The sequence below is a fragment of the Lissotriton vulgaris genome, chromosome 5 (genome assembly GCF_964263255.1).
Source record: "Lissotriton vulgaris chromosome 5, aLisVul1.2, whole genome shotgun sequence".
NCBI classification, from domain to species: domain Eukaryota; kingdom Metazoa; phylum Chordata; class Amphibia; order Caudata; family Salamandridae; genus Lissotriton; species Lissotriton vulgaris.
Genome location: NC_141693.1, coordinates 1,632,035,699 through 1,632,107,787, shown reverse-complemented (window position 1 = coordinate 1,632,107,787; position 72,089 = coordinate 1,632,035,699). Strand labels below are relative to the sequence as shown.

The 72,089-nt window shown below is 41.6% G+C and overlaps 1 pseudogene; it reads left to right on the top strand.

Annotated features, from left to right (window-relative positions):
• Positions 1-17,372: 17,372 nt before the first annotated feature.
• LOC147716870 (uncharacterized) lies at positions 17,373-54,144 on the top strand (annotated as a pseudogene).
• Positions 54,145-72,089: the final 17,945 nt, after the last annotated feature.

Sequence of the window (72,089 nt, the reverse complement as noted above, 5' to 3'; positions counted from 1 at the left end):
GTGAAATCATTTTTATGAGTTTTAATTTGTGTTTTAATTAATGGTATTTCTTTAATTGGTAATTAATTATATTAGTTGAGGAAGTACTTTAAACATTTTTTTAGATGTAGGTTGTGAATTGTGTGGTGCTACTGCTATAGGGCAGTAAATATAAAAATTAATTTGGTAATAATTAAAGTTTTTTTGGGAATTATTTTTATTTTATTTAATATAATATTTGTAGGTATTTGTTATAAGTATTTAACATTTTATTTGTAATATTAAATATATTTGTATTTGCATTTTTAACATAATTATATACTTGTTTAATTAATTCATTTTTAAAATATTGTTATTGTCAACATTTAGTTTGTTTTTAATTTTTATCTAACTGGAGTGAGAATATTAATTGTGCAATCAAACACTTTCCCTACTGTTGCAGTCACTGGAGTGGGAATAGTACTTTTTACAGCTCCGCTATCAAACACTTTCCCTACTGTTGCACTCACTGGAGTGGGAATAGTCATTTTTACCCCTCCGCTGTCCAACACTTTCCCTACTGTTACACTCACAGGCATGGGAATAGTCATTTTTAGACCTCCATCATCTAACACTTTCCCTGCTGCTGCACTCACTGGAGTTCGAAAAGTAATTTTACCCTTCCGCTATCCAACACTTTTCCTACTGTTACACTCACTGGAGTGGGAATAGTAATTTCTACCACTCCGCTATCCAACACTTTCCCTACTGTTGCACTCACTGGAGTTGGAATAGTAATTTTTACCCCTTCGCTGCCCAACATTTTCCCTACTGTTACACTCACTGGAGTGGGAATTTTAAGCTTGAAGATTGTTAAATAGTTTAATGTTTTAATTTATAATAGTATTTTTATAAATTAGATTTTATGTTATTGGTACTTACACACATACACATGTCTATACAAAATATAGAATAATATATAAATATATATATAACACAAAATAATAAATATTAAATATGTTAAATAATAAACATAAATAAAAAATAAAGTTGATTTAATATAAATTAAAGAATATATAATAAATACACAATTAAAAAAGTTAAACAAACATACATAAGTGATATATATTTACTAGGTGGAGTGTGTAGCGGTGACAGCTGGGCATTTAAAATGGAACAGATGTCGGACAAAATAAGAGAATCATCCCTCCGAGAGAAAAGCTAGCGTTCAAACAACATTAGTCGTCTACTAGTATGTGGCTTAATCGTAGGAAGAGACACCCAATGTCTGACCGCTAAGTAATGTCAATATTCTGACTCTGGGAGCCCAAAGTCCTGTCAGAGAGCCTCAAACTCCAACAGGACTTGCACATTAAACAGGTCCCCAATCCTCTTACATTGTGCTTCCTGCCATGGTGAAAATTCTTCCTCGGACATTGCCTGAGGGAAATCTGGATTCCCTTTGATCGGCGTAAGTGGCGAGATGCATGTGGATAGCTGGTCGGTGGAATACACTTTGTCCCAAACTCCAACAGTTGCTCTGACCACCGGCAAGATGTATACACCTGACGGGTGGGATTTAGGATATAACCACAGGATCTTCCAAATATGGATGCCTGCGACCTCATAGTCCAGGAAGCACCAATGTTTTTCGGTCATCAGACGCTGCCAATCGACTAAGTATCATAGCTGAGCGGCCTGGTATTAGTTTGTCAGATTTGGTATTCCTAGTCATTTTTAGACCTCCACTATCTAACACTTTCCCTGCTGTTGCACTCACTGGAGTTCGAAAAGTAATTTTTACCCTTCCGCTATCCAACACTTTTCCTACTGTTACACTCACTGGAGTGGGAATAGTAATTTCTACCACTCCGCTATCCAACACTTTCCCTACTGTTGCACTCACTGGAGTTGGAATAGTAATTATTACCCCTTCGCTGCCCAACATTTTTCCTACTGTTACACTCACTGGAGTGGGAATTTTAAGCTTGAAGATTTTTAAATAGTTTAATGTTTTAATTTATAATAGTATTTTTATAAATTAGATTTTATGTTATTGGTACTTACACACATACACATGTCTATACAAAATATAGAATAATATATAAATATATATATAACACAAAATAATAAATATTAAATATGTTAAATAATAAACATAAATAAAAAATAAAGTTGATTTAATATAAATTAAAGAATATATAATAAATACACAATTAAAAAAGTTAAACAAACATACATAAGTCATATATATTTACTAGGTGGAGTGTGTAGCGGTGACAGCAGGGCATTTAAAATGGAACAGATGTTGGACAAAATAAGAGAATCATCCCTTCAAGAGAAAAGCCAGCATTCAAACAACATTAGTCGTCTACTAGTATGTGGCTTAATCATAGGAAGAGACACCCAATGTCTGACCGCTAAGTAATGCCAATATTCTGACTCTGGGAGCCCAAAGTCCTGTCAGAGAGCCTCAAACTCCAACAGGACTTGCACATTAAACAGGTCCCCAATCCTCTTACATTGTGCTTCCTGCCATGGTGAAAATTCTTCCTCGGACATTGCCTGAGGGAAATCTGGTTTCCCTTTGATCGGCGTAAGTGGCGAGATGCATGTGGATAGCTGGTCGGTGGAATACACTTTGTCCCAAACTCCAACAGTTGCTCTGACCACTGGCAAGATGTTTACACCTGACGGGTGGGATTTAGGATATAACCACAGGATCTTCCAAATATGGATGCTTGCGACCTCATAGTCCAGGAAGCACCAATGTTTTTCGGTCATCAGACGCTGCCAATCGACTAAGTATCATAGCTGAGCGGCCTGGTAATATTTTGTCAGATTTGGTATTCCTAGTCCCACCTTGGCCAGTGGCAGGTACATGCGCTCTTTCACCATTCAAGCCCGCTTACCCGCCCATATGAAGGCTTCCAGCACAACCTGCAATTTCTTCGAGATGGCCGAGGTAGGTGGCAAAGGAATCACCTGCATAAGGTAGAGAATTTTTGTCAGCAAGGTCATTTTCACTGCCGCAATGCGGCCCACCCAAGAGAGGGGACCCTTGCCATGACTGAATGTGTGACCTCATGGTATGCAACAGGGCCTCGTAATTATAGGTGATTGAGCCTTCTATCATTGGCGGTATTTAAATGCCCAGGTATTGGATACCCTGCCGAGACCACTGAAAGGGAAATGCTGACTCTAAGTGGGTTTGTTCCTCTCGAGGGATGGTGATGTCCAGGGCTAGCATTTTGGCTGTATTCACTTTAAAACCAGAGACCTCCCCGAACTGAGCCAGCTCTTATAGGAGGGGGGGGGGCAGGAGCCACACGGATTGGTGACAGTCAATAAAACCTCATCCACGTACAGTGCTTTTTTGTGGGGTTGGCCCCCCATCCAAACCCCCTCTATCCGTAGATGACGGCGGTGCACATCCCAGAGGCTCCATGCAGAGCGCAAACAGAAGGGGTGGGAGAGGACAGCCCTGGATCAACCCCCTTGCAACTGGGAAGATAGGGGAGTGAGTGTTATTCACCCGCACCTGTGCTTTGGGATCCGCATAACCCGCTCCAACTCAATGCCGAAACCTGGGCCCAGAACCTACCTCTACCAGCACCCCATAGAGGAAAGGCCAATGCACGTGGTCACAAGCCTTTTCAGCATCTATGGACAGAAACAACGTTGGGACCTGGGAGCGTTGAGTCTTGTCCAATAGGTGGAATAGCCAGTTAGTGTTGTTTCTGCAGGTTTGGCCCGGTACAAAGCCAGACTTATCGGGCTCTATTAAGCCCAGCATATGCCTGCCCAACTGCCCCGCCAAAATCGCTGTGAATATCTTAGCACTGACATTCAAGAGGGAAATGGGGCGGTAGGAGTTGGGGGTCTTTCCCCGACTTCGGCAACACTGTGATCAGTAAGTTCTTCAAAGTCACTAAAGGAATTATAGAAGCAGGTTAGTATAGGGGCTTGAAGGGACGCATATTGCTTAGAAAAGGCCAGCTATAAACCTGTCTTGCCCGGGCGCTTTTTCTATTTGCAAGTGACCTATTGCATCTAACACCTCCCTTTCAGTTATTTCTTTCTCCAACTTCTCTGTGTGAAAGGGCAGCAGTTTCATGACGGGGCTTGTGAGCAAATGTCTGGGGAGATTCCCTATACTGTGTACAGTTGTGCATAAAAGTGGCTGAATTCCGCCGCAATATCTTCATCCCTCATAAGATGTTGTCTGCCGTCTTCTATAATAGCCTGTAATCGTCTAGAGTGCACCTGCGCCCTCAGCCTGTGTGCCAATAGTTTCCCCTCCTTGTTGCTACCGACATAGTATTTTTGTCGTGTTCACAGCAGGCCGTACGCAGCCGCATACATTTTAAAAAAAATATCTTTATTACATTTTTATAATTTCCAATACAATAGTCTACAGGCATCCATATGTATCTCCTTTCAGTTACAATAGCAGTTGCTCGACAGCAGTATATATATAAACCAGGACATTACTGTTTCACTGTTTCCATGCCGTTTCCTGTTGTGGCATGATGCTACATGTGCGTTAATAGGCTACCTTGGGCTCCTAAAAGCCCGTACAGTCTATACGCAGCCGCATCCATATCTAGCGCTCTAAGCTGTTTCCGCGCTACATTAAGTTGCCGTCTGTTTTTATGTGTGGCTATCCGTCGATGTTCATCTTCCAGCTCTTTTACACTGGCTTTGAGTGCAGCTTGCTTAACGCCCCGTTCCTTGTTAAGCCTGGCTGCTATCTCGATATAGGTCCCTCTAACAACCCCTTTAAGGGCTTCCCAAAGCATCATAATCACAGTGTCTGGTGTGTCGTTGACAGCATTATAAACTACTATGGCCTTCTCTACCTGCTTCGCCGTAGCATCGTAAGTTAAACGTTTAGGGTTTAGACGCCACGTTTTGCTGGTCTGATGTGTAGTCGGATGGCTAATAGCTAACTGGATCAGGGCATGGTCATATATGGGAGCCACTTCAGTCGTAGCCCCAACTATTCTTGGGATTAACCCTTTCCATGCGGCCGCGATTCCCCTGGTGTGCTGTAAACAGCACGAACAGGGGCGGGCCGTGACGAACCCCAGCCGTCATCAGCACACGAGCACCGTAGTGCATGACGGCTGGGGTTCGTCATCAGCATGGAAGGGGTTAAGGGGCCAAGATAAAAAAAAATCGATTCTAGCATGGGATTGGTGGGCAGCGGAGAAAAAGGAGTTGGAACAGGACTGTGGATTGAACACCTGCCAAATATCCATAAGCCCTGCCTCTGCAAGCCAGCTTACCCCTTGTGAGGAAAACATCCACGTAGGCCATGGATGGGAAGGGGACCGACCTATGGCAGCATCCATAACTAAATTAAAATCACCCCCTATCACGAAGTTGGAGTCTGGGGATGCCAGTACTGCATCCAACGCCAGACGACTAAAGGGCTCCTGCCTTTCAATGGGGGCATAGAGGGTGGCTAAAGTGAGTGTATGCCGGGCCAAGGATACCCTCAGGGACAACAGCCACCCCAGAATCTCAGATTGCACCCCTTGAACCCACCCTCGCAAGAGTGTGGATACGAGGATCGCCATCCCTGCCTTCTTTCATTGACCCTGGAACCAATACTGGCGATTAAACCATCTCGACCACATCCTGTGACAATCCTGTTTCAACAGATGTGTTTCTTGTAGGAGACAGAGATAGCAGTGGGCTGCCCTTAGCTGGTTGAGGATTGCTACTCTTTTGGCTGGGGATTTAAGACCTCTTAACTTCAAACTAAGCATCTTCACTATTATGCAATGTGGACAAGGCCGCTATGAGAGCTCCCGGCCCCTCCTGCACCCCCCACCCCAAACCTAAGTACAGTGAGCCCATCGGAGGAAAATCAGAGCACAGAGAAAACATGGAGAGAACATGAGAACAATAACAAGAAATAGAACAAAGCACCTGGTGGTGCACAACTTGCGATTATATAGTGAGGGTCCATGTCTCCAGTCGTCCCTCGGAATTATATAAACATTTACAAATATATATATATCTATAGAAAGATAAGCCATAAGAGAGTACCTCAGTTTCCGCTTCACTGAGCTTTCGTGAAGAAAGATTGACTACTGTTTTTAAATCTTTCATTTCTCTTTTCATGGCCCCTTGTTCTGGATCCCACTGGGCTTGGGCAGATCAAATACATTCTCTTGTGAATGTATTTGATCTGGTTGCGACTCTGCCTCCTCGTCCGCTTCCTTTTTGACTTTCGGAGTTGGTTTTGTTCAGGGCAGCAAGCCTTCCCTGCGCTACCAGTGAAAATTCTTTTAACATTTGTTCTTTTTTTGCTTAAAATGCCAGGGCTGTTTTGTTGTTTCTCTTCTATCATATGATATGGCTTATCTTTCTGTCCTTCTGCCTCTTTTAATTACACAAAAAGCAGGATAGATTTATTCCATTTTACCCGCAAGTTAAAACTTAAAAACTGGTTCGCCACAAAGGTCATGCAAGGCTCAGGAGAGGCTCAAATTGAACCTAGCAACATTAATGTTGAGATAGGAGAGGTTGATATGTTGCATCTGCTACATGTACTTGGTGATGACCCAGAAACCATGGAAAACCCTATGATGAACTTAATAAATGATAATTTAAGACTAGATTTAAGTCATAAAAATGGGTTTAAACCTAAATCTGTTTTTCTCTCCCAAATCACGAATGAGGCTATTGATGTGTTTGAAAGGGGTATAATTAACGAACTGAACAAAATGTCTAAGAAATGTAGATATGGTAGAACAAATTTGACTAAAGTATAATTTGAAGCCATAGAATATTTAAAAAATGGCACATCAATCATTATTAAAAAATCCGACAAGGGAGGCAACATTGTGATCCTATCCCATGAAATGTACATTAAAGAAGGTTTGCTACAGCTTAATGTCACAGACAAATACGAGAAAAGCAATAGACAGATGTATGTAGCCTGCGCAATTAAATATCAGGAACAACTGAGTGATTGGAGAGAAAGGGGTTTGATTGAGAAGGACGAATTAGAATTCCTTTGATGTAGACATCCCAAAACACCAGCCCTATACTTACTCCCCAAGCTACACAAGAACATGACCAATCCCCCAGGTAGACCAATAGTGTCCTCTAGGGGTAGCTGTTGGGAGAATACTTCCAGGTATGTGGACTTTTTCCCTCAACCGCTAGTGCAAGAACTCCCGTCTTATCTCAAAGACTCAGGAGATTTCTTGTACAAAATAGAGATGATTGAATGGAATACAGACTGGCTTCCCATGTCATTAGACGTTAATAGTTTGTATACCTGTATCCCACATGATCTTGGGATAAAGCATGCAGACATTTCCTTAGTAACAGATCAATTTCCCATCTGTTTCATACAGAGATGGTACTAGATATGGCAATGACATGCCTTACACAAAACTTTTTTCTGTTTCATGGGATGATATATCATCAACCTCTCGGGAAGGCGATGGGCATCTAGGTTCATTACTGATTACCATCAACAAACATGGGAAATCAAAAAGGCAGTGGGTTAATTTTGGGATGTCTTGAAAACCTATAAAGATATAGCCAAAGCAATAGAAGATCGTCCACAAATAACTTATCGTAGGCCTAGATCCCTCAAAGATATGATCTGCAAGACCCTTATCCCAGTTGCAGTTAAGAAAAACCCTATCCAGGGCTTTTATGTCTGTGGCAAATGTAAAGCCTGTAAATAAAGCAAAAATGTCAAGGAAGTCAAACTGTCAAAATATCAGAAACCTTTGTAAAATTTTGAAACATTACACGTGCCAAACCAATTATGTGGTATATGCACTTAAATGCCAGTGCAATAAATACTACATAGGAAGCACAATCCATCCAGCAAAAAAATGGGTACTGGAACACCTTCGGGCAATTAAAAATCTTAACAAACAATATCCTGTGGCCCAGCACTTTGCCTTACATCATAGAAGTAACAATTGCCTGATCTCCTTCTGTGTCCTCGACAATATCCCAGTCAGGGAAAGAGGGGGAGACAGAGTGCAGGAACTTAGGAGATTGGAATCCAAACTGATCATAACATACCATACCATGCAACCTGAAGGTCACAACTGTGATGAAGGTTTAGCCGTACATCTTGGATAAAACCCAACAGTGCCCCTACTGACTTCGACCTGTGTAACACTAACCCTCAATATTATTGCTTTGAGATTACTGCTTCGCTCTTGCTTTTAAATTTTTGTGAGATGTATGCGTATAATTCACGTATAAGTGATGTATCACTTCTAGTTCACTAAATACACTATTTTTATTTTTACAGATTGTGGTTGGAGGATGACTAGGAGAGTTTTAGACGCACCACGGTCAAGACGTCGATTAGAGCACAAATGAGACCTGGGATATGATGATTTATGAATGTTCACTTACATATTTACCTTTGACTTTTGCCCACTGGAGCAAGACAGCTGTAAATGATGGTAAAGACATAACCATCAATAATGTGCATCACGCCCTTAAGTAGATTTGTAGACAAGGGTGCCAGTATGATTTGGACTGATCACATTGAGGATATGGATGTGCCCACCCAGGATTGCCACTAGGCTTATCAATATAGGGCACATCCTGTTACTAATCGATTTTCAATAAAAGAATAAATCAGCTTTAACAAACGTGCAGGTACTTAATTGCTGCACCGATTAAGTGATGTTACGGTTTCCCCACTGGGGTACGTCATTGAGGTTAATGCATACATGCCGTTTTTTGCTGGTTTAACATGACTAATCTGCCGTCCAAATTAAGGCACAGAGCGCTTTATAAATATAAATTTCAATTGTAGTAATGCGCTAAAATACTGATGGATATTTTTTGTGATGACATGAATCAAAATTCCAAAGTGGTTTGAACATGTATGATTTATAATTTACAATGTATGACAATGTATTGATGATGTCTTCTAGCTCCGTTTTGTAAAGCTGACAAACAAGTCTGTTTACCATGTCTACACGAGTGGTGAAACACCTGATGCTTATTTAAATGTCTGAAATATAGACACTCGCACTCATGACCGAAACGCGCCGAATCGAAGTGTATTTTGAATAAATACTCTTTATTGCAAAAAGTGGCATGGACATTATTTTTTTCGGAACTTTAAAAGAATTGGTTGGATATTTTGGGACCCGCAAACCCCGTCCGGGCCCGCCGCTATTAGTGGCAGGGGCTTAATTGCGAACTGTGAGACTGGATATATATATATATATATATATATATATATATATATATATATATATATATATATATATATATATATATATATATATATATATATATATATATATACACAGGATCCTCTCAAACAAGAAAAGGATGACAAGTCACACCATCAGGTACTTGGAAAGTTGTTTATTTGGGCATATATATATTCACTGAAAAAACCATAGGTTATAGACCATATATAGTTAGGAATTAGCATTTGCAAAACCTTGAAAATTCACTGAAAAAACCATAGGTTATAGACCATATATAGTTAGGAATTAGCATTTACAAAACCATATTTTACTCGCACAAAACCATTGAAATTTCATATTTAGTTAGTTGCCCTAACTATATATCGCGCACCCGCAATCCACTGCTGATGATGTCACATATTCTCTCTTCTGCAACCCCCCCAGTGCCCCTGTCTACCACCCCCTGACCCCTGGGAAACCCTTGTTTTATATATCTGGAAAAAAATCCAGAAGATAGCACTCTGTTGTGGACTCCCTATCTAGTTATGGTCGAGTAATAAAAAAAAAAAAAAAAAAAAAGCAACAAAATGGATATAATGGATAGAATTATCACCCCAAAGGAATATGTTAAAACTAAAATATGTGCTCTTTACCTAAGCCCTTTCGTTTTATTCATATGTGTAATACACTACTTTGTTATGTGTTAGGTACGTAACCTTAATCATTTTTTTTTTTCTTCTTCTTTCTTTCCTTCCTTTCCCTTTTGAATTATTTATTTATTTATATGTGTATAGACAATTTTTTTTTTCCCCCCTTTTTTTTTCTCTTTTTTTCTCTTTTTTTTCCTTTTTTTTCCCCCTTTCTTTTTTCCTTTAACCTCCCCCTTCTCTTGTCTCTTTTTTTTTTTCTTTTTCTTGTCTAATTGAGAATTCTTTTTTCTATTACCCTACCTCTAGTTCAAGGTACGAACCGAATCAAACCGAAAAAAGAAGAGAGAAAACTACCTCTAATTTTTTTCCCCCCTTTCTCCTCTTTCTCTACCTATAGTGAGCAGTAGCTCATCCGCTGCTTGCACTGATCTTATATTGTGCATAGTGTTATTATACATTACTCTCATTGCAGCAGGAAAAACCAATTGAGCAGTTGCACCATAGCTTCTAAAGGCCTCCAGCCTTTTTCCAAACTCCCATTGTTTGTCTAATGTGGTTCTAGACAGGTCAGATCTTACTTGAAAATTGAATCCCTTTGCCGTAACAGTTTTCTGTTTTAAGGCCAGGTTAAGAATAGTTTCTTTAAGGGAGTATGTAAGAAAATTGACCAGAATTTTTCTGGGTTTGGTTCTTTGAGGGTTTTTCCTAAAAGGCTCTCTGTGTATGCGCTGGATATCTAACGCCAATTCTTCTTCAGATTGATCCAGTCTTAGCGCCTCCTTCAACAGTGAGATAACATACTGCTTGATGTCTGAACCTTCTTTATCCTCTGGAATATTCATTAAGCGAAGGTTGTTCCTGCGAGCATTATTCTCAAGCGTCTCCATCCGTTCTGAGAGAATTTGATCTTCTTTTCTAAGAGTGACAATATTGGACTTAGCTTCGTCTAGATGTATGGACAGGCCTGTCACTCTGTCCTCTAATGTCTCTGTTCTCATTGATAGGTCGCTTAATTTTTTGTCTAAGCTTTCGCAAAAACACCTAATGTCTGCTTGGTTAGCTGCTGAGGTTTCAAATCCCTTTTTAATATCCACTGATAAAGAGGTAAACATCTCCTGAAAAGATGCTTGCAAAGTAGTAATCAGTTCTGCATTAGTAGCTGCAGCTCTTTGTGTGGAATCCTGTAAACCTGCTGAATCCTGTAGACAGCGCAAGAGGAGGAGCCAATGGGGGTGCCAAAACCAAAGCCAGAGGTGGCAATTGTCTTGATGAACTCTCTATATCGCTGCCATCTACCACCCCTGCTCCAGGGTTTGTGGACATATCAGAGCCCCCCGTCGCCATTTCTAATGGAGAGTCGTTTTTATTAATCAAATCCTCAGAAGTTATCGGACCCTTAAATTCGATATTGCCTTCTGGAATCTTTTCTGACCTGTCTGACCGGTCTGATAATAGTACTATTTGTGGAACTACTTTAAAATAAGACCTCAATGATGGAGTAATTCTAGAAACTGAGGTGGCGTTCTGATTCTTAGATGCATTTGCCCCTTTGGCAGATTTACGCGTGTATGCACGCTTTGCTTTAACCTGCCCGATTAGATACGAGGAGGGCTTTTTATTGTCACTAGGGAGATGATCGTTTTTCTCAGGTTCCACTGTTTTAATTGCCGGTTCACCATCCCATCTCAAGCCGGCTACACAACCCCCTGTGGATAAACTCGAGTCAGCACTTGAGGGAACAATGGCATCCCGAGGGCAAGATATTTTATTTTTATTTTTGCTTTTAGATTTATTTAGTGCTCCTTTACTGATTTTACTGGTCCTGGTTTTGTTCAGGTCGCCTCTCGTGTTATCAGCTGTCTTACCCTCGGCATCACCGTTACTACCACTGCTTCCGCCTTCCCTCTGCTCCCTCTGCTCTCTCCGCTCCTGGAGCAATAATGCCTCCCCTACCTTCGACGTCTCATCAGGCGATACGAGCGTCTCCGCTTCTGTGACTGCAACTATCCCCCGGCGTCCGGGAAGCAAGCCACGAATTCGGCGCCCTCGTCTTAGCTCCAGGGCGGCCAAGCTCCACACCAGATCGCTTCTCAGCAGTATGGTACGCCCACAGCTCACGGAGACAAGCTTCTTGCTGGAAGCCGGGTGAACCTTCTCCACTGCCTCGGTACTCGCGCTTGCGAAAGAACCCGCCCTCTCTAATCCCATCGGGCAGGTAATGGAAAAAACGCTGATTCCACTCGTGAATTTTTATCAGTCAGCTACCGCTCCATTATTGTGCAGGGGTGTCGGGGGTCCGCAGGTTAAGTATTCTGCCTTAAAACCGCATCAGGAAACCGACCAGAAGTAGCACATACTGGGAGAGCACACACAGAGCGCTACAGCGGCTCAAGCGGCCGCCGCCATGTTTCCCCCGATGATGTCACATATTACATCATTCATGACATGGTCAGTGACATCACTGATGACATCACTGATGACATCTCAAATGACACACTGATGACATCACTGATGACATCATTCATGTGATAATACGATGAGCAAATATCAAATATCAAATATCAAATATCAAAAGCTGTAAAAAGTATTTTTATTCTAATTCAAAAATATATTTAACATTTTTGTAATTTAATGTTTTTAATTATATATTTTTTTAATATTTTTTTTTTTATTTTGCTGCCGGTTCGCGAACCGGGAAGCTTTCCGTTAGCTCAATTTGATGCCGCGACCCGGTCCGCTAACCGGTAAACGTTCCGTTTGCGCAACTGCTGCATTAGAAATCAACATCGTGACGCGTCGCGGAAGCGCGACATATCACGTTGTCGCGTAATGCGTCTTATGACGCGCCCCGTTAGCGCTCCCGGAAGTGCTCCGGACCGCGAACCGGAAGCGAGCCGGGGCGCGGCGCGCAGCGCATAACATGAGCGGAACAGGTCATGTGACTTGTTTATAACACTTTTTATTGGTTCATTTCACTTATGGTTTCCTAATGATGTAAGACTAGGTCATGTGACCTAAAAATAACACTTTTCATTGGTTTAGAACTATTTTTCTCCCAAATGATGAAAGCCCCCACCTTTTTTCTCACTCTGACTTTCAACTTTGAGAAAGGAAGACCTATTTTGCTCTGTGAAAAAAATGGCTTCAGTAGTAGCTTCAGCTGCTGGACCCCCACCACCACCACCACCACCTCCTCATAAGAAGAGTGGACCACCTCCACAGTTCCTTGGAAACCCAGAGGAGGAAGAGGATCCAGAAGAGGAAGAGGAAGAAGAGGCACCACGATTTTTGAAAGAGTTACCCCGGGTATCTCATTACAAAAATAGTTTTATCTGGCAGTTTTTTTCTATTCCAGCAGGAAAGAAAAAAGCTAATGCACGCTATATTACGTGCCTTATATGCCAAGATGAATTATCCAGGGGCACTGAAAAAAAGTACAGTTATGGGAACCACACTATGCACTGTCATATGCAGAGGTGGCATCCACTAAATTATAGCCGGGCAGAGATGCGTGACCTGCAAGAGAACCCTCCAACTTCTGTGGCCAGGACATCAGCTGATATTTCTCTGACGGTTGCCGAGGCACGAGAAACAGTGCCAAATATCCCCAAAAATTTTGTTCATATGAAGTTTACTTGTTTATATTGTGGCACTTTAATTTCATGTGCTAATATGAGTGTTAAATTAATAAATTTAGCATTTGAAAAACACCAATGCTCTAAACGCCCCAAGCAATAATTTTTTTTTTGCTCCTGTTGAGCCCTTTTCCATGCCTGTTTTTTGTTCTTTCCCTTTCAAAAAAAACAAAAAAACATAAAATTGTTCAAAAAATACAAAAAAAAAACAAATAATGTTCAAAAAAGAAAAAAAATATATAAAACTACAAAAACATTAAAAAAAAGTTCTTTTCAGAACTACCTCCCCTTTATACAAAAATTGCTAGAAAGTGTAACACTCTGGCAAGCTGTTTTTTTTTAGTTCGCTTTCGCTGGCCGGTACGCGAACCGGGAGCTAACCCAAAATTTGATTGACTTACACTTCTCTGCTATAATTATGAATTTACTTACTTTAACTTCACTGTTAAAAAAACAGAACTACCTGTCTGAACTTAAACCCAACAGTGCCCTAACTCTTCTAATATAATTATTTTTTATGCAATTTACAGCAAAAAAATGGAAGGGGAGCACGAAAAAATCAATGTTTCCTTCGACATTACAACAGAAGAGATTTTAAATGAAGAATTTTTGGATGAAGATTTTATGGATCAGTCTTTTGATGAACAATTTATTGAATGCTTACAAGACATAGAAACATGCATGTTTGAGGAGATTCCAGATGATGTAATGCTGGAAGTTTTATTGAACTATGAAAATTCTGACCAATACATTTTTATTTAATCAAAATAAATAAATAAATTAAAAAAAACAACAAAACGAACAATCAATTAACATACAATATTTGAAAAGTCTATAATTCTTTTTTCCTCATAGTACACTCCCCGGGCCGCTTACCGGTTCGCGAACCGGGAGCTTCCCACGCAAAAAAATAAAAAAATTAAAAAAATGTTTTTGCCCCGCAGGGCCCTTTTAAAACCTCCTCATCAAACCTAGGGGGTAAGGGAGGATCTACTATGCCCCCTTATGGTCATTTCCCCCTTTGTTTTGGCCTCCTCTTGTCTCTCGATCCTACCGAGAGACAAGATGGCGGCCGCTACGGACTGTTTAGAATGTTTACAGACACCGGAGAGCCAATCAGCTTCGCTTCGCAAAGCTCCGTAACGCCAAAAGTACGCGAACTGGAGCGCTGCCCGGAGCGCTGTCACAGATATATATCTTTTTTTGAACGTTAATTTCTCAAAATCCACTGGAGCACATATATATATATATATATATATATATATATATATATATATATATATATATATTTGTAAATGTTATATCATATGAAAATTATCAAATAAATTAAAATTAATAGTTCATTAATTGTTTTACTGTAAATATGCATGAATTATTATGTTTGTGTGTTTAATTTTTTTAATTGTGTATTTATTATATTTTTTTAATTTTTATTAAATCAACTTTATTTTTTTATTATTTAACATATTCAATATTACTTAATTTGTATTATATATATCATTAATACAAATTCAATATTTTTTACAAATATATTTTTTACATCAATATTTTTTTAAAATATTTTTTTACTTACCTGTTTATGTATAAGTCGATATTTTCGTTTTCTATATTTTTACATTGATATTTTTTACTTCTATGTTTTTAACATCAATATTTTGTCAGTGAACCATATTAGTGTAAGTCATAACTGAAAAGTATCATACTGCCACTGTACATCTCCATAGAATAAGTTATATAGGTTTGAAGTTGTTCCCTGACCACACAAAAATGGAGCTACTGTACATTATTCACCCAAAATGTATTTCAACTCATGGTCCCTATTGAGACCTTTTTCCAACCCTCATAACTTTAAAATGCACTTTGCCTCAGCTCTGCAGAGAACAAGTTCCCTATTCCTATGCTAGGGTCCAATGGAATATTGTGTATTCAATTAAATCTAATGTATTTGTATCTGTTACCCTTACATATATTAAAATATTTTGCTAAAGGGTATTTCTTAATCAATCAATAAGGGAATTTTAAGCACACTACTCACCTGTGAGGGTTTCAAGGCGGTTGGGGGAAAGGGGGTTGCAGCACTGGATTATCCGAAAAACCAGGTCTTCCTGAAAGTGTGCAGAGTAGGGGGGTGTCTGATGTTGATTGGGAGCTCATCCCAGGCCTTGGCAGCGATGTAAGACAAAGCTCTTCCACCTGCTCTGGTTCTGCAGATGCGCAGTATTTTCTGCTAGGGAGAGTTCAGCTGAGCGGAGATTTCTTTTGGGTACGTGGAAAGGGACTCTTTCATTTCAGTATTTGGGTCCGAGGTTGTGGAGTGATTTGTAGGCGTGGGTGAGTAGCTTGCAGGTTACTCTCTTCTCTACGGGGATCCAGTAGAGGTCTCGCAGGTGTTGGGCCATGTGCTTGTGTCATGTGGTGCCGAGGACGAGTCTGGCTGCACTTTTCTGGATGGTCTGGAGTTTGTTAGGCAGGAATTTGTTGATTCCAGCGTTCAGGTCGTTTCTGTAGTCGAGTCTGCTCGTTATGAGTATGTGGGTAACAGTCTGCCTGGCTTCGGATGGGATCCACTTGAAAATCTCATCTACATTCTTGATTACTCTAATGTGTTCCAGGATACGCACACTCAATGGTTCAATAGTGCTCCAAAAATATATTTGGTCACACTTGTATATAATCACATTTACTACATATCTAGTGGATCACATAATATTATTGTTAAATTTGTAAGCTATGGACGTATTTTATTGTCAATTTATTTATTTTTTATCTTCTGCACACCAACATACACTACAATCACCACATTTATAGAAACCCTTCCCCATTCGACTGAGTCAGTCACTGGGCTCCTTAGTCCTAGGGTAAGAGTGGTTTAATATATTATGCAATGTCAGACCATTTCTGAATGTACTACTGGGTCATTTGGATGTCATTATCACTAGATTTTGGCCAATAATCTGTAAATTCTGAAGTTTGTGTAACACACTAATTCCCCGTCTTATGTCTGAACCATTTGAGATAATAAGGCTAACCCTATCTTAATCTACCACTTGTTTCTTTTTGCGTTCCAGCAAAGTACTCTCCATTTTCAGATGAAACACGCTTTCAAAAGCTTGGTCGATGACTCCTACACTGTATCCTCTTTTGAAAAATATGTTTTTTATGAGTTACAATACTTTTTGGGTGAATAATCTTTATTGTCTCCCTCTTTGTATGATCAGGGAACAATTTTAAACTTATACAGCCTAATCTATGGGGATTTTCTGTTGCAGTATGATAATTATCAGTTGTGACTAACAATAATATGAGACTCTTGAAGTAGTAAGACAAAGGGTAGTGCTCGATCACACTAACAATTTTAAGGGACCCCCAAGGACGTCTCTGCTGCTACCATGGGACTGCTCTTCTGCTAGAGGCCTGCTTTGCTAATTGAAGGAGAATTGGGGCATTTTCTTGAGCCCATGATCACTAGAAGTGACACCAAGAGCTACTTGTCTACAGGGACATAACAAGCTTCAGATAAATTGAACCCCGCAAATGGCCTCTGTTGGAGTGTGTCCTAACCCCCAAATGTACTGTCCAGGTCCTGGACATTTGGTAGTGGCGTTTGTGGTACTGCACCTGCCTAACCCTAAATCTTGGGACTTCGAAGAAATTTCACTAAAAATGACCGGGCGTACTGACCTAAGACTGGGATCTACCTGCCAGCCAGTTCAACCAAAGTACATCACTAGTCGGCCTGGCTTCAGAATAGCTCGCACTAGGTTCTTCTCTGTATCAGCAAATACTGTTCATCTAGTCCTTTCAATGATGGTTTCCAAGCCTTCCAGAGCCTTTTCCGATTAAAGGGTCAGCTTCGTCCTGCTGTAGGGTTTCGACTTCAAAAAGTTGTCTAAGTCCCACAGTAAAAATCCTCTCAGGGCTCGATGCTAACCAGCTCCCCATCATCAACGAAGACCTCCTCTGCCTGGAAATCCATTCTTTACCACGTGGAGCTTTTTCCCACCATTGTTGACAACTTTATTGAAACTTCATCTCGATTCCCCATCGTTGACTCATTTTCTAATTCCAAAGGTAAGCCAAGACCAGGCCCAATCCACCTCTTGTAACTGACCCACACTTCATTATTGTTGGCCTTAACTTTTGACTTTGTTCTGGTCTCATGTGAACAGATTTCCACGGGTGGTCCTTTGATCTTTTAAGTGATATATTTCACTAAAATCTTGAACAATTCATAACTCTGGTTCTACTGATTGGATTCAATTTGTTTCGGTGTCACTTTATTTAGTAGCATTTATCCTATTGTTCTAAATTGGTTTGCAATTCTTCTTCTGTTGTGTTATAACTTTATTACTGTTTATGTGTTGCATACATGTTTTACATTTTTTATCTAATTTGAGGCTGACTACTTTTGTGCCAAGCTACTAGAGGGGTAAGCATAGCCTATTTGTGGTTGCATGAGTAGGGCTCTAACACCCTCAACCAATAACACAATTTCTTACATGCACAACAACTAAGGATAATTAACATTTTCCTGTATATTAATGGCCTGATGGCTAAAACCTGTCTCTGAATATCTCCATAAAAGTGTAACAGGTTCATACAGTCTAAGCAGCATCCCCTCTAGTGTATCTACCTTGGTGAATCTAATGAATTTCAGGTATGTAATTACTTATCGGTCTGTCCCTTTTCCTTCTTCTAAGGGAAGACTTTAAGGCATTTGTGTTAGCAAAGCTAGGTTATCATTTCCCCAAGCATGTTAACATCTGATAGCTTTGTATTCGATTTGCCACACTTGTTAAATCACTCTGAGAAAACTTCTCCCCCAGAAGGCGTGTTTCCAGTATCGGCTTTCCCATTCACTGGTGAACTAAAAGAGGCAGCTATTGTAGCGCCACTGGGCCCTTTTTGATCACACACATCTTTATTGTATCACTCACCCTAATTTCATTTACTTGGTCCTCTGACGGAGCTTGCTTCATGCCAAGATGGGTTGGACATAGGACATCCTACTCTAGTTATACAATAAGGACTAGGACTTGGGTAACTGACATACAAACTCATAATTAGATTCATATATATAACTCTCTGCACTAAGCTATACAAATAAAGTATTATCGCTGCTAGACCAAATCTCCTGAACAAATTCAGTCGAACCATATATATTAATTGTGGGTTTGTAATGCGCTAGAATCGACTCCCGAAGGAGTATCTCTGCGCAGTAGACTGCTGGGGAACCCGTCCTGGCTTTCCCTGTGAGATGGTCCCTACTGGGTATCTCCAAGGTGAAACCAGGCATCCCCGGCGTATGTGGGGGGCCGTTGTGGAGATGAGGCAAGCTAATGCCCAGAGTTGCCGAGTGTGATCCATGGTTAGAGTAGGCACCGAGGTGAGAATTATCGAGTCTGCTGACCCTGGTCCACGACCCTGCCGTGTCAGGAATTGAACCCTGGTCCCGGGCCGTCCTCTGCTCTCGGGTCTGCCGCCTCTAACCAGTGAGCCACACCACTCCACTCCACATATATATATATATATATATATATATATATATATATATATATATATATATATATATATATATATATATATATATATATATATATATATATATATATATATATATATATATATATATATATATATATATATATATATATATATATATATATATATATATATATATATATATATATATATGAGGCATACAACGTCTTGGCATTCGTAGAAAAAGACAAGGCGAACCCTTGAACAGTGCGGTATAATTTATTGGAGCCCAAACACCACACCGAACATGACGCGTTTCAGCCCACGGAGGGCCTTGATCACATGACGAACGCTGAACAGGTGAGGTGACCTTTTTAAAGTGCTAGCGTGCATGTAAATTTAGGTAGACATAGAAGATAGACTAATGTCAGTTCCTCAATCATACCAAATTACCTCCATAAAGCTGATTGTTACAAAATGCAAGCTATAAATACCAGTTTAAATACAATAAATACAGGTTATTTAAGAGCGCACAAAATAAGTAAAAAGCATTTGGATGTTAAAACTATGAGCATGGAATAAAATGCATATAAAAACTATAGCAACATGTAAAACCTATATAAAAGTTAATTACATATCTATATGTTATCATGCAGTATCCCACTCATGTTTTTACCAAATATCTGTGCATGGTGCGCCACTCTGTATCATGGACATTGATCACAAGAGAACAACATTTGACTTGATCATAAAATCAAACAGTAATGTAAACTCACCCTCTTGTGCATAACATGTCCTATTGGTGCTTGCAACACATCTGTGCTTGCAGGAGCAATAAAGCCCAAGTGGGCAAATTTGTTTTGTGCAAAATCGCAATATTAGTGTGAGCACTAAATAAACATTTTTTGAGGGACAAGAAGGGCTCATGCTTTCACCCAGCTCGTCAATATTGCGGGACAAAAGACATCCAGGAACGAGGATGTCAATTCCCTGACGAAGGGCATGCCATCAATGCCCGAAATGCATGGACACGTTAAAAAGACAGTGCCTGATTTTCATATTGCTGACAATGATTTGGAAGAAATTTGAACTGATTTACTAAAAACAATCACCTAACTACTAAATAAACAAAACGAACTATAATGAACATTGAATGGAAGTCGTTTTCTTGAATCAAGGAAAGACAACTATGTGTGTGCCAATCAAGGGATGAGACTAGAGTCCCTCTAGCCTCACATTCTTAAACACTAAATAAAATGGCACAATTCATACATTTTATGTCACGCTAGAAAAAATCCAGTGTAAAATTACTTGAAAAAAGAGTGTCATGCTTATAACTTTATACATATACTAATAGGAACTAAAATATTTCAATCATTTGATGTGGGAAACAGCTAATATGCATGAGATGATAAATACATATAAAAGGTCGGTGGTTACATAAATCATTATTGCTGGACAACAAGTTGGACTCATAAATAGGTGTACATGTCTTCACTAGAATTCATTCCATTTGGGATCTTACAATTGAACAGTATTATGTGACGTGTTTCTAATTTTCGTAGGAGGCCCTCACGGTCACCCCCCCTCCTTAAAGGAGGAACTGTATCAATCAGAAAATATTTTAATCCCTCTGGATTCTTGTTGTAAACCTCCTCAAAGTGCCTTGCTAAGGGTACGCGGTGTCGCCGTTGGTGATGGCTCTGAGGTGCTGGAGTATCCTCTTATGTGCTGGTAATTTGGTGCTACCCACATATCGTAGGCTGCACGGACACTCCAGCACATACACCGCGTACTCTGTCTTGCAAGTGAGCTTGGCTTGGATGCGCACAGGTTGGTTGTTAAAGGGAATCAAATACTCGCTCTTGTTTATGCCATTCTTGCAGGCTTTGCAAATGGAACACTTGCGGAAACCCCTACTCCCTAGGAGCCAATCCCCAGATGTTCTTATTTCTGGACTGCTGGAAACCAGGCTGTCGCACATAGATTTGGCCTTCCTAAATGTAATATTGGGAGGGGTAAGCATTTGGTCTCCTAAGATCTGATCACTAGCGATAAGTGACCAATTGCCACGTACTATCCTCTGGATTAGCCTGATGCTGTCTGCTATACATTAGGATCAATCTGGTTTTCGCCTGACTGTTGGGGGGTGCCTGTTCAAGAGGTGCAACTAGCTGTGATCTTCCTTTAGCATTGGCTCTGCGCATAGCGTTATCTACAACTTCAGATCGGTAGCCTCTCCTAAGGAATCTGGCCTTACATTCCTTCTGGGCAATCATACAATCCAAATCTGAGCTGCAGATCCTTCTAATACGCAGCATCTCGCCATACGGGATGCTGCGTATTAAGGGAGCTGGATGGTGGCTAGAGGCGTGAAGTATGGCATTGCCAGCAGTTGGCTTCCTAAAGATTCTAGTGCGCAATTCCAAGTTGTGTATGTAGATTTCTAAATCCAAGAAACAGATGCAGGAACAACTCATCTGGCTAGTGAAGCCCAAGTTTAAGGAGTTGTTATTGAGATCATTAATGAACACTAATGCCTCGTCTTGACTACCATTCCAAAAGTATGAGTAGGTCGTCAATGTATCTCAGCCACTTGACGACCTTGGTAGCAAGTATTTGGGGGAAGGACGGCCAAAGGACCTGCTCCTCCCAGTAGCCCATGTGAAGACAGGCATAACTAGGGGAGAAGCAGGCCCCCATAGCCACACCCCTTGTTTGTTGAAAAACGTGGTTAGTGAACAAAAAATAGTTGTGATACAAACACAGTTCGATCATTTCGAGTACCATAGAAGTGTGCACCCTAAGACAAGGCGATCTGCTGCTAAGATAATGCAAAACAGCTCTGAGTCCATCTTTGGAGGAAACATCCAGTGTGATCAATATGTAGCCAGGTTGCCAAAGTACATCCCCCAGTTTTTTGAGTAAATCTCCAGTGTCTAATACGAAGGATGGCAGTTTTTTAACGTATTCTTGGAGAAAAAAGTCTACGTATTTACTCATATTTTCCAGGTTGCCGTTGCGTGCCGATATTATAGGGCATCCTGGAGGTTTCTTACTGTCCTTGTGTACCTTTGGAATAAAATACGGCACTGGCATTACAGGATTCATGTTTCAGAAATCAGAAATTTATACTCATCCAATGTTATCAATCCTCTACTACGCCTTGCCGTAGATCACACTCCAAGCAAGTTTGACATCTCCCATGTTAACTCTCTTGTAGCACTCTTTGTCATGCAGTTGGGCCCATGCTTCTTCCATATACAGTTGTATATATATATATAACGACATCCGAGCCCTGCTTGACAACGGGGAAACAGCGGCCCTCATCCTCCTGGACCTCTCCGCAGCGTTCGATACTGTCTGCCACCGCACCCTAGTACGACACCTCAGCAACGTCGGAATCCAAGAGAAGGCACTGGAGTGGATCATCTCGTTCCTCGCCGGAAGAACCCAGAGAGTCCGCCTCCCCCCATTCAGATCCGAGGCCACCGAAGTCAACTGCAGCGTACCACAGGGATCATCACTCAGCCCCACCCTCTTCAACGTTTACATGAGCCCCCTCGCGGCCATCGCACGCCAACACAACCTCAACATCATCTCCTATGCCGACAACACCCAGCTGATCCTCTCCCTCACCAAAGACCCCGCCACAGCCAGATCTAACCTACACGAAGGGATGAAAGACGTAGCCGAGTGGATGAAGAAGAACAGCCACCTGAAACTGAACTCAGACAGGACGGAAGTCCTCATCCTGGGATCATTACCCTCTGCCTGGGATGACTCCTGGTGGCCCCCAGCCCTGGGCAGTGCACCCAAACCAACGGACCACGTACGCAACCTGGGATTCATCCTGGACTCCTCCCTCTCGATGACCAGACAAGTCAACGCCGTCTCATCATCGTGTTTCAACATCCTACGCATTCTCCGAAAGATCTTCCATTGGATCCCCACCGAAACGAGGAAGACGGTCACCCAGGCACTCGTCACCAGCCGACTGGACTACGGAAACATCCTCTACACCAGAACCACAGCCAAACTGCAGAAAAGACTCCAACGCATACAGAACACCTCCGCACGACTCATCCTGGACATCCCCCGACACAGCCACATCTCCGGACACCTGAGAGACCTGCACTGGCTCCCCGTCAGCAAAAGAATCACGTTTCGCCTCCTCACCCACGCACACAAGGCCCTCCACGACCTAGGCCCATGGTACCTCAACAACTGCCTGACCTTCTCCACTCCCACCCGCCAGCTACGATCAACCAACCACGCCCTCGCTGCCGTTCCTCGCATTCGCAGAGCCACCATGGGAGGAAGATCCTTCTCCTACCTAGCAGCCAAGACCTGGAACTCCCTCCCCTTCCACCTCCGTCTTACCCAAGACCACCTCTCCTTCAGGAAGCAACTCAAGACCTGGCTATTCAAGCAGTAGCGGACCCCCCCAAGCGCCTTGAGACCCTCTTGGTGAGTAGTACGCTATACAAATTTCTTGATTAATTGATTAATTGATTGATATATAAATGCAAAAAAGAGAAGGAGAGGACTCTGGGTAGTTCTCAAGTTTAGGTGGAAAGCAGCCCCTGTTAGAGCACTCTCAACACCAGCGACACTCTAGATCTGCTTACCTCAAATGTCTGTTTTTCTATCAAAGTTTTTAAGCATAGGATTAGCACAGTGCTATCCCAGCCGAGATAGAAAATGACAAAGTCTTTTGCAATTTATACAGCAAAGTCTTTAAGCATAGGACTAGTACAGTGCTGTCCTTGCCGAGCTGTAAAATTACAAAAGCCATTTATCACTCCAGGCACAATATTACAGCTTTGAATTAGTGAAATACCAAATCAAGCCAACCTGAAATGAGTAAAAGCTACCCCTGACACAGTGTTTCGCTCTAATTAGAGCTCTTCAGAGAGGTATAGCTTTGTCCAGACACAAGGGAGCACCCAGTATTAAGTCAAAACAAAATCCTTTCAGGCATAGAGTGACACATAAATTATGCAAAAAAGAGAAGGAGAGAACTCTGGGTAGTTCTCAAGTTTAGGTGGAAAGCAGCCCCTGTTAGAGCACTCTCAACAACAGCAACGCTCTAGATCTGCTCACCTCAAGTGTCTGTTTTTCTATAAAAGTTTTTAAGCATATGATTAGCACAGTGCTATCCCCGCCGAGATAGAAAATGACAAAGTCTTTTGAAATTTATACAGCAAAGTCTTTAAGCATAGGACTAGTACAGTGCTGTCCTTGTCGAGCTGTAAAATTACAAAAGCCATTTATCACTCCAGGCACAATATTACAGCTTTGAATTAGTGAAATACCAACTCAAGCCAACCTGAAATGAGTAAAAGCCACCCCTGACACAGTGTTTCGCTCTAATTAGAGTTCTTCAGAGAGGTATAGCTTTGTCCAGACACAGAGGAGCACCCAGTATTAAGTCAAAACAAAACCTTTTCAGGCATAGAGTGACGCATAAATTATGCAAAAAAGAGTAGGAGAGGACTCTGGGTAGTTCTCAAGTTTAGGTGGAAAGCAGCCCCTGTTAGAGCACTCTCAACACCAGCGACACTCTAGATCTGCTCACCTCAAATGTCTGTTTTTCTATCAAAGTTTTTAAGCATAGGATTAGCACAGTGCTATCCCCGCCGAGATAGAAAATGACAAAGTCTTTTGCAATTTATACAGCAAAGTCTTTAAGCATAGGACTAGTACAGTGCTGTCCTTGCCGAGCTGTATAATTACAAAAGGTACCTCAACTGCACCACCACCTCCTCCGAGCAGTCCACATCCTATTATTGTGCCACAGTATGTGGATCTTACGATTCATTGCAAATTTTGCAGAGAACTCCTTTGTTACGGTGAGCAGTCTATTGACCTCATTGTGAAGAGGAAAGAAGAGCACTGTTGTCCAAGACAATATATTTTTTTCTTTTTTGTTCCTGTTCCACAGTTTTTTTGTTTGCAGGTCCATTTTTTTGGTTTAAAAAAACAACAACAAAAAACTAAAAACTTGTTGAAAAATACAAAAAAATTGAAAACTAAAAACACAAAAAAAACTGTTTTTTTAGAACTACCTTCACTGGTCAAAGAAAGAACTATATTTCTATGTTAGTGTGTAAATCTTTGTCAGAATGAATGTGTAGTTCATAAATGTATGAATGAATACATTACTAGTGTATGGTGAATGTGAAAGTACAGCACTATAAGGAAGTGCTACAGCATAAATCTATAAGTTGTTTACCTATAGTATACTGTAGTACCTCTGAAGCACTTAAATGTAACATATGCACATAAATATGTTACAAGACTATGCTTCAATTTGAACTGCTGGTGAAACTGCCTGGGTGAATTTGTATGTGTTAGGAGCAGATTTACAACCCCCTTGTGCCTCTTTTACACATCTGTTGCCTCACTTTTGTGATGCAGCGGTGGTGCAAAAGATATGCCATGGTGTGTGGTATTTACAATGTAACGCATATAGAAGGTGCATCACATTGTAAAGCCCTGCGCCAGAAGGAGGCTTTCCTGCGCGGGGAGGGGAGGGTGTTCCGGCGTAGGAACGCCTCCTAAAATTGAGTGAGTGAAATCTATAAGATTTCATTCAGTCACTTTTGGTCTTATGCTGCGTCAAAACCCTGCACCTGCTTGAAACCGGTGTAAGGATTATTACTCGATTATACGAATAGGGCCCCAAGAGCATTGCTGGAGCTGCGTTGTGCTTGTAACGCAACACAAATACAATACATTACACAATACATTAAATATCTGTGCAGTTTTTGTCCCATAATACACTACATTGTAAATACGGTGCATCCATGGTGGTGATGTCACAGTGCAGAATAACTGGCATATCTCTGGGGATGTACCACTTATTGTACATCTGCTGATTAGTGTTTTAATGTAGTGAATGGATTACTACACACTGATCAATGAGTCACTACAAATCTATAAAAGGAGTGGCAAAGTGTTTGGTGGAAGTGTAAGGAAAGAGACTGGAGAATTGAAGGTATAAAAGGCAAGTTTTCTGGTGTATAGAACAGTAGTCTATAGGGAACGCATAGTCTATAAGGATTTGAAGCAGTCCATGTCCTAAGGCCTACTTTGGTGCATGACTACTTGGAAACCGACTGAATGCTTACACTTCTACAAAGAGATTGTCTAGCTGAATTTATAGCACCTTCACTTTTAGAACAGTGCATACATAAGAACATACTGATGTATAACTCACCGCAATACTAAAATAGCAGTAGCAAAATGTTTGGAGGAAGTGCTAGGATACAGACTGGGCAATTCAAAGTTTAAAAGCCAAGTTTTCAGATGTTTAGAAAAGTGCATTTATTATCCATAGGTGTTTGAAGCAGTCCATGCCCTTAGGCCTACTTTGCTGTATGACTACTTGGGTAGTGACAGAATGATTACATTCTCCAAGGAGAGTGTAGAGCTGAATGTATAACCGTGACACTTTTTGTACAGTTTATAGATAAGCATATATTGCTATATGTCTCACTACAATATTGAAACAGTAGTGGCAAAGTGTTTGGAGGGAGTATAAGGATAGAGACTGGGTAATTAAAAGTTTAAAAGACACGTTTTCAGGTGCATAGAAGAGTACATGCATAGTAAATAGGAGTTTGAAGCAGTCCATATACTAAGACCTGCTTTACTACATGAATATTTGGGTACTGACTGGATGAAAAGAGTTCTGCAAGCAGTGTCAAGCTGAATGTGTAACTGCTTCACTTTTAGAACAGTGTATAGATAAGCACATAATGCTGTATGGTTCACTACAATACTGAAACAGTAGTTTGAGAGTGTTTGGTGAAAGTGTATCGATACAGACCGGGACTTTGAAGGTATAAAAGGCAAGTTTGCAGGTGCATAGAAGACTGCAAGCATATTCTATAGGGGTTTAAAGAAGTCCATGGCCTAAGGCCTACTTTACTCCATGATTACTTGGGTACTGACTGGATGATTACAGTTCTGCAAGGAGAGTGACTAACTAAATTTATAAGAGCTTCAGTTTTAACACACTGCATAGATAAGGACATTCTGCTGAATACCTCAGTACAATACTGAATCAGCAATCACAGAGTGTTTGCTCAAAGTATAAGGATACAGACTGGGGAATAGAATATATAAAAGGTAAGTTTGCAGGTGCATAGAAGACTGCAAGCATAGTCTATAGGGGTTTAAAGCAGTCCATGGCCTAAGGCCTACTTTGCTCCATAATTACTTGGGTACTGACTGCATGATTACAGTTCTGCAAAGAGAGTGCATGACTAAATTTATAAGAGCTTAATTTTTAGCACAGTGCATAGATAAGGACATTCTGCTGAATACCTCAGTACAATACTGAATCAGCAATCACAAAGTGTTTGCTGGACGTGTAAGGATAGAGACTGGGGAATTGAAGGTATAAAACACAAGTTTGCCGGTGCATAGAACAGTGCATGCATAGTCTACAGGGGATTTAAGCAGTACATGCCCTAAGGCTCACTTTGCCCCATGAGTACTTGGGTACTGGCTGAATGATTACAATTCTGCAAGGAGACTGTCTGGCTGAATGTATAGCAGCTTCACTTTTAGAACAGTGTATAGATAAGCACATAGTGCTGTATGGCTCAATATAATACTGCAACAGTAGTATGATATTGTTTGCTGGAAGTGTAAGGATACAGACTGGGGAATTGAAGGTATAAAAGACAAGTTTACAGGTGCATAAAAGACTGCATGCAAAGTCTATAGGAGTTTGAAGCAGTCTATCACCTAAGGCCTATTTTAATGCATGAGTACTTAGGTACTGAGTGGATGAGTACAGTTCTGCAAAGAAAGTGCCTGACTGAATTTATAACAGCTTCAGTTTTACCACAGTACATATATAAGGAAATACTGCTGAATGGCTCACTACAATATTGAAACAGTAGAGTGAGAGTGATTGGTGAAAGTCTAATGAAACAGACTGGGGAATTGAAGGTATAAAAAACAAGGTTGCAGGTACATAGAAGACTGCATGCATAGTCTATATGGGTCTAAAGCATTCCATGGCCTAAGACCTACTTTGCTCCATGATTACTTGGGTACTGACTGGATAATTACAGTTCTGCAAGGAGAGTGTCTGACTGAATTTAAAAGAGCTTCATTTTTAGCACAGTGCATAGATGAGGACATTCTGCCGAATAGCTCAGTACAATACTGAATCAGCAATCACAGAGAGTTTGCTGGAAGTGCAAGGATATAGACTGGGAAATAGAAGCTATAAAAGACAAGTTTGCCGGTGCATAGACGAGTTCATGCATAGTCTATAGGGGTTTGAAGCAGTCCATACCCTAAGGCCCACTTTGCACCATGAGTACTTGGGTACTAGCTGAATGATTACAATTCTGTAAGAATAGTGTCTCAAACCATTATTATTATATAATAATACATTTATTCTTGTAACATTTCATATTTAATAGAGCTTCTAAAATAATTTCATCAGGTATTTCATTTTCCTGGTTATCAATTTCAAAAGTCATATGATCAAACTCGATGTCATCTAATGCTTCCACAAAATCAGCATCCAAGGTTTCGTCTAGGAAATCACAGCTGATATCTGCAGCACTCATTCTTGCTGCCCATGAAAGGTATGTTTAGCTCTTCTATGAGAGTGTTACTAATTTCAAAACCGTGTTCCATATTGTTCTGTTGTTTTTCCATAGTGAATTTCTTATGTTGTAGGTCCTTGTACAAAAACATAAACACTTCATGTTTCCTATTACATAACAAAAAACTAGCTTTATCAACTATTTTGCCCTTTAAAAATATTATACAAATACGATTCTCAACTACTTTATAAGATTATATAAACATAATTATTTATATGATTGTTCAGTTATAACATTTTCTTAAAATTTCAAACCAGTCACTCCTTATTACTATACGAAAAAACTAAGGCTGTTATAATAAAATGCAGTACTAAAAAGTACAATATGTCTATTCACCTTACCTGTTCCAAACTAGTAGATGTGTTGTGGTAAAATGCAAAGAATACTGGTAAACTCAGTATATTTATTTTATTTTTTTCAAATGTCTTTAAAAGATACAAACCATCTTTACGCACTTATGTACTCCCTCCATGTATTGTTACTTCAGCTCTGTAGAATCAAATCCCATCGATTATTTGTAACAGTTACTTCAAAATAATAAATAATAAAAAAATTATATAATATAAAATTAGCATCTGTGGAAGACAAAAAAATAGAGTTACAATATATCTTTTACAACACAAAATAATTTGTAAAGCATTTCATTTGCCTTTTTTGCTGTTCTCAGAATATATTGAATTTCACTAGAAACAGTGAGTTCAATAGTACTTATCACATAACAGCGGGCAAAAAAAAGACAATCAATAAGATTATCTTTAAAAAACCCATTCAACATTCTCAATAACAATCTAAAAAATAGAAATAAAACATATATTAAATGTATCTTTCCTAACAGCAATTTCTTACATAACTATGAGATATCTCAAACAATCTTAAAATAACAAAACACTATCATTAATTTTCATATACTGCAAATAAAGTTACTTACAAATAAATGCTGACACAATATACAACAAATAGTCCTTAAGGGTTTTATATACTTTTCCTCATGGCCAAATAGTATATCTCAAATTCTTACTTCAGAAGTTCTTCAATACTAATCCTCAGCATCCATCTCCCACCTTTCTGATCCAAAACCACCAACATCATTTGCAACGTCCCCCAGGGCTCATCCCTCAACTTGACACTATTCAACATCTACATGGCACCCTCACACAACCTGAACATTATCTGCTAAGACAACAACACCCAACTCATCTTCTCCCTCACCAAGGAGCCACATACCACCGAAAGACGTTACGAACTGCATAAGGATCAACTCTCTAAATCTCAACTCGGACAAACACCTACAACGACTACGAGTCCAAAACACTTCCACCCGACTGATCATCAATGTCCCCTGCCGCAGCCACATCACCCACCACCTGACAGATCTACACTGGCTTCATGTCAACAAGAGGATCACCTTTAAGCTCCTCACCCTCACTTACAAACTACTCTACGACACCAGACCAACCTACCTTAACAGCAGTAATCCTGAAAGGCCAAATTTTGTTCCTAAAATTTTGGCTTAAAAAATGTAAGATACGAATTTGGTAACTCTTTAGGCAAACATTGTTTAAAAACCAATTGACTATCATTACAATGTATCCAACCTTTCAGACATTTTAAATAAATGTTATGTTAAGTTATGTTAAATAATTTATAGAGCGCGTCTGTTACCCGAGCGTGTCCTAGCGCTATCTGCCGTCCTGAGGAGAAAAAAATGTGTAGCACGGTCATGAGATGGTTCTAGAATAACCAGGTTTTAAGCATTTTTCTGAATGGAAGCAAATCTGTGCAACTCCTCACATAAAAGAGGAGCTGGTTCCACAGTTTTGCTGAGCCCACCACAAAGCTTTTACCACACCAACGGGCTTTTTTCACTGGTGGTACTCTCACAAATTTTTTAGCTGATGAGCGCAAAGGTCTAGTTGGTAAATACCATTGAAGTTGATCCTGTAGGTAGCGTGGTCCCTGATTCTGAAGTGACTTAAAGACAAGAAGTGTACTCGTTGTCTCACAGGCAACCAGTGAGGTTTGCGGATTTCACTTAGAAATAGGGGAGAATTTAGGTATGCCTGAAATCAGCCAAGCAGCTGTATTCTGCAGCATCTGTAGCCTATGCAACAGCCTCTCTTGGATGTTTAAATAGAGGCTGTTGCAATAGTCAAGTCTTGACATAACCAGTGCCGTAACCACCGTCTGTCGACTCTCCTTAGGCAAGAAAGGGAGGATTTTCTTAGTAGTTCTGATAGTGAAAATCGTGGATGACACCACAGCATTAACCTGTTTTCTCATGTCCAATCTGTCATCCCATTCACTCCCAAGTTTTTCACTTGTGTGGAGGGTACAGGTAGAGGTCCCAAAGAGTCCAGCCAGCATTCTGGGGTCCACATGTTAAAATCATTACCAAATAGAATGACCTCAGTCTTATCTGAGTTTAATTTAAGACAGTTACTGGCCATCCATGATCCAACTGCTTCCATACAAATGTGTAGCTTGTGGCTAACCGCCCCTTCTAGTCCTGGAAGGAGGGATACCACTATCTGCATAGGAGGTAAGATGGAATCCAAAAGATCTTAACAATGGAGCCAGGGACATTACGTACATGTTAAATCGGGTTGGACTTAATGATGATCCCTGAGGGACCCCACAGGGAAGTTGAAAAGGGGCAGAGCAAAACTCCCCAAGGGCTACTATCTGCCTACGATCAGAGAGGAAAGGCTTTAAGACCTTCCAGGCAGAATTCTTTACTCCGCAGGCTGACAAACAGTCCATCAGAAGAATATGATGTGAGGAAATATAAATTTTATGGTCAAGTTATGTCCCCTACTACGTACCCCAACGTCTCCATGTACGAGTTAAAGTGCATGTAACTTCCCTCCTGTGCCAGCTATGAAGACGCAAATACATTTGCGTCTAACGTTAACATGTCCTCTTTCAGATCCGCCATGAATGGATCACTAATTCAGTTCCTAAGTATGCCGTGCCACCGTCTTTACATGGTGCACTTTCATGTTTTCATGGCTCTGGCGAAGGCCTGTCATCGAGCCTTTTCCTGATTTCTGCCATCAAGCTCATTTCTGTTTTCTGCCTCTGAAAACGGCAGCCCCCACCTGCATCTCTGAACTCTGCCTTCCTTCCTGCCAAGCAGCGCGGGGCCTGGCTCAGTCCGGCCTGCCTGCCAAGATGGTATTTTGCCTTTATGTTATCAGTTCTGCTCCGTGAATCCACATTCCTAGCTAACGAGTAGGATAAACATATCCTGCCTGCAATAGATACAGTCCAGTCTTTCCGTCTCCATGCAAGTGTATTACTGTACCAATTTCCATAGAAAACTCCAGTTACTTAAAGAAATATATGCATCTCCTAGCCTTAGTGACAAGTAACCTCTGTCCCGATAGCCTTTAGTTTCCAGCAACATGTACTCCAAACACAAGATACCAGATATGATTTAGGAACAAGTTGATCTGACCCACCAGACTTCTGTCTCTCCCCTCTAAGGCTAAATGTCAAGTCCCCTGCACCCTCCTGTTTACGTTAGTCACACGTCATGCTGCTGCTCACGCATCCTTGCTACAGATTCCTGCTGACACTGCAAGATTTCATTATGTATCCACCCACTTGTGACACTTTTATGTGACGTTTCTAGTACCCACCCCGTGTACGCCCTAGTGCACGCCTTCTGATTACGTATTGCTACGCACATGTTTCCTATCTCGCTTCTCTCAGCTGTTACGCCTTCTGCATGAATGAACTATAAATATTGTACCTTGTTAATAAAGCATTGCTCTGTCCCTTCCTGAACCCCAGTGGTGAAAGGAACATGATATCCTGGTCCGGACCATACAATTCCATTTTATGGAATAAAACCCCTTAAAACTCAGATGCCACGGACTCTGTGTCTCTTATTTTGATTAAGCTATTTATTTGAACTTTACTGCATAGAAATTAAGTACCAGGTAATTTTATTTACCACATAAATTGGCACCCCAGATGGGACCCTCCCCCACCTTACGCGCCGGCGGTGCGTTGCAGGCCTAGTCCCCTGCCACAGCCGGACGGACACTCATGCGCATCTGCAGGATTTCCTGTATCTCCCTCAGGCCAACGGAGGTGACTGAGACTGCGATCGACACCCAGACGAGGCGGTGAGGAGTGCGGAGGATCCCAACCCGAGTCCAGCCGAGAGTGCAAGGTCCGAGGTGTCTTGAGGCCCACCAGTTCCGAAGTTCCGAAGTATCTACGTCGCGAGTCCAGTCCAGTCCAGGGTTCAGTCCAGTCCAGTCCAGTTTATGAGGCCTTCCGTTTTCTGTGCTTCCCGGTGAGTACCGTTGCTGGGGGAGTATCTAGACGGGTGTGTTACTATGCATCCGGTAAAGATGGGTTTGGGTACACAGATCCAGTCTGCACTGTTTAGCAGTGTATCTGTACTGTTTAGCAGTGCAACAAGAATTCCAGTCTGCACTGTTTTAGCAGTGTATCTGCACTGTTTAGCGGTGTATCTGTACTGTTTAGCAGTATATCAAGAAGTATTTTAGTGAGTATTTTCGTTATAGAAATCAAGTATAGTCAATATATGTATAGGATTTTTGTGATTAATGTCGTGGTATGAGTGACTGTTTGATATATGTTACTGTGTTCTTTTTTATGCAATAATTGTGTTCAAAATTCAAGTAAAAGTCTAGTCAAAAATATTACGGTGCCACTGTTCAGTAAATTAAGACAGATAGGAACTAGAAAAGGGATTCTAGAAGAAGCAGTGCCTGTTCCACCTAGGGACACTCCAGGGCACTTTATGTACCACAAACATGGCTTAGATGCCATACTGTACTTAGACTTGTGGGTGGACTACACCAAGGAGTTAGAAGAGAAATATAGATGGCCTGTTTCAGGAACATGGGATGCCGAGTGCATCATGAGAGTAGAAGAAGCTCTATGGAAAAAGAAATCAAGACCCTCACAGAAAGAGGCCATTGAGTTATGGCGCAAAGAGTCACATAGGAGAACAGAGAAAGAAATTCATCAAACAGAGAGAACTAGACAAGGTCAAGGCAGAACAGGCTGATAGAGAAAAATGCCGTTGTTACTGGTCCTCTCAGAAGAACTAGCTAAAGTGACCCCCTCAGAAACACCCCGTAGGTCACGAGCGCCACCACCTGTACCCTTTAGAGTATGTAGAAAGAAGCAATTCCCCACTGTATATACGATCCAGAACCAGGAAAGGGCTCAATGCTCGTGATTTCACTAAGACTAGGAAGATTTGTGTAGTTTCTTGTAAATAGCTCCTTGTAAATATGGCTTGTGAGGAGCATATTCTCATTTAGACTTGTTGTGTTCCTTGTGCATTTCGCCTTGTAAATATGCCTTGTGAAGAGCATGTCATTTTTGGACTTGTTGACTTTCTTGTAAATATGGCTTGTGAATAGCGCCATGTGGATATGGCTTGTACAGAGCATGTTATCATTACGTCAGTCAGGAGAGAGCTGGATCTCTTTCAAGTGCTTGGAGAAAATGTTTTGAATACGGGTTAATTTCTTGGATTGAGAAGGCAGTATTTTGTTTTGACAAGGTGTTGAGGAATTTTAGCGTTTTTTTTTGGGGGGGGGGCGTGTTTTTGAGCGGAAATTCGTACCCGTTCCAGTGGAGGGATTTGGTTGCTTTTTGGTGAGGATTTAGGGAATAGCTTGAACTACTGTGATGCAAAGTTTGAAAAGGATCCGAGCTGTGGAAGTGGTGGAAAAAGCATGTTTTGTGCGGGGGTGCGATTTGCCATGTTATCCAATGGGCGTATTCAGTTTGCAGATTGAATGGTAAAATGTTGCATGGAGGGTAAAGGAGTGTTTTTGTGAAGGGTTTTGTCTTGGAATACTTGATTTAATGTGTTTAGCTCAGAAGACGGTAAAGTTGTAAATACACCAGTCGAATTGAGATAAGGGTTTTGCACAGAGGGTGCTTAGATGTTTTCAGGGTTTACAGGATAATATAAATCAGACCCTTCATAGAATGCGTTTTTATTAGTGTAAATGAACAGTGTGGTTTTTAAATAGGAATGTTTCTACAGAATATTTTTTTCCCAATGTCTCCCCTACATTAGTTTAATTTGCATTTAGTTTTAAGACTGACCTATGTACTTTGACAGGCTGCTTCAATTGATGTGTACAGAGAACAGTCCCCACTAAAATTAGAAAACATGGCCTTTTGAAAAAGTATGAATCCTGGCCCTCTTAATAGGTAGAATAGATAAGTTTGCACACTTACTTATGAAAATATTGGTTATACAATGCAGAATTAAGGAGTTCGACATGTTATTTTCAAAAAAAAAAAAAAAGAGAGTAAAATATGGTGTGTTTCCATGCCATGAATGTTTTGTTTCCCTTGCAGCTAGTAGCAGTACAGAATTATTTTTAAAATGCTAGCATGTCACTCAGATACAGAAAAATATATGTCTTTATTAATTTACTTTTTAACACGTTTTAAAGGTTTGCTTCAGTTAAAGTTAGAAAAGCTCTGGCCTGGGAAGAGATATGTTATGACGTACAAGGAATGTGTTTTTTAACCTTGAGACAGTCCGTCCGAGACCGAGACCGAGATGGCCTGGTTCCCAGTGCCTGTCTTGGCCATCCTCCAATTCTTTTCCGCGGACAATTATTGGCTGTTCTCCAGCTGAGCCAGGCAGCATTTTTTCTCTATGTTTATATAAGGGAGGGGTCAAGTTGCTCTCCCTCACAGTCAGTACTAAAAGCTTCATTGACTCCAGATAAGAGCATGCTTGCAAATGAATAGTTTTTCCCTCAGCAGGAAGCTTTGCTCCTGCGATGAGATCAACATTTGGCAGTCATTCAATTTTAGATCGCAATGAAGCTCGGCTGCTACTTGATTATGCTTGGATCAGATTCAAGCTCCGAGCGCGAACATAATTCTAGAGGGAGGGGCTGTTTCTCAAAGGAGTATCAAGGCTCCAGCCTTCTGTCTATGACAAGTTTAGTTTGGGTTTATTCAAATACATTTAGAGAGCGTATTGTAGGTAGTATGGTCATACAAGATCTAGAGTAGGATTTATTGTAAATTTTGCAGAGGTTTTGGAAAGAGGTTCCCCAATATAAAATAGTGCTTTTGAATTGAGAAGTCATTTTTATTTATTTATTTATGTTAACATAATTATTTTCGCTGGATTTATGACAGTGATCCCTAGCATTTACAGTCAGACACTACAGACAGCTAGACGGTGTTTACATGCCTACCAACATAAAGGTCATTCTAACTACAGCAGGATCAGAACCAGACTGTGACATTGCATCTCTGACAGTCTTGCACTTTCTGTGTAAAGCAAGTGGTGTACAACACTTGCTTTCCAAGGAGGGTATACAGCTAACACGGTAGACAGCTAACACAAGAATCATACAGCTCATTACTAGCCTGTCACAGCCCAGAACACAGAAGGAGGTACAAGCTTTTATAGGCCTCACTTCTTACTGCAGACAATGGATCCGTCAGTATGCATTTCTAGCCAAGCCACTTATACAGTTGACAACACAGGAGGCAGCGTCATCGACTGTCCTCCCTTGGACTCAGGAACATACACAGGCTTTTGACGACTTGAAGAAAGCCTTATGTCAAGCACCAGTTTTAGCGACACCATGTTACAGCAAACCTTTTACACTTTTTGTTACAGAACGTGATGGTACAGCATTGTCTGTCCTCACTCAAGACCAAGCAGGTTCACATAAGCCTTGCGCTTATTTTTCAAGTACATTGGATCCAGTAGCACAGGCCTTGCCTGCGTGTTTAAAATCAGTGGCAGCTACAGCTTTAGCAATCAGACAGAGTGATTCCATAGTGTTAGGACACCCTCTGACAGTAAAAGTTCCACACTCAGTGGAAGTTCTTTTAAACAGAACCCAGACACAACACTTGACTATAGCACGATTGACAGGTTATGAATTGACATTATTTCAGCCACACATAGAAATCAGACGCTGTAACACATTAAATCCAGCTACACTTTTGCCATTAAATATGACAGACCCTTTGGCACATGATTGTGTCGAAGTCATTACCATCACAACATTTCCCAGGGCAACGACCTGGCAGACCGAACAGCCAAGCTTACAGCACAGACTCACACACCTGACTTGACAAAGACAATAGTCCCGACGCCAACTCATTGCATGACAGTTAAGGATCCCGCCCTAGGTGTAATTGACATACAGACACATGCTGCACCAGACGAAATCAGGAAATGGACTGAACTAGGAGGGATCCAGACAGAATAGGGATGGATGACGAAGGGAAAAGCCACATAGTTTCTCCCCGACTCTATGGTTCAAGTTATTATTACCACAGCACATAGTCCTGCACATTCAAGAGAAAAGACATGTTAGACAGTATTCAAAACCTTTGGTTCAATAAACATTTACGAGCAGCAGCAAAACAGAAAGTGCGTACTTGCATGATCTGTTGTCAGTTCAACCCAGGTAAAGGCATTCCCGTAGAGCAAGGTGGATTTCATCCTCCTGACCATCATTTTGAAGTCCTCCAGATGGATTATATCCAAATGGACAGATGTAAAGGTTATAAGTATGTTTTAGTAGTGTGTGCACTAACCAGATGGACAGAAGCGTACCCAGTCCCAGATTATACTACAGCAAGCCTTGTAGAAAGCCATAATCAGACACTTAAAACGAAATTAGGGGTACGCCTATGCCTAAAATAAAATATCTGATGTTGACAATAACATGCTGACAGATTACCTAGCTTCCTTGATATCTGCACTACTCTCTCTTCATTCACAGGTTGCCTCCGCCCTCCCTGACAACACCCAAGTCCAGGAGCCTGCCATAGTCCCTGGAGATGTTATCTATGAGCGGAACTTTGGACCGATCAAGCCCCCTTAAGCCGCATTGGAGGACGCCGAAGCTTGTGCTACACACCACAAGGACTGCTATCCGGCTCGAAGGACGAAAAGGAAATTCTATGGACAATTTGGAACTTTCTCTTTGCCCAAATCTTTGATAACACCCAAAAGACTGCCTTGAAACCAGTGACTCAAAACCCCCTTTTCGAGAAAAACTCTGCATCAGGAGTATTAATCCAAGTTACGGTCTAGCAAGTCAGACAGTTTAATTGTTTAAGTCCTCCCCTAGGTGAATCGGTTAAACCTGATTCTGACATGTACCCGTTAGACCCCAATAGAGAGAGAGATAGAAAGAAAGAGTTCAAGAAACGTACATACTGCAAATCACTGCGTAGTCACTGTATAGTGACATTGTTAATAATGTTTTTCCTAAGTCTTCTGATAATAGTTGCAAGTGTACTTCTCCCTATATATTACCCTATTTTCAAGCGTGAACAATCTGCTTACAATGTTTCTGCTGAACACACTTTTAGCGAGTTACCTCCACATGAACTCTCATACAGACTTGCGCTGCGCAACAACACTTTCATTAGTATGCTTCATCATTCCCATCAGACTAATAATGCTACAAACTGCTGGATATGTGGCCGACTCCCTCCCTACCTGAATTACAAGGGAGTTCTGCCCCTCTTTCTGTACCCGTTCACACACAAATGGCACCTGTGGTGCATGGTTTAGTCTAATTAATTCCGTAGATTCTGATTCCATAGTTTACCAAGGCAATTGGGTATGGGGAAATCTGAACACTGTTCTGCACAAAGTATGTTTCCCTGACAAGGCGGGTCTTCCCAAAAGGACAGGGACCGATCTAGAAAACGAAGTATAAGGATTAGGTAACTTTACACTTAACATCATGATTCTGAATGTTCAGTCCGAAGCCGAATCAGTCCTGCCCTTTATGTCAGTATTACCAGTTAAGGGTGAATTATGTGTCAGAAAGAATGGTTCAGTACACCTGGGTCATAGTCTACCTTTAAAGCTTCACGTCATTCCTACTTCATTTGTGGTCATACTGCATATATACGCTTACCTCTAGATTGGGATGGCACCTGTTACATTGCATTCCTTCTGCCACCTGTTTTTCTAGCCCCACCTGATTATCATAGGAACTCCCACCTAGTATATACTGGACCCAAGAGAGAACTCCCGATTATACTGAAACGGCATGGGAACAATATACAGATTTCAATAAAGGTTTCTTTCCTTACTTAGGTACTGTCTCGAATAGTAAACTGATACGTAGATTGACCAGAACTCTTGAAGCTGTAGTGAATGAAACTACCTCTGCCCTAGGTAACGTAACAGAGGAACAGTCTGCTATGAGACTCGTAGTTCTTCAAAATCGTCCTGTCCTTGACGTCATCCTGGCCGATAGGGGCGGGGCTTGTACCGTCATCCACTCGAGATGTTGCGTTTTCATTCCAGACAACGCACCATCGGTTTACAAAGCCATCACTAGGCTTCACGAAATAGTTCATCTGATACATCAGAATCCAGGCTCCTGGACATGGTCCGGTTGGTTCTGAAATGTAATGTCCGCATGGGGATGGAAAGTACTGTCATTTCTAGGTATCATATTGCTCAAAGTATTCAGTTGTTGCCTATGTCTACAATGTGGGCCGGCGATATGCGGCTTGTGCGCCACATCATGTATTCCCCATTCAAGTTCAAGTTCAAATTCCCGTCAGAAAAAGGAAGAGCAAATGATGTTATATGAACAAATAGATGGATTAATGAACATTGATATATCATGAAGGGTCCCGTAGGGAACAAGGAGGGAATGAGGAAATATAAATTTTATGGTCAAGTTATGTCCCCTACTACGTACCCCAACGTCTCCATGTACGAGTTAAAGTGCATGTAACTTCCCTCCTGTGCCAGCTATGAAGACGCAAATACATTTGCGTCTAACGTTAACATGTCCTCTTTCAGATCCGCCATGAATGGATCACTAATTCAGTTCCTAAGTATGCCGTGCCACCGTCTTTACATGGTGCACTTTCATGTTTTCATGGCTCTGGCGAAGGCCTGTCATCGAGCCTTTTCCTGATTTCTGCCATCAAGCTCATTTCTGTTTTCTGCCTCTGAAAACGGCAGCCCCCACCTGCATCTCTGAACTCTGCCTTCCTTCCTGCCAAGCAGCGCGGGGCCTGGCTCAGTCCGGCCTGCCTGCCAAGATGGTATTTTGCCTTTATGTTATCAGTTCTGCTCCGTGAATCCACATTCCTAGCTAACGAGTAGGATAAACATATCCTGCCTGCAATAGATACAGTCCAGTCTTTCCGTCTCCATGCAAGTGTATTACTGTACCAATTTCCATAGAAAACTCCAGTTACTTAAAGAAATATATGCATCTCCTAGCCTTAGTGACAAGTAACCTCTGTCCCGATAGCCTTTAGTTTCCAGCAACATGTACTCCAAACACAAGATACCAGATATGATTTAGGAACAAGTTGATCTGACCCACCAGACTTCTGTCTCTCCCCTCTAAGGCTAAATGTCAAGTCCCCTGCACCCTCCTGTTTACGTTAGTCACACGTCATGCTGCTGCGCACGCATCCTTGCTACAGATTCCTGCTGACACTGCAAGATTTCCTTATGTATCCACCCACTTGTGACACTTTTATGTGACGTTTCTAGTACCCACCCCGTGTACGCCCTAGTGCACGCCTTCTGATTACGTATTGCTACGCACATGTTTCCTATCTCGCTTCTCTCAGCTGTTACGCCTTCTGCATGAATGAACTATAAATATTGTACCTTGTTAATAAAGCATTGCTCTGTCCCTTCCTGAACCCCAGTGGTGAAAGGAACATGATATCCTGGTCCGGACCATACAATTCCATTTTATGGAATAAAACCCCTTAAAACTCAGATGCCACGGACTCTGTGTCTCTTATTTTGATTAAGCTATTTATTTGAACTTTACTGCATAGAAATTAAGTACCAGGTAATTTTATTTACCACAGATGGACGGTGTCAAACGCTGCGGAGAGATCCAGCATAATCATTGCGCTTTACTCCCCTAATCCAGAGTTTTCCTAATCTTGATTCTAGATTTTAAGAGGGCGGTTTCCGTACTGTGACCCTCCCAGAAGCCATATTGCGTACAGTCAAGCACCTCAGCGTCATGCAGGTAGCTGCTCAAATGTCTATTAATTCATTTCTCCAACATTTTGGCTGAAAAAGGTAGGGGGGAAATAGGTCTGAAGTGTCGAAAATCTGTTGAGTCCTGATTTGTTTTTTTTTAGCGACGAGCTGGAAAGCTGCCCACCCCCAATACCATATTAAAAAGGGAGTCAGAGCAGTAATAAAAATTTGAGGGATCAATTTGGTTATTTCAATAGGGCAGGGGTCATAAGGGGAGCCTGATTTCAGATTTTGCAGAAGTGTAGCAGTATCAGCGTTGGCTAGCGGAGGGAATTCAGTCAAAGCATACTGCGTTTGTGAGGCCATGTAATATCCATGCCTGGTTCATGAGAGAGACCATTGTTGGCATTATTAAAGGTTGAAAAAATGTCCTCAACTTTATTAAAAAAGTACTTTGCGATTTTGTCACAGAGTTCCTGGCTCTCTGCCACTTGTGACATATGAGGGTTGGCCAATTTACAAACAATCTTAAAAAGTTCTTTTGATGAGTTTTCCGCTAGTTCAATTTGACTCGCAAAGTACTCTTGCTTAGTTGTAAGCAACAGTTGCTTATATGCCCGTATACTTTCTTAATGTTTTGTTTTGTCCTCTGCCTTATAGCCCTTCCTCCATTCCCGCTCAGAGTGCTTACAAATGCATTTCTGAGCTTTTAGATTGGGGGTATACCAAGGGGAAGAAGGATGAGTCCTTTTAGGGTAGAAGCGTTTTTTTAGGGCGAGCTTATCACAAGCTTCATTAACCTAGTCATTAAATCTGGTGATAGCCGTGTCAACCTCGCCAACCAGAGAGGGCAAGGTGGATTCCAGGAGGTCTGACAAATCTTTGGCTTCAATCTTGTTCCAGGCGTGTGTGTAGCTGGGTTTTGTTGTCGGTTTCACATGGTTCTGATTATCTACACAGGCTATCTCAAATAGAATGGCAGAGTGGTCCGACCAGAGTGCAGACAGTGTAATGTCCAGATGTTGTAGAAGGTCCATCATGAAAAATAATTGCAACAGCTACAAAAGTTCTTCCTGATATTGATACTTGAGTAGCTTTTTAATTTTTATTTAAAGTTTCCAATTTTCTTCCATCAGCTCTACAACGTTGCAGCATTAAAATTACATACTGTCCATATCTTTGTATAAATAATGTTGATGACATTTCTGATTTACATTGGCTACACTCCATGTTTTGACTAGCTCCTCGAACTAGATTGTTAAAAGACACTGATTCACAGTCAGGTAAAGTCAAATATATGAATCTTTCAGTGTCTATGTTAGTGCTACATGTACACAAACAATTTTCACTGTCACGTTGCCATTTATAAGAAAGGTCAAAAAGGTTTTCAATATATATACCTTCATCTTCCAATACAACAAGCATAAACATTAAAAATTCCTGACAATCTTGCTGAATATTCTGCCTAAATTGAGTAGAACCAGAACATATGTCCAAAACATTTCGAATATCAGAAACACTTTGTATTTTACTTTTATCACTACTACATTTCTCATAAACAGAATACAACAACGAACAGAATATTTCTTTCTGATTTTCAACAATTTGCTGTTGCAAACTTTCAAGAAAAAAACAACATTAACAACTACATTAGCATAGCAGTTGACACCAGAACAATTTCCAAACTGATAACCAACATTCTCTTCAGCAGTGTCCTTGTTCTTTTTGCTTGCAATCACAACTTCATCTTGTTTTTTTCTTTCTCTACAGTTTCACTACAGATATTCTCAAATCTTCTTTTTCTACCTACCACACGCTTATCAAATACTGAATATTGACCAAAATTGGGTGCATATTCTCTTCTTAACCTATTATACTCTTTCACACAATTTGCATTTGCACTAACCTTTGTCTCATCAAAATCAATCAAGTTAAATCCAGATAAAGTTCTCACTCGAGACAAAGCAACATATGCCATACCCTCTTCAAACACTGTACTTCCAATATTCACTAAAGCACTATCTACACTTAAACCTTGAGATTTATGAATGGTCACCGCATACTCCAAAGAAATAGGAAACAGTTTTCTGCGTACATACAAATCTTTTACAAGCAAAAACCGAGCTGAACAACGACTAAATTGTTGTACTTCTGCAATTTCATCAAATTTGATTTTCAAAAATTCAATACCATCTCTATTTACATAATTAATGAAATCAACAATTTTATCCATTGCTCCATTTACTAAACCTTTTTCCACATTCAAATTACATCATAAAATTACCCTACAGTTTACACCTGCATATGAATTCTTTTCTAAAGCAGCAGTTTTACTTATCGATTTCTCTAAAGAATCCAATTTCCTCTTCAACTTTTCAGTCAAAATAATAGTGATTCCTTCATGCTCTATTTTATCAATAGCTTCCAATTTTATAATTTCTTCATTTTCTAACTTTAAAATGTCTTCATTGAATATAAAACATTCACGCAGTGTTGGCATTAAGCAGATTACAGATTTGTTTTTTGCAATTCTCATATATATTTTCTCAGGAACAATATTTTCATTTGGAAACAAATTGGAAAGTAATCGTCTCTGTAAAGCTTCTTTGCCATGTTTGGTCACTTTTTCAATTCTTATATCTTGAAGAATAGTTCCATAATCAGCATCATTTGCCTGTCGCATATTTGTAATAAGTTCCTTATACTCAAAATATGACCAAATGTTAACATTTCCAATGCTCCCCAAAGACTTTCAGGTATCTTCAGTGCCAGTGTTTTAAACACTGGTTGTCCTTTTACAGGAGTAAGTTGTAGTAGATCTCCAAAAACGATGATGTGTTTTCCTCCAGATAAGACCTCACACTCTGTTTTAAGAATTTGCTGCATTCTTGAATGCACAAAGGCAAGCATTAGGTTTTATACCATGCATACATCATCAATAATGAGTAGTTTCATTTTCTTCAAGACTCTTGAAACTTCACAACAAGCTTCTCCAGATAGCTTGTGGTATTCTAATTTGTTTTCATGCTCTACTGGTAGCATTAATGAACGATGTAAAGTAATTCCTTTAATATTGTGTCCTGCCAATCCAGTTGGGGTACAAAAGGGGTTGGTGATGGACGGAGCTTCTGAATCAATCAGACACTCACACCCAGTCAAGAGATCTGGGTTTAATCCATCACCGTTCTTTAGCCCACTCTACCACCCCAGTTCAGACATGGCTATATGCAAATCAGTCTGACCCTGTGCCTCATGGAAACAGTGCAGCCCGAACTGCCAGGCCATGTCTTCCCTGGACCGGAAACAAGCTTCCGAGGACCGGTTTCTGGCATTCTAGCCTTCTTCAGCCCGGCTTGCTTGAATCCAGTGGCAAAGTGAGCAAGGGACTCACGTCTGAGTATACCCTGCCACACTTATGGCGGCCAAAAGTGGTACAAAAGGGGTTGGTGATGGACGGAGCTTCTGAATCAATCAGACACTCACACCCAGTCAAGAGATCTGGGTTTAATCCATCACCGTTCTTTAGCCCACTCTACCACCCCAGTTCAGACATGGCTATATGCAAATCAGTCTGACCCTGTGCCTCATGGGAACAGTGCAGCCCGAACTGCCAAGCCATGTCTTCCCTAGACCGGAAACAAGCTTCCGAGGACCGGTTTCTGGCATTCCAGCCTTCTTCAGCCCGGCTTGCTTGAATCCAGTGGCAAAGTGAGCAAGGGACTCACGTCTGAGTATACCCTGCCACACTTATGGCGGCCAAAAGTGGTACAAAAGGGGTTGGTGATGGACGGAGCTTCTGAATCAATCAGACACTCACACCCAGTCAAGAGATCTGGGTTTAATCCATCACCGTTCTTTAGCCCACTCTACCACCCCAGTTCAGACATGGCTATATGCAAATCAGTCTGACCCTGTGCCTCATGGGAACAGTGCAGCCCGAACTGCCAAGCCATGTCTTCCCTGGACCGGAAACAAGCTTCCGAGGACCGGTTTCTGGCATTCCAGCCTTCTTCAGCCCGGCTTGCTTGAATCCAGTGGCAAAGTGAGCAAGGGACTCACGTCTGAGTATACCCTGCCACACTTATGGTGGCCAAAAGTGGTACAAAAGGGGTTGGTGATGGACGGAGCTTCTGAATCAATCAGACACTCACACCCAGTCAAGAGATCTGGGTTTAATCCATCACCGTTCTTTAGCCCACTCTACCACCCCAGTTCAGACATGGCTATATGCAAATCAGTCTGACCCTGTGCCTCATGGGAACAGTGCAGCCCGAACTGCCAAGCCATGTCTTCCCTGGACCGGAAACAAGCTTCCGAGGACCGGTTTCTGTTGGAGCAGTGACAACACAAGACAAATGCTACTCAGTTGTTTTCTACAGAAAAGTTGTGATTACTTTAATTAAAAAACATTTGCCTGTTCCAGCTTGTCCACTCAAGTACATTCGGATAGGTTGAAATGATGAGCAAGAGCACTCTTTCTTCTCATGAAGTAATCCATGGTCAATCTGTTCTCTCACTTGCTCATATATTTGTTTCTGCTCAACATTTAGTTGTTATTCCAAGTTTCCTAAGTTTGTTACATCTTCTTAAGATTGATACATTGCTGTTTCCACCTCTTCCATAGTAGTTTGAACAATTGGTTCTCCTAGTGGATCCCGATTCAACGGAGCAGAAGTTTGACTGTCTTGAGAACTGTCTCTAGCAATCTCAGCTGCAATTGTAGCTTCTTGCTCAATTTCGTCGTTCAACATTTTCACATAATTTGCTAAAACAGGACATTCTACAGTATCTTTACCTGCGTTGAACGAATCTTCATAGCTCTCAAAATCTCCAAGTAATTCCAATTCTGAACTCCACAGCTTGAAAAGTTGCAAAAGAGCTAAATAGTAAAATTCCCTTTTGTCAGGAGTTTCGCAACTCTGTTTACCGTGATTAATCAAATGTCCTTTTCTTTGTTTCACCAAACATCCTTCAGAACCAATCACGGCGTATATACCATTATTGATGTTTTCGGTATTATTCCATTCAAAAATATAGTTTTGCAGCACTTCATAGAGACACATATTCTCAAGATGATGACTTCTATTTGGATAATATGTATCCAACATATTTGTTTTCACAATATCTGTACTTTCTGGCTCTTTTTCAGCTAAATATTCAATTTCTTGTGCAGATTTAAGTACTCGATTTCGTGTTGCAGCAAGACCTAGACTCACCCAAATGATTCTTCTAGATTTGGAATATAGACTTGCAGATGGTAAGCGATCCGTACATTCATACGCTCCAATTTCTCGATGAGATAACATCTTCAAACTGTAACTATATAATTTCTTACTTAGACTCTTCACATGGGATATCTCTTCCCACATTTCCTTCAATTCTGTCTTTTCTGATTTGGTTATGTAGGATGTTACATATCGAGCAACACAAATGGAATTGTCCGCAACGTATTAAATATCCATGTTAGCATTCCACATGGACAAAATGACTGGGTTGTAGTCATTTATGTATATTGACTCTTCACTTCTTCTTTATTTGTAGGTATTTTTTGGAGACTTTCTTGTGATAGTATGTCTCAAAGATGACATAAAACTGTTCACTCTTCCTTTCGATATTACAGGACGTGGAAATCCAAAACAACATTTGGTGTAGAATTTGTCCTTAGATTTGTACTTTCGATGACAGTATTTCCCACAAAGATGGCTCTCGAATCGTAAGACTTGTTGTCTTAAATCCTTATCCAGTGTACTTATGGGTATATACCATGTAGCATATTCTTCAATAAAAGACAACACAGTCTGTTCCAAATTTGGGAGCATCTTTGATCCATATTAGCATTTGTATGTGAGGAGCACCTCTCACTTGATACTCCTTTCTCCAAAAGAAATCCAGAACCTCTCCAAGAGGAGGATTTTTTTTATTGGTGATAAAAGACATCATAGCTTTAAATCTATGATTGAAATACCTGCATACATTAACTGGATCCAAAGAGCACAATTCTCCAGGTGTCTTGTATTCAATATTTAGTATATTTGGATTTGCCTCTCGAAGAAATTAATTAAATCATTCCAAGCATATTCAGCACAGCTTAGAGTAAGGAACCATGTAGGAGTTCCTAAGTTCCTTAGCATACATTTAAGTTCTCCATGCCGACGGTACCAGTACTCATTAGTACCACGCTGACATGCCATGAGATTAATTAGCTGAGATTCCAAAGCATCATTTTCTGCAGTACTTTATCCATAAATTCCTTTGCCAAAACATTTTGAAGATGTACACCTTTTTTTAACATATGGTTTACTGCATAAGAAAGTCCAGAAAAATCACTCTCAAACAAAAGATGAAACACATTTACGGAATATATTGTCGAAATCTTGGATCTTCTGCATACAATCTTGATGTCCCGTGTTCAGATTCAGGAATCTGCACAGTGCGGTAATCATATCGTCCTCCTTTTCCTGTGGGAAAAAACTGAGAGAAACAATGAGCTTCCAAGCTATTTTCCCATGCACTAATGGGACTTCCCTTTGCTTCTTTCATTTGGAATAACTCTATAGTATTCCCTATCACTTCTTTAGAATTAAGTGGAGGAACACTGTAATGTTCATAGATTTCTTTAGTTCTGGACACATCCACTTTTTCAATTTGTCCAGATGGCGAGTCAGTATCTTCTTCTACAGTTATTTCTTCTTCTCTCACATACACATTTTTATAATATTGATTATTTTTTACCAGATACAACGTTGCCTTTTTCACTTTCCTAACATCCACTAATTCTTGCCAGATTTTCTTACTCTTAGTAGGAACACCATTAACAAGAATATTTAAAGGTTCATCTTCTACATTTTCTACACCAATTGTTTCAATATTTTTCTTTAAATCTAGAGGCAAATATACAACTCTTCCCTTTAATCCTATCTGTAAATCTGAAGGAGGCAATTTTCCTGTCTTAGGCTTCATACGAACAATAGCCTGAAATGGATGCACACATTGTATAGGAATAGACCCATAAGTATTTAAATCCATCCGTTTAGAAGGAATATTTACCAACTCAAGATTATTATGCACAGCCCTATCAAGCATTTTGTTCTCATCTAATTTTTTATGACAATATTTACAAATACGCTGATCAGAACTCAAATCCAAACAATTCTCTACCAACAAATAAGTTGCAAATTCCATCCACTCATTATTATTTTCCTTTTCACTTTTAAGTACAGATCAACAGTCCTGGTCTGATTTTTATAATGAGTTAGTCTACAACAAATACAATAATAATTTGGCCCTCCACCTGAAATCGCCTTAAACTTTGTAGAGTATTAGGAGGTAGGGGAGACAATGAGGACAGAGGGAGAATATGAGGACAGGGGAGACTATGAGGACAAGGAGCACTATGAGGAGAGAGAAGTGAGAATAAGGAAAGAGGGGGAATATCAGAAGAGAGGAGACAGTATAAGCAGAGAGAAGTAGACTGTGAGGAGAGAGGGGGAGATTATGGAAAAAGGGCAAAGTATAATTCCTTAATGTACACAGTCGCTCAGTGTGATTCTAGACAAAAAATGAGACCATACATGTTATCAAAACATATTTACTACACTAAAACGATTAAGTGACTGCACACATTCCATGTATTAACTATTACATTTCAGTGGACAACCCTGACTCATTTTGCAAAAACATTTGCAATTTGCTGCATTATTTTTGCCAACATGACATCCAAAAACGTGACACAATAGAACAAAAAAGAGGCGCAAGGGGCTTGTAAATTTGCCCAAGAGTGTATGCAGCAGTGTATGTATACTGACTGGGGAATTGTTAAGAGGGAGGTATGATGACAGAGGGAGGAGTAATAGGTCAGAGGAGGGAGTATAAAAAGAAGGGAGAGTATTAGGAGACTGAGGAGACAAATAGAACAGAGGAGGAATATGAGAACAGGGGGGACTATGAGGACAAGGAGCACTATAAGGAGAGAGAAGTGAGAATAAGGAAAGAGGGGGAATATCAGAAGAGAGGATACAGTACAAGCAGAGAGAGGTAGACTATGAGGAGAGAGGAGGGCTATTATGGAAAAAGGAGCAAGTGCAATTTCTTAATGTACATAGACGCTCAGTGTGAATCTAGACAAAAAATATGAGACCATACATTTTACCAAAACACATTTACTAGACTAAAATGATTAGGTGACTGCACACATTCCATGTATATAACTACTGCATTTCAGTGGACAACCCTGACTCATTTTGCAAATACATTTCCAATTTGCTGCATTATTTTTGCCAACATTACATCCAAAAATGTGACACAATAGAACAAAAAAGAGGCACAAGGGGCTTGTAAAATCTGCCCAAGAGTGTATGCAGCAGTGTATGTATACTGACTGGGGAATTGTTAAAAGGGAGGTATGATGACAGAGGAAAGGAGTAAGAGGACAGATGAGGCAGTATAAAAAGAAGGGAGAGTATTAGGAGACAGAGGAGATGATGAGGACAGAGGGGGAATATGAGGACAGGGGGGGACAGTGAGGACAAGGAGCACTATGAGGAGAGAGAAGTGAGAATAAGGAAAGGGGGAATATCAGAAGAGAGGAGACAGTATAAGCAGGGAGAGGGAGACTGTAAGGAGAGACGGGGGAGAATATAGAAAAAGAGGCGGTTATAATTCCTTAATGTACACAGACGCTTAGTGTGATTCTAGACAAAAAAAGAGACCATGCATTTTATCAAAACACATTTACTACACTAAAACGTTTAAGTGACTGCACACATTCCATGTATATAACTACTACATTTCAGTGGACAAGCCTGGCTAATTTTTCAAATACATTTCCAATTTGCTGCAATATTTTTGCCAACATTACATCAAAAATGTGACACAATAGAAAAACAAAGAGGCGCAAGGGGCTTGTAAATCTGCCCAAGAGTGTATGCAGCAGTGTATGTATACTGACTACAAAATTGTAGATTTAGAACACAAGTCTAATTCTAAGCAAGCAACACTATTAACTACTCTACAACTAAAAAAAGTGACTGCACACATTCTACATTTTTTAGTACCGCACTTTATTGCACAAAAGTGACTCACTTAACATATTAACTTACCAAATGATTTCATCACCATAGTTATCCAAATGCAAACAAACTCAGAATATGATTCTACAAACTTTAGAAGGATAAACAGATTACTCTTACTAAAAATAAAATGCACCACATACATTCCCTTACAAGTTATCAACTCACCTCTCAAACTGATTGGTAGATTAAGAAGAATGCCACACCCACAGCCGATAGTCTTATACAGAATCTCTCTACTGCAGTGCTTGCAGCACATTCAAAGTATGGAACATTTCCCTCTCAGTTTACACATATATAAACATTAATATCAAATCAAATTCCTTCACACAATTATTCAAAACCAAACACACATTTCTATTGGTTCAACATTTCAAACTTTTCCAACAGAGGTCAAAAGTTCAGCGCACCCGTAAAACACTCCTCCTCAACAAGTTTAGACTCTGCATAGGTACATACTTATAAGTTTCAATAAAGAGAAAAGGTCTCATTAGAACCAACCAACATATAAACACATAAACTTAATAGATATCTATAAAATATATTTTTTAATTGATTTTTCTTGCTTAGGTACGCTTACGGGACGACTTACAGACTTCGCACCGTACGTCGTACATGCGTGCATGGTACGCATACAGTAAATCTACAGTAAAAAAAAAAGTGCCCCTATCACTATTTTGTAATGGGTTTGGAGCTTCCCATCTTTACTTCAAGAGGGTGCCCGCATAAACATTTTAAAATTTGGAAGCTATGGGCGGACTATCGAGGCTTGCTGCTGGAGCCGGTCTCTACAGAAGGGCCCTTCAGTATAGCTTAAGTTTTATCCTGTTGGGGCAAATTGTGGTTTACTGTGTATTTGTATGCTGCAATCAGCTATTGTGGTGCATTTTACATTGCTGTGCTGCTCCTGGGAGGTTGTTAGTGCGATGGGGGTGTTGGGTTTGGGTTCCCTTATGGTTTATTTCATCTGTACTGCACTTCATTTTCTCCTTGATTTCATTATGGAAAAGTCAACGTCATGATGGTGTATGCTTATTATGCAGAAGTCTCTGGGTTTCAAAGCCCTCCTCTATATGTGCTATTTGACTCATAAAATCTGGTTTAAAAAAAATTATTAATATTGTTACTAGTGATTCATATTAGTACATGTATGATGATTATTCCATAAAAGTTTACGAGCAGTTGGTTTCAGTATAAACATGCAGAATCTTTTAAAATTGGTGCACAATTTCACATATGTAAAACATGGAGTTTAGAATGAGACTCCTAAATACACACGTAATGTCATCTAGATTACATTAGTTTTCATTAATTCTTCACACCCATTTTATTTCATAACTGTAATTAAGGAATATGTTCTAACCATCTGAATGTATCACTTGGTATCTTCAATTACGTTTGAAAAGATACACCAATGCAAGTAAATAGAATACAATCTATGTTATTCAAATGACTAATTTTCTTTCATCTGCATGCTTTTATGATGCAGTAACTATGGGGTTCATTGCGATTGCAGACAGCAAAAGCCCTCCAACCACCGTGCTTTGGGAAAAAGAATGCCTGCATGTTCTCCAGCAAATCCACCAGTCTAATTATGATGGGATGAATGTAAAATCTGAACGTGATGGTTGAATATCACAAAAAAACAACCCCCACGTCCAGAAATACATAAAGTCTGACTGCGGCAGATGGAAAAGTTGTGGAAAGCATTAAAAAGGACGATTCAACCTTGGTAGGACTGCAAGTGAAATAATGATGAGATGGCAGAGCTGGTGGAACGATCATTGCGTTACGACCACTGCGGTAGGGCCAAAAGATGAATGCCGGTCGAATGCAACTTCACAAGCAGGTTTCCAAGTGTGCCTGTGCTCTCATAGGCCCCCGAAAACATCTGACACACTCCAATGATACACCCCCAAGGTATTAAAAACCAATAAAATCCCTGGTCAACATGGAAGATACACCTGACAGGCATTCGTCATGTTGACACCCCCACATAGCATAGAGTATAAAACCAATCCCTTCTCTGACCATCATCCTTTGCCCAAATACAGCAGTGAAGGGCAAGACAACACAGCGGTTAGGAGAAGAAAATTATCACACAGTACACCATCACACCCACCTACATCAACACACACCAACACTTCCAAGACACACCTGACACATCTTCACCAGCACCTTTCTTCCTGCATGTGTCACTTATTTGCACAGCATACACCAGGTCACAGAATCAAATGTCTAAATTCACAGACAATGAGTTGTCAGTGACGGTTTATGAGATAATCAGAGTAGAACCACATTTGTTTGGAAGCATGGTTCAATGCTTGCCAGAAAAAATCAAATGTGGGAAAGGATTGTCAACAAAGTCAAAGCAGTAGGGACCACCCTGCGTACACTTGCGTGACATCAGGAAGAGGTGCCATTACCTAAAGACCTGGGTGAAATTCCGTGCCAAAAGGGAGCATGAGGTGGCTCAGCGAACTGGTGGTGGCCCTCCCAACCCACCACTAACATTCACTGAATGGGAGGAAAGGGTGCTTGCCATCTTGCATCCAGAGAGTCTCATAGGAATAGCTGGGGGACTGGAGACTGGTAAGTACCAACAAATGTATCCCAACACACTGACATGCACTGTCTTGCACAGCCATAGAGCTACACTTTCAAGAACAAAATGCATTTATGTACAACACACTCTTTCCAACACATCTCACATATCTACCATTTCCTTCCTCTGATTCACCTCAAAGGTAGGTAGCCATATTTCCATGGGATTATGGGTACAGGTAACCAGCACTACAACTCCCACCAGACCCCCTTGCCCCACAGCAGAGGAGGATGGTACACTCCCCCACCAAAGAGCCATGTGTAACCTATTCCCTTCCTCTTCTCTACCTCACAGGGAGGTAGCCTTCTCACCAGGGAGGGGGATGGGGACAGGGAGCCAGCACTGCAACTCCCACCAGGTCCCCTTGCCTCACAGCTGAGCAGGATGGAACACTCTCCCATCCCAGAGCCATGTGTAACCTATTCCCTTCCTCTGTTCCACCTCAAAGGGAGGTAGCCTTCTCACCAGAGAGGGGGTGGTGGGGACAGGCAGCCAGCACTACAACTCCCACCAAGCCCCCTTGCCCCAAAGCTGAACAGGAGGAACACTCCCCCAGCCCAAAGCCATGAGGTATCCATTTCATTGCTCTGTTTCACCTTACAGGTAGGTAGCTATATTATGCTCTCTTGCATCACCCCTGAACAGGATGGAACACTCACCCATCCCAGAGCCAAGTTGCAGCCATCTCCTTCCACAGTGCCTCCTAACAGGGAGATAGTCAGCTCATGCACCCTGTCCTCCTTTCTTAAACTGCATGGAGCCATATGACCACCACTTCCCTCACTTGTCATCCAGCTCTGTGTAGCTTCATATATCACATCCAGGGTGCACACATCTAAGCCCACGTATATGTCACATAAATCATACTTTGTATCATAGTCACATGCTAATAAATGCTGTTCCCAACAACACAATGCACACAATGCAATGTGTAAGTCTCATTGTTTCAAAGCATTAAGGCTCATATGAACACATAACATGCATGGACACCACATGATGTCAAAGCAAAATGACCAACAGAATTTAGGATGTTTTGGCATAGCTGAAACAGATTCTCAGAAGAGTCTACCATATCCCAGTCTAAACCAAAGTCAATGGGCACCAAGTTGTCAGATGATGACATGTCCTGGTAAACACACTAACTGTACACTATCTGTACATGTCAAATAGTTGGTGTTTACATGTCGCCCTGCTGACAAGTAATGTATGGAGCTCTACATCATGTCATAATGCCAATAAACGTTCAACAATACCAAGTGATTGCAATGTAAACATTTGGGATTCTCAACTAAAATATGCAAAACAGGGTCCCAAAGTTGTGGAGTGTACTTAACATGCTGACAATCTAACCTCTGTTCAACAGGAGATTCACAATCAACAGCTGGTGAGACCACCACCAACCAGCAGAGCCAGACTTACCTCACCAGAACTTGAACTCTCAGATGCAGATTCTCTCTGTTTCTCAGAGGAGGAACACCAACCTGGCCCCTCAGGACTGCCAGGGAATACTCCGTCTCAGGGCCTCATTGTCCCTACCACCACAACTCTAAACACAGCAGCAACAACAACTACGCTGACCCCTGCTACAATGACCTGTGCAGCAGCCACCAGCACCATCACCACCGCTGCCTACAACACTGTCCCTGGATCAATGATTACCAACACCAACACCCATGCCGAGGATGCTGGGAAGAATGTGCGGGTGCATGGAAACCCAACATCACAGGTCCTTGTCAGCAGGGCAGGTGGGAGGCCAACTGGGGGGAAATAACAGGAGGATACTGAGGTACTGAAGCCCTGGCCACCATTGCAAGAGTTCTTGGTGCATACCAACAGAACCAGGGACAGATGTGCCAGGTTGTAGATGAACTGCATGTGCTCCTCCTGCTGCAGAGATCCATGGACACCTGAATGGGATAACTTGTGGATCTCATGGGACAGCTTGTGGGTGTTCTGAGGGACAAATATGCAGCTCAAATAACTCAGATACCTCTGAGCCTGCAGCAGCGGCCCCCCTCCCAAACGCAAGATGGGACGTCCGAGAAAAACCACAGGAGGATCACTTGACAAAACACTAAGCCAAGCCAGGTCGCTGCGCCAGCCACTATCTCACCAGTGTTGCACTGAACATTTACTTTGTTGAACATCCAATCCCACATTGCCATGTTGATGGCACACATTTGTTGGACTGTATAATTCTATTATTGTGATTTTGTCTCTTTTACCCTCACTGACAACTGAAACACTCTGTATGCACAACTAACATCTCACTCACGGTAAAATAAACACAATATGATAGAAAATAAACACATTTACACACCTATGCCTTTGTGTAAGTTCCATGTTTATCACAGTAAGTACAATATAAACTCAGATTCCAATGTGCCACAAGCTTTGATTGTGACTATCCATTGATAGGGCGGTGGAACCTAGAATGACACAAGAAGATGACATTTGAGTTGTCATATGATGGCTTACCAACAACAATACACCACTAGTCAACACAGTACAAGATTCATTCCACATAACACTGACCAACACCATCAACATAGAGATGAGGTAAGTGTAAAAAAAAGCACAGCGCCACACACCTTAGCTCTTATCAGTGTGCCACCAACAGCCAGCATCAGAACACATCATCGATGCTTCGGCACTAACATCAAAGCAAATACAAACAGTCATAGTTGCTCAATGGTAACTTACACTCAAGGGAAGTAGTTGGTAATGAGCTGTTGACGAAGGTTGAGACCTTCCTTCTCACCACTATCATAATTACTGGGCATGTGTGGATTTGCAGCAGGGGGCACCTGCTGATCAGCATCATCCAGAATCAGGGTGATCTTTTTGCGCAAGGCCAGGTAGTGGAGCATGCAGCTTGCAACTATGATCTGAGTGATCTGAGTGATCTGAGTAGTGTACCTCCGGTCTTGTCCAGCCACCGAAATCTAGCCTTTAGAAGTCTAAAATCTCACTCCACCACATGACATGCCCTCCCATGGGCATCACTGAAGTGGACTTCCACCGGCGTCCTTGGATTCCTCAGTGGGCTCAGCAATCAAGGCCGGTTGGATTACACTGAGCCACCCAGTTGTGAGAAACACAGACCAACTATGTAATATAATTAGTTGAGGAGACCAGCATGTCCCACATACAGCACACTACTTGACACAGCTCACTCACCAACAAGCCAGGCCCACTCTGGCTGCAGATTTTCCTTCAATTGTGGGATGATGCTGTTACGCAGTATGTAGAGGTCATGTGCTGAACCCAGACATTTGGCACACACGTGGGAGATAATCAGATCCGCTTGGCTTACCACTTGCACATTTATTGAATGGTAATGCTTCCTGTTACTGTAGATGTGCTCACCTGCCTGTGGTGGAAAAAGGTCAATGTGGATGCAGTCAATGTGGGTGCAGTCAAGGTCATACAATTCCCCCTTCACATCTGCCAATTCATGTCTCCTTGGAAAGTGAATGTAGCTGTCCTTGTAGGTCAACAATGTGGACAGGATATCACGCAACACTATGCTGAACATAGGTTGAAACATCCCACCTGCGATGACCAGCATGTACTGAAAGGAGCCATTGGCAAAGAAATGCAGGGTGGCCGTCAGCTTTACTGTTGGTGTGAAAGCTGTTGGATATGTTCTGTGAGGCCTCTAATGGGGCTCCAACTGAGCACACAGCTCCTGAAGGGTAAAGAAATCCAGACATAATTTCTTGATGATGTAGGTATCCTCCATTGTGACCAGGTCTCGGAAAGGCTGATACACATGTGGTCTTCTCCTACATATTGTGGGAGAGGACACATGTAAAAATGAGTTACAGATGAGATGTGGGTAACAGCTTACATAATGACTAACACAACCACAACATTGACAGGACTGTTAAAACTGCTTCATGCACAAGTGACATGCATAGACACCTTGATCACCTGTAGTCATAGATGTAGTCAGGGTGTACATACTAACTACTGTCATATCTATATCAGACTATGCGTATGGCATATGGAACACTGATACATCATGTGTCCCCAGCCCTGTGTGTAGCTGACGCAGCACATGTGGGTAACAGCATCAATGTAGTTGTATGGAGCTGCTTTTTTTGCACAACCTCAATGTTGAGTCCCACTAAGCACAACATCGTTACAAAATGAGCCCAGTAGAGCTGGACAACTAACCATACAAATACAGCAGTGTGTACATATATACACATTACGTGGTCAGTCCATCATGACTGGGAGGAGTTTGTATTACGCACATTGTCGTGCTCACAAAAATGATAGGCAGTTCAACATGAAATCTGTATACATGTCCACACGGATGACAATGAAATGTGAGTACTGACAGACCAATGCACTTAATCATATGTGTACGGCAGACTTAAGATAATTGTCACCCCCTCAAATCCCTTTACAAGGAACTGTACCATCACTCTCTGTGCTACTACTATTTACTAATATTATGAGTCCGTCTGTGTCGGTAGCTAAGCTTGCCCAGTCGACAAACGGTGTTAAACAAAACTCTGATCCAGCAATAGCTCTAGAGGCATTGAGTGCAGTCCTCTGGGTAGCCCTTGCTGTCTATTTGAGTATTCTTAATGTTAGTGCTTCGACAATTTCCAACAACAAAATGTCAATGTCCACCAAGAATAAGCAAGTAGTTGGCTTTTTGATTTGATAGTAGCACATACCATACCGCTAGTGTTTCAGGGACTATTCTGCACATACAGAAGTATGGACAAGAGAAATAGGACATTGATGATGATAGGTGCAGTTCGACTTTCCACATACCTCAGTCAGAAGTAACTGTGCAGGACTCAGGAGCCCTCACCTTGTTGGAACTTCAAGTCCTCCTGGTGGTGATGAGGAGTAAGGGTCGGCGTAAAATCCGTTTCGCGGGCGAATTTGTGGATTTTCCGCGATTTCGCGATCCGCGAATCTCGCGAAATCGCGGTAAAATCCGCGAATCAGCGGGGACGGATTTTCAGCCAAGCAAGGGTTACAGTAGCAGGTGCAAAAGTTGAACCTAATTTCTTTGTAACCTTTTACAAAAGGGTTACAAACAAATTAACTTCAACTTGGACACCTGCTGCTAATTGCTTCCTGGCGCCTCGTTGCCTACTTGCAACTATTCTCTGACCCTGCTCTGACCCTTGAAGCAGGGTCAGAGAATAGTTACAAGTAGGCAACGAGGCACCTGTCCAAGGAATTAAACCTCATCAGGAAGCACTTACAGATATAAAAAACAGGAAGAAGGGAGAGGATGGCAAATACACCCATTTTGAGTTGTCAGGAGGGGTTAAACTAAAAGAGGCCTTTACAGCACAATTTTCATATGCATTTTGCTAAAAATAAAAAGCTGCATGTTCTGTAGGGGCAACTCAGGAATCTGGCCCTTCATTTGTCCATGCTTAATGAGGAGTAGGTGGTTCTGTCTGTAATTAGAGAATTGTTGCACGTTAAAAAGCAAGCATTCATCAGTTGTGCCAAAAAGTGTTGAATGTTATGGCTAAGCATATAAGTTAACACCCTCCCCAAAACCATGACTTTTTTTCAGTCCCAATAATTAAAAATTGTTTATGTATTAACATTTTCTCTTCCATTACAAGACGAAATAGGGGGTGGTGTATGGCATCTAAAAATGTGACATGTTTTTTCTAGGCGTCACAACATTGGATGCGGCACCTCCCACCACCAGTGCCGGGGCCAGCAGCGCGGAGGGGTCTACTCCAGGGGCGGATGCGGCGGCGCCACAAGTGCCACCAGGAGGAGCTGAGGGGGATGGCTCAGCAGCGGCGGACGGTGGTAAGTTATTATACTCCTTACTTATTGACATTTTAGAGTAGGCTCGCAAAGGAGTGTATGATGTACTGCACAGTAGACAGTACACTAGTACAAATACACTATACTGTTAAGAACAGTTACTAATTTAGAACTACATTTTTGCCAATCACGGAGAAGGCAGTCACCCTTGACTAAGCAATAGCATTAGCGGCGGTAGTTTTTGAGTAAGCAATGGCCCCCTCTATTTGACTTCAACTCATCTGGGAAACTTTTATCGGGAAGCCAAGTCATATCAGATGAACTTGAGGGATGTGATGAACGAAAAGGGAAAGAACTTAGGGTGAAAGGAAGGACGAGCGAGTCATAACATTTATGACTGTAAAAGAATGATACGTGTTTTTGAATGCAGGCAGAGGTGGCTGATAGGAAGGATTCAGATGCATGGCTGCTTGAAGCAAGGATGGTTGGAGGAGAAAGAAAAGATGACTGCCTGTGTGGGTGAATCAGAGAATATATCATTTGGGTGAAACTCAAATGCAAGTCAAGACGGTGGTTTACAAAATAAAATGAAAAGGGTGTTAGTTGGTTGTTGATAAAAAGTAAAGTTGGTACAGTTGACATTAAGAAGAATGATAGACGTTTACTTTGGAAGCCTGGATGGTATCTTCTTCCTCATAGATAGCAGAGGTGTATGTAGAGCAGATGCTCAGTGGATGAAGTGTTACTTTGTTTGAACAGCATATCCGTGCCAGAGTCGCAAAGCAGAGGAAATCCAAATACTAAAATTTGTGACTGTTCAGAAACTCTCCCTTGCCCAAAGTAACAGTACATTAGTTTAATTTGTAAGCACAGCATATATTGTGTATGTATTGTATAGTTGACAATTATATCAAGCCAAGTCCCTTTCTCTGGCAATTATGGTTATCACACTCACTCCCTATGTTAATAATTTTCTTTCAGCTGTGTCAATCATGGGTGGACTATCGCTGTTGTTCACTCAATTCAAAAAAAACTTTATTCGATACATAAAATGAATCATAAAAGTATTGAACATACAATCATATCGCATTTCAAATAGGAACACATTTATACTAATAGTATTAAAAACTGATTGGAAGACACATTTAAACAGAAACTTTTTTTAAAAAGACATAATGATAACAAAGGCGGAGATTCAAAAAAAAAGGTTTACAGTATAAGATTTTTACAGAAATTCTATACCTGTGGTGCTACCCATAATTCTTTCTAATCTTTAAGGAGATTCTGATAAAATTTAACATTGCACAGCAGATTTCCACAGAAGATAAGGGTAGCAAATATTCATAACCTTCCTTGTAAGTGCAAGGTTGCCTACCCTTCAAAATAGTTTTAATAAACCGGAGTCTTGGCTCTTTGTACAGGGAGCAAAAGAGAACCAAATGCAAGGTACTCTGCCTGTCCTTGTTGTTACAAGGACAAGGGGACAGTCTCTCACCCCAACCCCCTTGTTTAGGAAAAGCAAGTAAAAAGTGAAGGGTCTCCAGCCTAAACCTTGTTAAAAGAAATCGCCATTGCACATTAAGGGTGAATGTTAAATAAAACTGCGGTTGTGGTTTACAAGCATAAGTAGTTCCAGTGTCAATTATATCCATAGGAGGCTGATTCGCTGATTTCAAATACTTTGTCTTTATCTCTATCTACAGCATATATTGTGTATGTATTGTATAGTTGACAATTATATCAAGCCAAGTCCCTTTCTCTGGCAATTATGGTTATCACACTCACTCCCTATGTTAATAATTTTCTTTCAGCTGTGTCAATCATGGGTGGACTATCGCTGTTGTTCACTCAATCTATCGCACCTAAAGTCATCCATCATATAAGCAAAGATCATGTGATTGGCTGGATACATGATCAGAAATGAATAATCTTCATTTTCCTTTTGTGGTACTGAAGGCCCGGGGGGGGGGGGAGCAGTGCAAAATATAAATTACATTGAGTAGTAGCCCTTGATGTAACCGAGTATGGCCAGTGCCACCCCTATAGAAAAGTAAGAGCTTCCCTATCCCCACCTGCATGTACTACTTAATGTAATGCGAGTCTGCGTCATCATGGCTTGTGTCTGTTTTTCTTGAGTGCAAGCTGACTGAGCTGGCATTATGCGGCTACCACAAGTTCTTATACAAGTAATTTCTTTTGCAAAACTAGAGAAAAAAAGAAGAAGACTGGTGTACTCTCTGACTCTCTGACTATGTAGTGAGTCCATAGTGCTGCTAGTAGAATTCCTGAAACTTCCACTAATGTTACAGGCCTACAAAAACGGCGGAAAGATACATGCCAAAATGTTGACTGTGAGACAACTTTCTGTTGAATTATTTTGTGTTATTGCTAAAGAGTTTTAGTTACAGTGTTTTTCTTTCTTTCTTCATATAGATAAATGCTCCGAAAAAGCTCACCCGAAAGGAGATGGCTGTCCGGGCCAGGGCCCAGAAGCTGGAGGCCATTTGTGTTGAATATCACTGGCTGTGGGCTCGGCAACAGGAGGAGGAGGCGGCAACAGCTGCATCCTCCTCCAGTGCCCCCGGGTCTACCAGCCAGCAGCCTCCAGCACGGCGCCGTGGTCCGACAGCCTCCCGCCGCCTCCGCTCAGCTGCAACAACACCAGCAGCTGCCCCCCCAAAGCCTGGTTGGCACGCCTGCGCCGTCTACGCCGCCGAGTGGACTACCTGGAGCGCAAGGTGGAGAAGCAGCAGCAACAGCACCGGGACCTCTGCAAAGAGCTGCGGGACCACTTGTCCACAGGACACCGCTGGAAGTGACTGTGTCCCTTGCCCCTTTTTTAAACACTGTTGGGGGGTGGGAATCAGGAGTTGGGGATTCTTTAGGACTTTTCACAGGATATTTGAAATGGACAATTGTTTGGGTTAGGGAGGGGGGTGGTTTGGGTCTTTGGGACTAGTTTATTTTTGTTAGGATAAATAATATATGATTTTTTTTTTACATACATCAACATAGTGTACAAGTTCATATTATTTTGTGGGCTGGTGGGCGGGGGCTACTACATGTTTGGTTTCCTCAAACTTACCAGCATGAATTATCTAAAACATCCAAAAATGTACAAAAGTGCCACTAACAGAGTTAGTAGTGAATTCAATTGGCCTACTAGTACTTTACTAGTATTACTGTCAGTCTCTCCTCTGAGTCCTAGCACATTATTCTACCTCCCCAAAATGCTTATCTTACCTGTGATCTGTGTTTGAGAATACAGCTAGGCACAGCGCTGGCTGCATGGCAAATAGCGATTATGGTTGCCCATCCATCCAGGAAAGAAATTCCATTGTTGTGGTGGTAGTAGGAGTGGTACTACACTAGCAGTATATGAAAAACAAAGGAAAAAAATTAGACATTGAGTGGCCTGAGAGGAGTATTAGAAGGAACAGCATATTTGTAGCCTAAGCAATGCTGAGGATAAGTATGGGAAAAAAAAATGCATGGATGAATATGGCTACAACAAGAACAGTGACACAGCAGCATAACAAGTCTTCTTGACATGTAGGAGGATGATATTGACGATGGATCCAATTGATGGTGGGCAGGCAATTCAGAATTTATTTTAAAATACTGTGTTGTTTTTTTAAGCAGAATTACAATATCCTAGGATTCATCTAGCTGCCTTAAAATTGATTTGAGGAGGTTGCTTGCACCTTATCTCCCCCAGAAAGTGTGTGGAATTATTGTTGTCATGTAGTCACACCTCTTTGGATAAGAAGATATCCATAAATCTTTAAAGGGACATAAAGGAAGTGCATGCACTACTGCATGCATGAAGTTGTTTGCTAAATGGATGGTTATGTTACTTAAAACTAAGTAGTACTTTCTACAACTTACTAACTATGAAGAAACAATGTGACAGTATAAGGCTGCAGTAATTACGCAATTTCACTTGCCTATCTGCCCTCAGAGAGAATAAACAACACTTAGCACATTAAATTAGTTTTAAAATTAGCAAAGAAAAACGTATACAATGGCTGGAGGGCTGAATTTGAAGCAGAGAGCAAACAAATGCACAGAGTCACTCATAGAACTTGAGGAGAAGTGAAGAGGATACTGTATGTTGTAGTTGCCCTGTTGAATTTGGGCAGTTGCTTGCATCCATCCATTCCTCTTATTCGCGGTACTCCTCCATTCCTTCTGACGCTCCGTCGATCAATGTTGGTGACCAGACACACTGTCCACTGCCTGCCTGATGTGGAATAGTGGATCGCTAATGGTAAGCCTGAGTTAATCATTTTTCCCATTGCACAGGGTAAAAGCCGGCCTGTAATTGTTGATGGAAAAACAGGAAGTGATATTAAAAGACCACAGAGAAAAAAATATAAGGTTCGCTGTGTAGTGCAAAAATAACGCTTTCCGTTTCAAAGGCGACAGTATTACATACAAGCATCATTTCGAAAGTGCGTACTCTGAGTCTCCTTTTCAAGGATAGTAATTAGTAAGTATGGGCAGATTTTGCGTATATGCGGTCCGCGAATTTGCACGAAATCACAAAAAAAACTGCAAATTCGCAGATTTTACTGCAAACTCGCGGATTTTTGGGCAATTTGCATAACCATTACTGGAGTACTTTCTACTGGCTAATCCAGTAAGTGCTACCTCGTTGGGTAAATGTGTAGTGCTTTTCCTACACTACAGCTGCGTAAAATGCCAGAAGAGTTGTCTCCAGTGACATCGGCAATAACGCATTACCGGCAATGTTAGCTTATGGGCCGAAATGCACCTTAGAAACAGGGCCAAATCACCTTTCCCCTCAACTTACAGACAAACTACTATTTTTCCCCTAAACTAGACCTTCCCACCGTGCCTCCCAAACCCCTAATCCCACTCCCAAAAATCTAGAACACCCCCAAATAGCCCCCCAAAAACATGCAATACAGCAACCTCGCAGGCCGACAATGTTAGCCAATGGCAAAAATGCACCTCAGAAACAGGTCCAAATTCCCCTTTCCCCTCAACATACGACCAAACTGCTGTTTTGACACAACATTAGACCTTCCCAGCAGTGCTCCCAGACCCCTAAACCCACTCCCAAAAATCTAGAACACCCCCAAATAGCCCCCCAAAACATGCAATACTGCTACCTCGCAGGCCGCCAATGTAAGCCAATGGCAAAAATGCACCTCAGAAACAGGCCCAAATTCCCCTTTCCCCTCAACCTACGACCAAACTGCTGTTCTTACACAAAATAAGTCCTTTCCAGCAGTGCTCCCAGACCCCTAAACCCACTCCCAACAATCTAGAACACCCCATATTACCCTCCCAAAAACGTGCATTACCGCGACCTCGCACAGGCCTTAAAATCATGCCTAAACGCACTCTGAGACTAGGCCCAAAACACCCCTTTTCCACCATGAATCTTCTTCAAACCACTTGCACTCAAAGCTAGACATTCCCAACTCTCATCCCAGCTAAGCAAATCTACTAAGAACCACCTACAGCACACTCTAATCGCACCCTGAAAACACACAATAATCGAAAATTAAAATGGGCGCCTATGGCAGCGATTTCCCTTTCTCGACTTTGCCTAAACACACCCTTCCCATCAACCGATTCCTCCCAAATTTCCTGACCAACCCCCAATCCCCCCTCCCTACCACTCACAGAAGCTCCGTTCCCCTAGCTCAGCTGGAACACCCCAAACACACTTTCTCCTTGCGCCCCTAATCCGCCCTTTGGATAACATGGCAGATCGTGCCTTGACAAAAAATTGCTGTTTTCAGCACTTCCACTACTTCGATCCTCTTGAAACTTACCAGGACACTTGTTCCAGCGATTCCCAAGAACCTCAGCAAGGCAGAACAAAATCGATCCACTGGAAGGTGTACTACTTTTCACCCAAACACACGCGCCTGAAAAACACCAAAAAAGGACAAAATTTGGCCAATTCAGGACCAAAAAATGTCAAACCCCCCTAAAACCTTGCCACCATCATTACGAACTAGCCTGCATCGGGCCCTGAGCCCTAGACTCCAGGAACCCTACCAAATTCAACCCAAAATCCCTAGTAAACCGCACTGAATCCCCAAAACAACCCTAAACCCTAAAAAAAACAAATTCCCTCAAACCTAGCCCTCAACCCTACACTGAGCTGGCCTAAAAAAAAAATCCGCCCGCTCGCAAATTTGCGAGTTTTCGGCAATTTTGTGAGATTCCAGGATTGCAAATTTGCCGAAAATCAGCAAATTTCGCGAGCTAAACGGATTTTTGGCCCAGGCTTATAATTAGCCATGCAGACGGTCAAGGCAGGCACCACTGAGTGAAGCAACCTGATGTAGCATACCTAGGCTCTTTGACACAGACAGACAAAGCATATCTAATTGTATGCAGCAAGCCACATAGCCCCAATTTTACATAAACTGCTGTCTGGACTCTGCCTGGCATAACAACACTACACTGCCTCGACCACTCCATACCACGTCTAGACAGACATGTAGTTCTGCTGTAGTAGTTGTTGTTAACTGGTTTACCTGTTGGCCACTCACGAATTGGCCATAGTTCTTCCGTAAACCGACGATGATGATCCATCCATCCCAGTGAGTGACTGTAAAGAAAAAAGATATATTATTTAACTTTGATCATCAACACTCATCATCAATCATCATGGTATATTGGCAAACAGTGAGTCCAAGGACATTTTGTATATTGGAAAATGCAACGCAGTGGTCCCTGCAGTTGAAGTACAATTTGAATTAAACAAGGAAAGAAAAGCAGAGTAGACTTGAGTTACATTTAGTGTGTAAAAGATTAAATAATAACAGAAGACATATGATTCATTTCATGCACAACAAACAAACAGCAATTGCTTTCATCAGAGCCAGACAGCCATTTCTGTCCACTGCATGCCATCTTCTCATTATTCATTACCTGTTCCACTTGTTCTGAAGGTGAAGACCCACAGGGCAGCCTCTCCTGTCAATTTCAGAAGTAATTGTCAGCAATCAGCATGTAACCAGTAATTCTAGTCCCACTTGAAGGGACTCGTCTACAAAGGCAAAGTTTCTTGATTCAAAGTTTCTTGATTCTGTAAATTGAGACGGGAGTAGGTCAGCTAAAAGAGAAGAGCCTCCGTCACCTAAGTCGGTGTCCTCTTCTTCCTTCGTGCATTCACGTATTTTGTAATCTGGTGGTATGAAGTGCTGTTTCATCTTGATCATTGTTAATCTCTCCACATTTTTGGGCGAGAGGCGGGTCCTTTTTGAAGTTACAATGGCACCAGCAGCACTAAAAACACGTTCGGAAGACACGCTTGCGAGTGGGCAAGACAAATAATTTAGTGCCAGGTTGGTGATCAGTCACCATAGAGTCCTTTTCCCATACCAATACAGCAATGGGTTCTGATTAACAAAGACCTCTGTTGGGTCATCCAGATAGGCCTGCACCATTGACTCAAGGTTCTCTAGGGTTACTCCACTTTATGTACCATCTGTGGCCTTTTCATCACTGGAACGAGCAAACCCTTGGTGAGTTAGCCAACCCGCTTCCGACAATATTATGGCTGGGCCTGGTGCAGGTGAATATGATGATACGGTTGCTCGTGTCGTTAATGGCTGTGAAGGAAAGTGACTGCCTTCGGCCACAGATTCAGAAGGGGACCTTGACGCCGGATGGACTGCTGATTCAGTAGTTCTTCTGCCGGTTCCTTCAATTTTCTGCTGCTCTTTTTCTAACCGAGTGGCTGACAGAGCTAGCCAATGTTTGTACTTTGAAACATCTGCTTCATTAAAAGGAATGAATGCTTTTCTGGCCACAGCCATTTTGTACCGTGAATCCAGGATAGTGGCACAAATGTAATGTTGTTCTTTATGTATTTTTTTAAGCCTTTCATTGTCAACTAGGCAGCTTAATAACCTCTCTGCCAACTGATATGCGTCTTGCTTTTCAGCATCATCTCGGAACGTTGAAGACACTGCCTTCAGTTGGTGCTTCAGCATGCGCAACAATGGGATAGCTTTGCCCAAAGTACAGTCCTCCCTGCTGACTTCACGCATGAAGACCTCAAAAGGACAAAGCATGTCTGTCAGGCTTTTAACTAGCTTCCATTCCTCCAACTCTAGCCTCATGTCTTTCATAGTAGAACCCAGTGCAAAGACATACTCATTGATTACCACCAACTGCATGACAGACACTCAAGCATGTAGAAGGTTGAGTTCCAATGTGTTACCACCTCCTGGATGAGTCCTCTGACTGGCAGTCTACGTTCACGTTGCATGTTCCACAGCTTCTTCTGGGCCTTAAAAGAATGGCTGAAATGTATGCAGATTCTTTGGCAGGTGGTCAGTAACTTGCTGACTGTGTTTTCTTTTTTCAAGAAATCTTGCACAACAATGTTAATACTGTGCGCCAAACACGGCACTCTGAAATAGCCACCCTCATGTATGGCCTTAACTATATTACTGCCATTATCCGTGGAAACATAACCAATCGTACGCTTTCTTGGATGCAGTCTAAGCATGGGCGAATTTTGCGAATCTGGCGTTCGCGAATTTTGCGAATTTGCAAACTCGCAATCCGCAAAATCCGCGAATTCTCGCGAATTTGCGGATTTTTTTGTGTGTTCACAAGGATTTTTGCCAGTTCGCGAGGGTTTTGTACCAGTTCGCAATTGCGAACTTACATGTCGGCTCGCAACGGTCGCGATTATGTTGTTTCTACGTCTGGTTCATCATCACAGGTTCCCAGCACCCTCTGTTTCACCCCTGCCACCCTCTCTTTCACCCATGCCACCCTCTGGTACATCAATGCCACCCTCTGGTTCATCATCACTGTAGATTATGGGGGGAAAAAGCAAGCACACCTGCCCTGCTTCAACTGACATGAATTAATTTGGGGTTGATTTATTAATGTGTCACTGTTTTAAAATTCCAGTCTGGCACCTGCTTCCTTATCTGTAATTTGCTTTCTGTTGCAGTGCAATTTTTTTTTCCAGGACCTTTGTGGCCTACTTCTAGCTATTCTATGAGCCTGCTGTGCGGGTCAGAGCAGGGTCATACAATTGTTGCAACTAGCAACTGAACTCTGGAGGGGCCCCAGTCAGGAAGCACTACAGTGAATTGTTACTAATGATGAGTTTGAACTCTTGCACCTGCCGAGTGCTTTCAGTTTTGCAAAACTCGTTTTTCTGCAATTTCGCGGGATTCGCGGGGTGCGAACACGCGCAAGATCGGATTCGGAAGCCGCAAATTCATGCGAATATGCGATTTCTTTTTTTGCGGCGTGTTAGTTTGAAAGGTTTTGTGCATTTTCGCGAGCCGCTTGTAGCGCAAGGCGCGAAGTTACCCTTGCGGTCGTTCAAGGGCGCGGCCATCTTGTTTGAATGACGTATTTCCGTTTCCGGGCGCGAAGTGTAATCTCGCAAAGTGTGCGGCTCGCAAGTACAATTTCGCGAGTGTTCGCGAGGAACATCTCGCGTGAACTTACCCGCGCGGTCGTGAACGGGCGCGGCCATCTTGTTTCTCATTCATTGTTATGGTTCTGGGCATGCTTCTTGTATCCTCTCTAAATCTGTGCCATCCTTTGCTTGTTTGAAGTTTTTTTTAATCTATTTTACTTATTATCTATCCCTCTATTTTTCTATCCCTACATTTTTGTGTTTACTGCTACTTTTGGTTAATTTTAAACTACTTTTTTAAACTCTTTTCTTTTCTTCTCTTCCCTATTCTATTTTCTTTATTCCTTTCCGCCCAGACCATGGTGAAGGGACCCGGGAAGCATCCCAAGAAAGGGAAGGGTCCCGCACCCCGTGCCCGGCTCCCGTGCGGGCGTTTGAGGGGGGAGACAGTCGCACCCCGGGAGATTTTCAGCCCGGAGGAGGTGGGCGCACTAGTGTTCTATGTACAGCGCCACCTCCCCAGGACCATAATGGCAGGCGGCAAGATCGGAGGCGGGTACGGGATGCGGGATCGTCGGAAGCAGTGGGATAAGGTGTGCCGGGCCATGTACCACCACTCTCGGGTCCGGCGCACCTACAACCAGGCCACCCACCGCTGGACGGATGTCCTGACCCGTGAACGAGATCTGCTCAACCTGCTTGGCCTCGAGATCCCCGGGCTTGGTGAGCAGTAGTAGTAGCTATTTCTTTACTACTCTGTTTTCTCCTGCTGTGTTATTATATTGCAATTTTTTTTTTTACCAAGAGCAATAATGCTGCTCATTACATTGTAGGTATATTATATTTCAAAATCTTCTGTGCATTTCAGGTGCACTGCTCTCCTTCTCAGAAGTGTTGCTACTATGCTTATTTGTTTCCGATTTTGTGTTCATTTCATTGGCCTGTGAAATAATGTATGAGTGTAGTTTAAAGAACTGCGTAATGCTACACACTAAGGTTCAGATGTTTAATTACCGGCGCATCCCGGCAAAGTAGCATGGGCCCAAAATGTCACCAAAGCGTTACGCATCTGTGCCGTAAGGGCGGCGCATTGCTGGAGTTGCGTCGCAACAATGGCGCAGCTCCATCAATGCTCTGGGGTGCCCTATCTCCCCAAAGCTGCGTCAAGCCGTACGTCTGCTTCAAGCAGGCGCAGGGTTTGAGTCACGCACCATTGTCGTTAAAGTGAGTGATTGAAATCTTGTAGATTTCCCTCAGCCACTTTTAGGATGCGTTCCTGCGCAGGAACGCCCTCCCTTGCGCCGGAACGCCCCCTGATGGCGCAGGGCTTTACAACGTGATGCATCTCCGATATGCGTCACGTTGGTAATATACGCCGCATCATTGTACCTCTTTTGTGCTGCCGCTGCTTCACAAAAGTCACGCAACAATGGAGCAAAAGAGCCGCAAGGGGCTTCTAAATCAGCCCCTACAGACTCAAGTCCAGTCCTTCCTTTTTACACATGGCGATAAAAAGAAATAGTGGTGGTGGATTGATAGTTTGAGTATTTTAATGACTGGTTAATGTAGTAGGAAACTTTAGTGTTGTCGCTGATCTGCAATCACGGTGGACTTTGGCTGTCACTTCGCGTGCTGCGGACTGCTGCCTGCCAATCCTAGGCAAACCTTTGTAGTACTTTGTGTAGTGAGTTACATAAGAAGTTTACAATTTGACGGTCCGCAAATCAAGCAATACTAATAACGTAGTAGACCACATGAGATTGGTCAATAATATATCCCGTTGAATAGTTGTCTATTTGCTATTTCGCCAAAATATTTTGTTAGTTCTTTTGAAATGTTTGATTTGGTTGACAAATATCATCCATGTTTTCTGTTTTTGCTTTCTTTCATGTTGTACATCAGCTTCCCCCAGGGGCAAGAGGAGGACACAGGAGGAGGAGGAGGAGGGTGCTGTTGAGGATGCAGGCCAGGATCGGGCAGGCGAGGGCTCCTTTGCTGGCCCCAGTAAGTTTTAATTTTAATATAGAGTACTTATTTTTTCCCAGCGTTCCTCATTCGATTTTTTCTTAATCGTCTTTGATATTCTTGTAGACTGGATCTAAATTCTTATCCTGCCTCGACTATGACTCCGTGTGGTATTACTAGATTATTCTTATTAGTGTGTCTGTGTAGCTAACTAAGATTGCACATTTGGCAATTCCATTGGACTCCCATTCCAGTCAGCAATAGCTCTATGCACAGAGTGCAGTCCTCTGGGATTGTCCATAATGTCTTTTCAAGTCTTCTAAATGTTTATGCTTTGACAATTGCCAACAATAAAAAGGTGAATGACCACCAAGAAAGAATAAGATACTACTTTACTTTTGGTTTGGATAGGAGGAAAATCCATTCTACTACTGTTGCAGGGACAAATCTGCACAAACAGAACTATGGACACTAAATAATGCATTGCTTAGCTTATCAATTATAATAGGTGCTGTTAGACTTTCCACATACCTCAGTGATAACAGACTTTGTAGTTGAACCCCCAATCTCCTTACTGACTAGATAGTGTGGCAGAGTCATTTAGCTCCCAAAGTCACCAATGATTATGATTATTCCCCAATGATGTCAGAGGCACGGACTCATGCTTGCAAAAATTGCAAAACCTTTAGCTCATCCACTCTAGTCTGGAGGACAAAAAAACACAGAGTCTATTTAAGTTTAAAAGCTTTATTAAAAGTAAACAAATTTATTAAAATCAAGTTTGTCATAAAAGTAAACGTTTAACTGAAAATGGAAAAGTGCTTAGTGCTGACGATTAATTGGACACATTTCTTGTGGTCGAGCCGAGCTCTCACCTGGTTTGAACTTGATCCTGCTCGTGTTCTTAGAAGTCAAGCTTCTGTCTGTTAGGAGAAAAAGTGGTGCGTGTTAAAAATAAAAAGCAAGCATTCATCAGTTGTGCCAAAAAGTCAACAGCCTTCCCTGGAAAAAGGACATTTTTACTTTACTTTATAGTAGACAGTCACAAATTATTACACAAATTATTACATTGTATATTGTTTTTTTCACATTTCTTTCTTCCTCCTAGACCAAATATTATATAGTAGTGAGTGGTGTATTCTAACATTATTAAATGTACTTTGTAGGTGGAACATCTGGAGGCGGGGCCAGCGTGGTGAGGTTCTGTGAAATCTGAACCTGTGTTTAAAATATCATTATTCTGCTATGATTCTGATATCAGAGAAACGAAAATGGCAAGTTTAATATGTGTGTGTATTTTCATCACGATACAATGATGCATGCAGGAGTTATTGGCAAATTCATTCTGAGCCCACAGGCTCCAGGTTGTGAACAGCGTCCATTTTAGTTGTTGCCCTTTACATAGGCATATACAAGAGCCAATGATTCTTAAAGGACACGTATTCCTTAGCTTGAGTTCTTCCTGACTCCCATTTGACCTGAACGGGCTGAATCTGCCTACGTGATGTTGGCCTCACCAAACCAGTCCATGCCCTCTAGTCAATCTATATTAAAGATCTGAGCAACTTGTTGTGTACATTGGCCTGAGCAAGATTAGAAGGCCGACTACAGTAGCCATGCCTGTTTATGACCAACAAGCATCCCTTATCCTACATTTCTATCTTCCACACCTGGCTCTGTTTCTCTGCTTCTGGGCTTTTACAATGGGGAGGTGACCGTTTATATGATGGGGAGGAAACCAGTTCTATTGTGAGTTTCTCCGGCCTGCACAGGAAAATATGTGAAGTTTGACATATGTTCATGATGGAAGATGGGTTGGACAGTTTGGGCAAGCAAACTGGTATTTGTAATTATAACATGCTTTGTTAGTAACATGGGAGTGACCTACAATGATGTGTTTCAAAGCAAGAATGTGAGCCTAGGGCCAAACTTTTTGTATAAAAAGCCTGCCTGAGAAAGCTCAGGCAGGCTCCCTCTTTCAGCTGTAAAACTACGGTTGGACGACGAAGCCTCATAATTAATTATAATAAAGATGTCTTTTAATTTTACAGATTGGCTGTCAATTCCTTTGCTGCTTTATTATGCAAACTGCTGGATAGATCCCTGGTGGGGAGAGTGAGTCATTTTCCACTTTTCCTCAGCGGAGGTGACGGTGGCATTGGACGAGGACAACTCTGGGGAGGAGGCGGTGGAAGTGCCGGACAAATCTGTGGGGGATGACACAGTGGTGGCGGGCAGAGGTAAGCTATATATTCCTTACTTATTGAGATTGAAGACTGCAGAGTGTGCTTTCTGCACGAGTGTATTATAAATAAACCAGGTAGTAGCCTCCCTCCTCTAAATGTACTTCGACTTAGCTGTGAAGTTTTTGGCGAGAAGAATCCCAATCAGATCTGAGATGAACTTGATGGATGGGATGAACGAAAAGCGAAAGAAGGGTGTAAGTAAGTGTGGAAGGACGAGAAATGTAATGATGACTGGCAAAGAAGAATGATATGTGTTTGCTTGGTCCCCGAGGTGGCTGGGAAGGAAAGAATATGGTATGGTGCATGGCTGGGTGAATGATGAAGCAAGGATGGGTGGAAGGAGAACAGCCTGGGTGGGTGAAACAGAAACTGTATGTGTGCATATACTTTGAATGGATGGATGCCTGGATCATTCATGGTACTATCTGACACTTAGATAGCATATGTGTATCTAGAGAGAGTAGACAGTCACTGGATGAAGTAAGTGTTACTTT